The sequence below is a fragment of the Cygnus olor genome, chromosome W (assembly GCF_009769625.2).
Source record: "Cygnus olor isolate bCygOlo1 chromosome W, bCygOlo1.pri.v2, whole genome shotgun sequence".
Taxonomy (NCBI): domain Eukaryota; kingdom Metazoa; phylum Chordata; class Aves; order Anseriformes; family Anatidae; genus Cygnus; species Cygnus olor.
In genome coordinates this window covers 2917016-2989104 of record NC_049199.1, presented here as the reverse complement: position 1 = coordinate 2989104, position 72089 = coordinate 2917016, and the positions used below count along the sequence as shown (strand labels likewise).

At 44.7% G+C, this 72089-nt stretch overlaps 1 long non-coding RNA gene across 1 annotated transcript; it reads right to left on the bottom strand.

The window, feature by feature from the left end:
- Positions 1-44496: 44496 nt before the first annotated feature.
- On the bottom strand, positions 44497-49969 carry LOC121062444. Its single transcript, XR_005815561.1, has 2 exons — positions 49763-49969; positions 44497-44835 (listed from the first exon to the last, which is right to left on the bottom strand). It is a non-coding gene; the product is annotated as an uncharacterized LOC121062444 (long non-coding RNA).
- Positions 49970-72089: the final 22120 nt, after the last annotated feature.

Genomic DNA, 72089 nt, shown 5'->3' with positions numbered 1-72089 from the left:
GGCTCACCAGCCTGTAGTTCCCCGGGTCTTCCTTTCTTCCTTTCTTAAAAATGGGAGAAATGTTTCCCTTTTTCCAGTCAACGGGGACTTCACCCGACAGCCATGATTTTTCAGATATGATGGAGAGTGGCTTGGCAATCATATCAGCTATCTCTCTCAGCACCCTGGGATGTATACCATCTGGCCCCATGGACTTATACACATCCAATTTCATTAGGCGGTCCCGAACTTGTTCCACTGTCACAGTGGGATAGAATCCGCTCCTCTCACCCTCTCCTTGAGGTTCAGGGTCCTGACAGACATAGGAAACCTGACCACCAGTGAAGACTGAGGCAAAGCACTTACTGAGTACCTCAGCTTTTTCCATGTCTGAGGAAGCCAGTTCTCCCGTCTCGTTTATCAGAGGGGGAACACTCTCCTTGGCCTGTCTCCTCCTGCCTCTGCATCTGTAGAACCCCTTCTTGTTATTCTTCACATCCCTTGCCAAGTTCAGCTCCATCTGTGCCTTGGCTTTCTTGATCCCGTCTCTACACATCCCAACGACACCCCTGTATTCCTCCCAGGCTACACAACCCTGCTTCCACTTCCTGTACATTTCCCTCTTTCCCCTCAGTTTAAGCTGCAGGTCCTTGCTCAGCCATGCCGGTCGCCTGCCTCCTCTGCTCGATTTCTTCTGTTGGGGGATGGAGAGATCTTGCGCTCTCAGAAGGGTGTCCTTAAAGAGCTGCCAGCTCTGTTCCATTCCTATGCCCTTAAGGACAGTTTCCCAGGGGATCCCATCCAGTAATTCCTTGAGCAGCCGGAAGTTTACTCTCCTGAAGTTCAGGGTCCTGATTCTGCTTTTTGCCAGACCCATATTCCTCAAGATCACAAACTCCACCGGGGCATGGTCACCACAGCCCAGGCAGCCTCCAATCTTAACCTTTCTAATGCTCTCTTCCACATTGGTGAGCACCAGGTCTAGTAAGGCTTACACCTCGGGTTGATCCATCTATTACCTGGACCAGGAAGTGATCCTCAACAGTCTCCAGGAATCTCCTGGATTGCCTGGACCCCGTGCCACTACCCCAGCAGATATCTGGGTGGTTGAAATCCCCCATCAGGACAAGAGTTTGTGAGCGTGACAGTTCTTGCAGCTGAAGCAAGAAGGCCTCATCAACAGACTCCCCCTGATCAGGTGGCCTGTAGCAGACCCCAACCACTAGATGTCCTTTACCAGACCAATCCTCAATTTTCACTCACAAGCTCTCAACCTGGTCATGGCTGTTTCTCAGGCACAGCTCTTCACAATCTATCCACTTCCTAACATAGAGGGCAACTCCTCCCCTCCTTCCTCACCTATCCCTTCTGAACAGTTTGTAGCCATCAACAGCCACACTCCAGTCATGGGAATCATCCCACCAGGTTTCCATGATGGCAACTACATCATAGTTTCCTATTAGCATGGTGGCCTCCAGCTCCTCCTGTTTGTTACCCATACTGCGTGCATTAGTGTAAATGCACCTCAGCTGGGCCACCTTTTGGGAGGGAGAAGCCCTAATACCCTCTTGACCATACTCAGGTGTTTCCATAGTAACCAACCTCTCACCAACCCTTGTGTCCTTCCTGCAAAATGTTATGTCATCCTCCTCCTTCACCAAGACACAAGACTGCAAGGTCTTCCTAGCACATTCCTCACCCACAAGAACTGGCATGTTACATTCAGGCTCCTTCATAGTGTCCCCGGTTCCATCCCCACCCCCCTTCATACCTAGAAAATGTTATCACCTGAGTGTCAAAAGCAAGTGTTTTATTCAGAGTTTCAAGAAAGTAAATATTTATACTGTTTTCATTTCTTCAATGAAAATTAAATTCTAATTTGGAAAGTAAGATAGTTCTCCATTGGCAGCAGGTATGCTTTTACCTGTGTCAATATTTCTCCTGAAAAGAGTCTCAAGAATGTCAATTCTCTTGTTTTTTCATAGAGCCACCCACCAAATAGGAGTTGATACATAATTTAATACAACTAAATAGCTTAGGGCAAGTTGTCAAATGTTCAATTTGTTCCACAAATCTTTAGTACTCATTCCTCATCATTTCAGACCATTCTAAGATGGTATGTTTTTAATGGATTTTTAAAAAGATGGTTTGCTTCTACCAACCCTCAAACTAAATACACAATAGTATATAACTGTCCTACAAGAATGGCACCAGCTGATTTTAAACTTGGAAAATAATTTTGCATTACTCAAAAAAAGCTTGTACTGTTGAACTGTTACTGCAGCTACTAAGTAATAATGTATTAATCCATTTCTATATGCAGTACAATGCAAGAAACATGAATCTTAGGGAAAAACTTAACAGTTTTTCCAGGTAAAGTGCATAGAAAAGATAGCCTAGGTGCCAGTCATTTCCTTATATAAACATTCATTTCCTTATAAACAATTAATTTGTGGGGGGAGGGGGAAGAGGGGCTAATAACTTCAATTTACTCATACTGTCTTTTCATTTTTTCTCTTTGTAGCAAGATTCAGCCATAGAATCTATACAAGAATTATTTTGTGGTATGATTTCAAGCAGCTGTTTAATAAAATGCAATAGTAATGACTATCATAAGATCATTTTAAGGATTTGAGCATTTATCTTTCAAATTTTCAAAAATAGTTAAAAATAGAAAGTATCTATAAGCAGGTTGTGAAGTCTTACACAGATCTCAAAGTAATACAACAAAGATTATCATGCTGATCAGTTACTATAAAAGGAAATAATTTCTAATTCCATTCTACATACATAGTCCAATCCAAGGGCAACTGAAGTGACCACAAAGATTTCCAAAGTCTTCAACCAACTTTGGATCATGCCCCACATTATGAATTTCAACCCTAGATATTTTTAATAATGAATCTCTAATATCAATAGAACTTGACTTAATTTAAATGGCTAAATATGTGTTGTGGTTTAGCCCGGCTGGCAGTCAAACACCACACAGCCGTTCGCTCACCCTCCCCCCTCCCTCTCCGGGATGGGGGAGAGAAACGGGAAAGTGAAGTCTGTGAGTTGAGATAAAGACAATTTATTAAGACAGGGAAAAGAATAATAATAATAATAATAATAGTATTAATAGTAATAATGTGTACGAAATAAGTGATGCACAATGCAATTGCTCACCACCCGTTGACCGATGCCCAGCCTATCCCCGAGCAGCCAGCCTCCCCCTCCACCCCGGCTAGCCACCCCTATATATTGTTCAGCATGACATCAGATGGTATGGAATACCCCTTTGGCCAGTTTGGGTCAGCTGTCCTGGGTCTGTCCCCTCCCAGCTCCTGCTGCATCCCTAGCCTGCTCGCTAGCAGGACAGAGAGAAGCTGAAAAGTCCTTTGCTTGGTGTAAGCACTGCTCTACAACAATTAAAACATCAGCATGTTATCAGCGCTCTTCTCATTCTAATCCAAAACATAGCACCCTGCCAGCTACTAGGAGGAAAATTAACTCTGTCCTAACTGAAACCAGGACAATATGCAAAAACAAATGAGAAAATAGTGTAGGAAAAAAAGATTATTTGAAAAACTGTTTAATGCTGACAATGGAGGGAATTAGGATAGGCTAAATCATTTATGAAATGTCAGCCACAAATCTAAAATGCTTAAAGGAAATATATTAATATGTAAATACACATGCACTGTTTTAGCATGTGTTACAGAAGAGTATTGCAAGTAGTCTGAGCTCAGAAACCATTTGTTTAAGCTAAAGGAAACATATCTTGCTGTTTCCTATTTTGAAATTAGTAGTATCCTTTTACCATGAATTTTTGAAGCAGATAATGTTAGTAATGGAGATACTACAGCACATCTTTTACAACAGACTAATTTTACAATACTAAAATATAACAAGCACTAATCGGAAAAAAACAGCTATGACAAAACATTACTTGCATAGTAGGTGTGGAAAAACACATTTTTGTAGCCTATGATTTGATGCTTCCACAATTTTTTTTGGCAGAATATTCTTAGGTAGAATACGGTGGCTTTGAAATTGCTCCAGAATATTTTACAACCCTCTGTAGACTTATCTCTCTAGCCCAATTTTTATAGTCTTTTCAAATCAAATTTCTGTATACATGTGTGTATGAGGACTTGAAGTAATTTTAGTCTGTTGCTCTTATCAGCTTGCTTCTGCATTCTTTCCTAGGAAGTATGTAGAGAGTTCTGGTGCCTCAGCAAAAGTAACCGCTGTGTTACCAACAGTATTCCAGCAGCTGAAGGTGCTCTTTGCCAAACAGGGAGCATTGAAAAGGGGGTGAGTACAAATAATTTATTGTTTGAAGAAGTATTTTATTGTTTGGAGACTACAGAAAGAAAGAACTAGAAAATTCAAGTCCTTATGAGCAACTATAAGAGTTCAAAAAAAGAGATCTTAGTTCCGAACACATTAGCATCCTAATGGAAGTGCTGTACAGAATTTATTTAACGATTACTTAATATATATAATTTTTTCATGTTTTATTTCATGCATGTTTTATTAAAACTGTTATATACTGTCTATTTATTTTCTGAGCCATTTCTGTAAAAACTCTATTAGTTTCATCTTTATTAAATTTTATAGCACTCTTCCTGTAAGGGTTGTTCCAAATCTAGATCTGTCATGGACTCTGAAAAGGTATGACATAGACCTAGAGCCTGAAATCTGTTATTTTGTTAAACGATAAAAGAATCTTTAGTCCTTCAGACAGTAGGTGAATCATACAAGTATATAGAAAAAAGTTGCCTTACTAAAAGGGTTTTCTAAAAGTGATCATTCTATTTCATTCAGTGACCATTCTATTTTGACTTTTAATTATACCTTTAATATTGTTATACTTGCATAACTGTTTAGCTTTAAAGGACTTTGCTATGAAGTCTGATAAACTCTCCTACCTAACAGAAAAGTACAGAAAGTCAGTGTTGCAATAAATAAGCCTTGTGCTACTGTATCTGTCCGAACATGTGAATTTTCATTTTAAAACATTGGATGTATTTCTGTAATTTCAGATAAAGTTCTGAAAATTAGTTTTAGATTAAGAATAGTAAAAGAGTGTTTCTCAATTACAAGGGAAAATCCATATAGATCTTAGAGAAGAGAAAAATATTTTAATTAATAATTTACAGGATATGTACTAGAAAAAAAAAACACACATGCTTATTTCCAAGATAATATGATACATTTTATGCAGGTTTTTAAAACATTATGAGAGCTTATTATATTAAACAATTTCCAGTATCTCTCTGAGAGCTGCTGCATCTCTCATAAAGATTTACTGCTCCAGGATGGATTTTTTTACTTATAACAACTATTGTCATCTATTCTCTGTTCTGATTCTTGCCATGCTAGCTGGACTAGTTTCAACAAAGATTACACTGCATTTTGACTTGCAATCTGATGTTTACATAAAGAGAATGAAAGCTTTTGGGCAGCTGTCACAGTTTATTAATCCTTGCTTATGGTTTCATTCAGGGCACATGACCTAGCACCATTCTGATGGCTTTTCCATGATGAATTTGGAAATATTGGTAAACTATGTTAAATAAATTAATTGAAGGGGTCATTAAAAAAAATAGAGTGCTTACAGTTAACCAATGAAAATAGAGAGATCTTCACATTTTACCAAAAAAAATTTTTATCTTTTATTAAAGTAATAGAAAATTCTAGGAGCCTTATTCTTAAATCAACAGTCTAGGCTTATTTTGGAACCACCACTCCTTGTCAATGAAAAGGAGCAATTTACCTCAATTTATATTTTTTAACCCATTTAAACTGCAGTGAACAAGTAAAGATGCTTTAAGACAATGTTGCTATGTCCTTTTGCCAGAGGCTTTGCTCTCTACAGAACATCTCTAGTCATCAATATGTTCTTCCATCATTTGATTTTAGAGAGAAATGTGGAAATCGGTATTGTTTTACAAAGGTAAACTGTTCATGCTTTTACAGGGCAGACAATTGCAACTATAAACTTCAACTTCAAAGATTCCAGTAAATTAATATTTCCTGATAGAAAAAAAACAAAAAACAAAAAACCAACACAGTTCTTTCCAAATATGTAGTTCTCTTCACCACATGCTAAGGAGAAAATGATATTTTACAATTCTATAACACTTTATTATTATTATTGTTATTTATTTATATATATTTATATTGCAGTCACACTTACAGACCACAACCAAATGAGGCCCTATTTTGCTGGGCTCTGTCCAAATATATAATAAATGACATTCCCTGTTCTAAAGACCTAACAAGATCCCAGAGTACTTTATCATATTTGGAGGGTCAATTTCTTCTTTTTGTTACAGTGATGTAAAATCTGTGTAACTATTACCTCAAAGCAAAATTTAATGCAGTGTGCATTAATATCTTGTTGGCAGAGTTAGGAGGGTTTTCTAAAATTAAAATTGCCTAATTCTAAGACCTTCTTTTAGTTGCTTATATAAATCTGCCAGAATTTAAGTCTTTGGGTTAAAATTTTCCACAGTAGATGTCTGCCTAATCTGGAAGGTTTTTAGAGTGTTTTCCATAAAAGTTATTCAGCTGTTTCTGCATACGAGGAAAGAGAATAGTGATTTTTATTATTATTATTTTTTTTTTTCTGACAGAACTTGTACATCCATTTTGTTTTGAAGTTTAACTCCTTCATGCTTTGGTAAAGGGGTTTACATATTTTTTGGGTTCAAAAACGTATGCTTTTTCCAAATCTTGTAGTAATCATTTTAAGTATAGATGAAGCTTCTCTCTGGTCATGAATACCCAGAGATGTGTTTGTGAAGGAAAACTGACTGATAGATTTAAAAGGACTCTGATGAGGAAATGCTGCATGTAAAACAAAAAGACAAAACGGATAGCATCATTTATTTTTGTCTTTGGATTTAAAGGAATAAAAAAGTAACCTTTTCTAGCATCATTGTATAAACCCTTGCTAAGAATGTAAACAAGGGATAAATGTGCAAAAAACTGAAAACATAAGTGTGCTGAAAGAACAATTTAAATAGCTGGATTATGTGGTGATCTAAATTCAAGTTATTATTGGACATCAAGTTTCCTTGCAAAATAGTTGTAGAAACACCGATTGATAATCCATTGTTATAGTCGAGATGGCAAACTTAAATTCAGTTCACCTTTTTTTTTCTCTGTGAAAAATGAAATCAGTTTTCCTCATTATTACAGTACTTCTATGACTTTTTGAAAAGCATACTATTGTAAATATCTATAATTCTTTTGTTAAAATTCTCAGATGTGCTACAATGTCATATTTTCTTTTATTGTTAATGATCTGTGTAAGAAAAATTCCAGACTGTTCACATTATTCAGAGTTAAAATTATGTGCACATTTAATATGTATTGAAATGCATCACCACTCTTTCTAATTGATCTAATTGAAAGTTACTTCTTCAGTGGGAGAGGAGTACTTTTAAAATTATCTATCACCTCCTCTTTTTTCTTCATATACTGTTTACTCAGTAGTCCTTACCTCATTATAGCAGATGGGGTTATTATAATTCATGGAGGAAACATATTTCTGTAGTCCCATTAGAAAGAATGAAGATTTTGGCCATTTTGAATTAATCTGACAGAGATTCTATGCATTACTAGCCTCTGGTGAAAGATAAATTTGCACTAGAAAATTAAAAAGAGACACCAGTGTGGACAGTAAGTCCTCAGATTTAACTTCAGTAGAGGAGAAAAAACATCACTGAAGGAGTTTTTATAGGAGAATATGGGAATGTGGAAGAAAGAAATGTTTGGATGGCAGAGGACATTATAGAGTACATGGATTTTATATAAGTTTGGAAAAATAAAGCAGGTAAAATATACCTGCCTATTGTATACGATCATAACAGCACAGTTATGTCGTTTGCATGTTCTGTTTGTACATATGTGGTATGGATTTGGGTTTAACTCTGAGTCTTTCATTTATAAATGTTGATTTTGATGTTTGTAATATTTCTATAATCTATTTTTAATCTAAATTATTAGCATGCATTTTTACTCTTAGAAGCATTTTAACTGTTAGCATTAGTAAACTGTTCTTGTACTCCTGTGGCTTCCGTAATAGAATGCTGCAAGGTGATTATTGTCTTTAGTTATTGAAATCATTATCACTTAGTTTTATCACTATAAAGAGAAGAAAAACAGAAAATTATAATCCTTCATATGCAATTCACATAAATTCACTGCATTCTCTACCATAATTGCACCATTAGAGGTATTGCAAAACATTGCCATATGGATATATCTATACTAGCTAAAAATGTGTTTTCTATATGGACTGTATTATGTGTTATGTAGACATTCTCTTAAAAACCAGACTATCACTGAAGCTCCATATTTTTGTGGTTTAACCCGGTCGGCAGCTAAACACCACACAGCCGTTCGCTCACCCTCCCCCCTCCCTCTCTGGGATGGGGGAGAGAAACAGGAAAGTGAAGCCTGTGGGTTGAGATAAAGACAGTTTATTAGGACAGAAAAATAATAATAATGATAATAGTTCTACTACTAATAATGTGTATGAAACAAGTGATGCACAATGCAATTGCTCACCACCTGCTGACCAATGCCCAGACTATCCCTGAGCAGCCGGCCCCCCCCCAGCTAGCCACCCCTATATATTGTTTAGCATGACATCAGATGGTATGGAATACCCCTTTGGCCAGTTTGGGTCAGCTGTCCTGGGTCTGTCCCCTCCCAGCTCCTGCTGCATCCCTAGCCTGCCTGCTGGCAGGACAGAAAGAGAAGCTGAAACGTCCTTGGCTTGGTGTAAGTACTGCTCTGCAACAATTAAAACATCAGTGTGTTATCAACACTCTTCTCATCCTAATCCAAAACATAGCACCCTGACAGCTACTAGGAGGAAAATTAACTCTGTCCTAACTGAAACCAGGACACATATTAAGGGTACTTTCCTCTGACAGATATCTTCTTATTGGCAGAAACCTCCAAGTTGTAAATTTAGAACTTCAAGGATAAAACCTCTTTTGCTCAGTACAACTCCATGAAACCTTTTATCTGTGTTTTTTTGTCTTAAGAAACATGTGGTGGGTTGACCCCAGCTGACAGCTAAGCCCCCACCCAGTTTCTCACTCACTCCCCCACATCAGAATGGAAGAGAGAATTAAAAAGGCAAAAGCAAGAGATACTCATCTGTCTAGATAAAAGCAGTTTAATGAGTCAATGGAAAAAAAGAAACAACAAAACAACCACAGGTGATGCAAAATAAGGTGTGGGAAGCTGGGGATCGGCCTCTTCTCACAGGTAGCTAGTGATAGGACTAAAGGGAATGGCTTCAAGTTGCACCAGGGGAGGTTTAGGTTAGAAATTAGGTGACATTTCTTCTCAGAAAAAGTAGTCAGGCATTGGAACGGGTTGCCCAGGGAAGTGGTGGCATCACCACCCCAGGGGGTGTTCAAGGAAAGGTTGGACATGGTGCTTAGGGACATGGTTTAGTGGGTAACATTGGTAGTAGGGTGATGGTTGGACCAGATGATCTTGAAGGTGTTTTCCAACCTTAATGATTCTATGATTCTATGAAAGGCAATCACCCACCACCTCCCACTAAATGATTCTATGATTCTATGAAAGGTAATCACTCACCACCTCCCACTAGCAGACTGATGTCCAGACAGTCTCTAAGGAGCAACTGCCTTGGAAAGACAACTGCCCCCCACCCCCCAGAGTTATTGCAGAGCATGATACCAGTTTTATTGTTGAGCAAGATGTTCTGGGGTATGGAATATCCCTTTGCCAGTTCAGGTCAGCTGTCCAAGTTCTGTCCCCTCCCAGCCTGTTGACCACCCTCAGCCTTCTTGCTGGAAGGGCAAAGTGAGAAACAGAGATAACCTTGTGCAAGCATTATTCATCAAAGAGTGGTGTGTTATCAACACTCTTTGGTCACAGATTTAAAACAGCATCATACTAGCTGGGATGAAGAAAATTCCAACCCAGCCAGACTTGATAGAAAAGGCAATGCATTTTGAACTTGAGATTTAAGATATTCCACTTTATAAATTTTGTGTAAACACATGAATGTTGTTTTTTTTTTTGTTTCTCTAACTGATAGGGGATGAGGTTTATAAACAGAAATGTGCTGGATTGTAACAGCTGTGCTTTAAAACAGGTTCAGGTACAGCACATACATGGAAAAAATGTCATGGAGAATAAAAATGTTTTGAGAGAAGAAGCAAAGATGAATGTGATGAATGTGGCTAGAAAAATAATGCTTATTTTAATGTTAAATGGTAGCATGTGTTTGTATGCAAAACTACTTTATGTCTCGGTCCATTTGCTGATGATAAGCTACACAATTTATTATTAACATTGTTTCAGTCTTCATTCTTTAGAGCTACATGCATAGACTCTTTGTCATGCTTGACAAGTACCTTTTTATTCAAAGTGAAATTTCTAATGAATAATTAAGGATTTTTTATTCATTTTTTTGACTAACACTGTGTATAAACCTTGTTCATATCAAACCTCTATTAATTCTTTTTTTTTTCTTTCTGAATAATGACTGAAGGTTAAATTCTCTTTTCAGTTGCTTTCATAATAATCCAGAGTAATTCAGGTCTTTGTCAGTGGCTGTATTTACTCATTTATGTCCCACACTGGTGGGACTGAGGCTTTAGGTGAGCCTTAGGACTCAGGAGAAGAGAAAACTTGGTTTTGCTGTACCAATTAGTATAAACTCCACATCAAGTCTTCCTATAGTGCTTATGGGTTGGACACAGATATATGTCTATCTGTCCATGTTTTCTGTGTATGTCTCAGTGCATTTTGTCAAATTTATATGATTGATTTTGGACACAAATTGTCTGGGTTTCTTTCTGGAAAGGGTTGATATTGTGTCTGTTATGGGATGTCAAGGCAGTTAAGCAACAGATGCCCACCTTTTGGAATTGAAATGTGCAGATTCAGGACACAGTAAACCTGAGGCCATGCTCTATTCTGTCGCCCGACGCAATAATGGCAGGAATGATTCATCTAATTGAACTATTCTACTATTTCAGTGATAGACCAGAATGTGGATCAAACTATGGGCTCCTGGATTATTTCTGAATGTTGTTTAAAAAGTTGCTGACTTAGGAAATAATAAGCTTACTTTTACAATTATCAATTTATTTGAATTATCTGTCATTTTTTATGTTCAATGTAAGTAACAATATTGCAAAGGTTCAGTGTTTACATGAAAAAGTGTACATGTTCATTCTGCCCCTGAACAAATGGCCAGTTATAATGATACTTTGTACCATGTCTAATGCCTTGGTGCTACTTGTATTATATCCGTAACATTGGTATAAATGAAGTACTGCAACAAATTATTCTTCTATTACAACCTCATCCAGATTTTCCTTTTAAAAATGTAAGGGAATACTTTCTTTAAAATACTACTGGGGGAAATGCTTCATTTTGCATAATGAAGCCCCTACATGAATCCTAAGCAGAGGGTGTTCTACTAAAGTAATGGACTTAGAAATGGAACTTAGTATTTAAAAAGAATGTAACTGGTGGTTCCTTTAATGTGAAACATTAAGGAGGATGCATGAAGAAAAAAGAAAAATCTTCATTTTAAGAAAAATATTAGTCTTGTTATCTGTACATCTGTACAGAGAATGCTAATGCCTATGATTGGTCATTGCCTGACCCTTATATTTTTCTGCCCTGATAACTCTGTCAGCCTGGAAGCTATTTTTTTTGTTTGTTTGTTTGTTTTATTTTGTTTTGTGCATGTATGTGTGAAATCTTTCAGTGGTGTTATCAGGGAGAGTGTGTACCTTATGGCATTTGGCCCCAGAGCATAGATGGGAGTTGGGGTCCGTGGTCAATATGGGGAGAGTGCAGCAGGACCTGTGGCAGCGGTCTCCTCATCTATAAGACACTGTGACAGGCCAGCGTAAGTAGCTAAAGTAATCCAGAGCCAATAAAAAGACCCACTTGCAATTTATTCAAAGCTGTGATTTCACATGCTATCTGTAAAATGTTTTGCTGGTTTGCTGTTTGTCTTCAAAATAACAGACAGAAACAGTTAAACAGGAGAATGTCACTAGATATACTTTTAACTTTTTTTTAATGTATCTATTATGTATGTACTGTAAAGTTTGCTGGATTTATATTTAGTAACTAGAAAAGTTTTCTTTCTGAAACTTTTTATGCAGAATATATTTAAATTATGACAGATTTCTTTCTTAATTCATATTCTCTCTGGTGCTTGTCTAAGATATAAAATAACTATTGCCAGTTATTTATTAAAAAAAACAACACTACTTCCAAGATTTTGCATTCAACAGTTTACATATAAACCATAATTAGTAATATTACTGAGTGTACAATACATTTATATTCTATCACATCCAACACTTAGTTGTGACTTCCTACTGACTCTTAAAACAATTGAGCTACTTCTCTGCCTGCCACCACTCCCTATCAGTCTATCTACTCTCTCTCAAGAGAGGCCAGCTTCTCCACTACAGCTTGGTCTATTCTGTGTATCTATACTGGTCCTGTCATCTGTCTACTTCCCAGTGTCCTGAGCACTGTTCCAGACAAGGTCTGCCAGGTAACTGCTCTTCTCTCCGTCACTAGTGCTTCTCAGATGGGGAATGATTACTTATTTCCATTGCTGATCTTTGCCGAATGAATCATTGCTTGACCTGTTTGGGTTACCTCATCACAGCTATAGCTTTCTGTGGAAGGATAGTTTTATCCTCGTATTTTGTTCTTGTCATGTCCCATAATCTCTATTTCCATCCCCATTATTAGTTTTTAAGACCACTTTTTCTAGAAAACATCAAGTGTGTGTGCTTCTTTCATGAAAACCCTATCTGTGACTTCGTCACTCCTTTCTTAACTTCTCTCTGTACACTTAGGTTCTTTGTTGCCTATACCCAAGTTTTGCAAGCCAGGCTGTACTCCAGCTTTCCACTGTGCTCTGTAAGACAGTCACCGTGATGTGACATTACTCCTGTTTAAGGTGGCCTGTTCATCTCCTATCATTAGCAATTACTATCAATCAAAACAGGCAAATACCACCTGTCCTGGTTTCAGTTAGGACAGAGTTAATTTTCCTCCTAGTAGCTGGTAGGGTGCTATGTTTTGGATTAGGATGAGAAGAGCGCTGATAACATGCTGATGTTTTAATTGTTGTAGAGCAGTGCTTACACCAAGCCAAGGACTTTTCAGCTTCTCGCTCTGTCCTGCTAGCGAGCAGGCTAGGGGTGCAGTAGGAGCTGGGAGGGGACAGACCCAGGACAGCTGACCCAAAGTGGCCAAAGGGCTTTCCATACCATCTGACGTCATGCTGAACAATATATAGGGGTGGCTAGCCGGGGTGGGGGGGGGCCGGCTGCTCGGGGATAGGCTGGGCATCGGTCAACGGGTGGTGAGCAATTGCATTGTGCATCACTTATTTCGTACACATTATTACTATTAATACTATTATTATTATTATTGTTGTTATTCTTTTCCCTGTCTTAATAAACTGTCTTTATCTCAACTCACAGACTTCACTTTCCCGTTTCTCTCCCCCATCCCGGAGAGGGAGGGGGGAGGGTGAGCGAACGGCTGTGTGGTGTTTAGCTGCCAGCCGGGCTAAACCACAACAGTCCTTTTGGCGCCCAACGTGGGGCCCGAAGGGTTGAGATATCGACAGATTTGACCAGAGTGTGTTAAACTAAAATTGGTATAAGTATTCGACCTGCTTAATAGTTGCTAGTCACAATGTTGATTGCCTTAATCTCAAGTCTGCTGTGCCTGTTTCCCAAATTGAGTATTATAGCACGTTACTTTCTGTATGTGCTCCCTGTCGTGCTGTTTATCATTTCCGGGCCCTGGTTTAAGATTGTTATGGTACTGTGTGGTGTAACGATGGCTTATGAAATGATGAGATTTCTGGTCATGACTCTAACCTGGTATTTGTACTCAGCACTGTCGTCGACTCTATACTTCGGAAACCATATCTCAGAAACTATTAGCAATTACACCTATTGCCTTTTTTCATCAGGGAGTCAATCTGTGGAGGGGACAGGGGAAGATATTTTTTCCTACCTGTTCACTCTCCCTTCCTCCTTCACCACCCTCTTATCCCCCGAGCTAGTTACGGTAGCTCTCCAAGATGTTGAATATCCTTGGGATACTCAGACCAGCATGTTCTTGTTGTTATGTCTCCTGAATGTGCTTCAGGTTTTGTTTAAGGTTAAACAACTGCTTAGGAATCTCATCTGGAGATCTGTCTTGAGGCGGGATAATTGCGAGTGGCAGGGAGTGTGGGAGGATATGGGCAGGTTTCTAGAGCAGTGGGCACCTCCAGTGTTTTGGACATTCACCCCTGAACAACTGCAAAATCCTAAAAAACTGGTAGAATGCTTGAAAAAAAGGTGTCATGACTCTGGCAGTTCCAAAGTGACACAAATCACTGTGGCGTGCTGGGGTCTGGCTTGTGCCTATCGAGCTGCAATTGATGCTACTATCAACCTAGCTCCAGCTCCCGCAGCCATTCCAGCTCCAGCTCCCACAGCCACTCCAGCTCCAGCTCCCGCAGCCGTTCCAGTTCCAGCTCCCGCACCCGTTCCAGCTCCAGCTCCCGCACCCGTTCCAGCTCCAGCTCCCGCAGCCGTTCCAGCTCCAGCTCCTGCAGCCGTTCCAGCTCCAGCTCCTGTAGCTGTTCCAGCTCCAGCTCCTGCAGCCGCTCCCACTCCTGTGGCTGGGTCAGAGAAAGGAACTGTAGCAGTGCAAGTTGTCCCTGCAGAGGGTATTCCAACCCCTGTGGCAGACCCTGTGGCTGGGTCGGAGAAGCGAGCTGTAGCAGTGCAAGTTGCCCCTGTAGACAAGGTGAAAAAATGGTATAGAGACTCAGGTCGTTTAGAATGCAGACAGTCTTCTGCTAAGTCTGGGTATGGAGAAGACGGGGCTGGGCCATCAAATGTGCAGGAGGATGAAGATGAGGATGAGGATGTCGAAAAATCAACAGTAACTACCCGAACCCTATACCAGCGTGAGCTACGAGATGTGCGAAAAGATTTTGGTCGCTGTATAGGTGAGCAGCTTGTCATCTGGCTGCTCCAGTGCTGGGACACTGGAGCCAATTGTGTGGAATTAGAGGGCAGGGAAGCCAGGCGGCTGGGATCCCTTGCTAGAGATGCAGGCATTGACAAAGCAATTGGAGATGGAGCATGATCTCACAGCCTCTGGAGGCGTCTCCTGTCAGCTGTGAAGGAAAGGTATCCCTTCAAGGAAGAACTTGTATGTCTACCAGGCAAGTAGACCACCATGGAGAAGGGAATTCAGTACCTGAGGGAATTAGCCGTACGGGAAGTAATTTATAAGGACCTAGACGACGCACAAATATCCACAGATCCAGATGAAGTCAAGTGTACTCGACCCCTGTGGTGGAAGTTTGTACGGAATGCACCATCATCATGGGCCAGCTCATTGCCAATAATAACCTGGAAAGACGGTGAAGACCCCACAGTGGATGAAATGGCTAAACAACTCCGGGAGTACGAAGGAAATCTCTCCTCTTCCCTACAGGCCTGCGTCTCGGCTGTGCAGAAACTCTCTGAAGAGTTCCACCAACTTAAAGAGAATTTATCTTCCCCCCCACCTGAACGAACCAGTGGCCACCAACTAAAAGAGAATACTTTGGAGAAACTTTTTGAAGAGGTCCACCAACTTAAAGAGAGTGTATTTTCTTCCCCACCTGTACAAACCAGTGTCTCGGCTATTAGGGGTAAACGTGCATCCGTGCAAAGAAGACAATATGGTGGGTACACACCCCGCGCCACCCTGTGGTTTTACCTACGTGACCATGGAGAGGACATGAGAAAATGGGATGGAAAATCTACCTTGACCCTAGAGGCACGGGTACGTGAGTTGCAAAAGAAAACAATCGGGAGAAAGGGGTTCTCTGAAAAGTTTGCTGCTCCAACTTGCAGCAGGCAGTCCTTTAAACACAGAAACGAAGATTCTGAGCAGGACTAGAGGGGCCCTGCCTCCAGCCAGGGGGAGGAAAGGGACAACCGAGTTTATTGGACTGTGTGGATTCGATGGCCTGGCACGTCTGACGCACAGAAGTATAAGGCTCTAGTAGACACCGGTGCACAATGTACTCTAATGCCATCAAGCTGTAAAGGGCCGGAGCCCATCTGTATTTATGGCGTGACAGGGGGATCCCAGCAGTTAACTGTATTGGAGGCTGAAGTGAGTCTAACCGGAAATGAGTGGCAAAAGCACCGTATTGTGACTGGCCCGGATGCTCCGTGCATCCTTGGCATAGACTATCTTAGAAGAGGATATTTCAAGGACCCAAAAGGGTTCCGCTGGGCTTTTGGCATAGCTGCCTTAGAGACAGAGGACATTAAACAGTTGTCTACCTTGCCCGGTCTCTCAGAGGACCCTTCTGTTGTGGGGTTGCTGAGGGTTGAAGAACAGCAAGTGCCAATCGCTACCACAACTGTGCACCGGCGGCAATATCGCACCAACCGAGACTCCCTGATTCCCATCCACGAGCTAATTCGTCAACTGGAGAGCCAAGGAGTGATCAGCAAGACCCATTCACCTTTTAATAGTCCCATATGGCCAGTGCGAAAGTCTAATGGTGAGTGGAGACTAACAGTGGACTATCGTGGCCTGAACGAAGTCACGCCACCACTGAGTGCTGCAGTGCCGGACATGCTAGAACTCCAGTACGAACTGGAATCAAAGGCAGCCAAGTGGTATGCCACAATTGATATTGCTAATGCATTTTTCTCCATCCCTCTAGCAGCAGAGTGCAGGCCACAGTTTGCTTTCACTTGGAGGGGAGTCCAATATACTTGGAATCGGCTGCCCCGGGGTGGAAACATAGCCCTACCATTTGCCATGGTCTGATCCAGTCTGCGCTGGAGCAGGGGGAGGCTCCTGAACACCTGCAGTACATCGATGACATCATTGTGTGGGGTGACACTGCAGAGGAAGTTTTCGAGAAAGGGAAGAAAATAGTCCAAATCCCTCTGAAGGCTGGTTTTGCCTTCAAACAAAATAAAGTTAAAGGACCTGCACGAGAGATCCAGTTTTTAGGAATAAAATGGCAAGATGGACGTCGTCAAATCCCAATGGATGTGATCAACAAAATAACAGCAATGTCTCCACCAACTAGCAAAAAGGAAACACAAACTTTCCTAGGTGTCGTGGGGTTTTGGAGAATGCATATTCCAAATTACAGTCTGATTGTAAACCCGCTCTACCAAGTAACCCGTAAGAAGAATGCTTTTGAATGGGGCCCTGAGCAACGACAAGCCTTTGAACAAATTAAGCAGGAAATAGTTCATGCAGTAGCCCTTGGGCCAGTCCGAACAGGACCAGATGTAAAGAATGTGCTCTACACCGCAGCCGGGGAGAATGGTCCCACCTGGAGCCTCTGGCAGAAAGAACCTGGGGAAACTCGAGGTCGACCCCTGGGGTTTTGGAGTCGGGGATACAGAGGATCTGAGGCCCGCTATACTCCAACCGGAAAGGAGATATTGGCAGCATATGAAGGAGTTCGATCTGCTTTGGAAGTGGTCGGTACTGAAGCGCAGCTCCTCCTGGCACCCCGACTGCCGGTACTGGGTTGGATGTTCAAAGGAAGGGTCCCCTCTACACATCATGCAACTGATGCTACATGGAGCAAGTGGGTTGCACTGATTACTCAGCGGGCTCGAATAGGAAACCCCAGTCGCCCAGGAATCCTGGAAGTGATTATGGACTGGCCAGAAGGCAAGTACTTTGGGATATCATCAGAGGAGGAGGTGGTCCGTGCTGAAGAAGCCCCACTGTACAACAAGGTACCAGAAAATGAGAAGCAATATGCCCTGTTCACTGATGGGTCCTGTCGTATTGTGGGAAAGCATCGGAGATGGAAAGCTGCTGTATGGAGTCCTACACAACGAGTTGCAGAAGCTGCTGAGGGAGAAGGTGAATCGAGTCAGTTTCCAGAAGTGAAAGCCATTCAGCTGGCCTTAGATATTGCTGAACGAGAACAGTGGCCAGTTCTCTCTCTCTATACTGATTCATGGATGGTAGCAAATGCCCTGTGGGGGTGGTTACAGCAATGGAAGCAGAACAACTGGGAACGCCGGGGCAAACCCATCTGGGCTGCTGCATTGTGGCAAGATATTGCTGCCCGGGTAGAGAACCTGGTTGTAAAGGTACGCCATGTAGATGCTCATGTGCCCAAGAATCGGGCTACTGAAGAACATCAAAACAACCAGCAGGTGGATCAGGCTGCTAAGATTGAAGTGGCTCAGGTGGACCTGGACTGGCAACATAAAGGTGAATTATTTGTAGCCCGATGGGCCCATGACACCTCAGGCCATCAAGGTAGAGATGCAACATACAGATGGGCTCGTGACCGAGGGGTGGACCTGACCATGGACACTATAGCACAGGTTATTCATGATTGTGAAACATGTGCTGCAATTAAGCAAGTCAAACGGTCAAAGCTTCTTTGGTATGGAGGACGATGGCTGAAATACAAATATGGAGAGGCCTGGCAGATTGATTACATCACACTCCCTCAAACCCGCAACGGCAAGCGCCACGTACTTACAATGGTGGAAGCAACCACCGGATGGCTGGAAACATATCCTGTGCCCCATGCCACCGCCCGGAACACTATCCTGGGCCTTAAAAAGCAAGTCCTATGGCGACATGGCACCCCAGAAAGAATTGAGTCAGACAATGGGACTCATTTCCGAAACAACCTTATAGACACTTGGGCCAAAGAGCATGGTATTGAGTGGGTGTATCACATCCCCTATCATGCACCAGCCTCCGGGAAAGTTGAACGATACAATGGACTGTTAAAGACTACACTGAAAGCAATGGGTGCTGGGACATTCAAAAATTGGGAAACACATTTGGCAAAGGCCACCTGGTTAGTCAATACTAGAGGATCTGCCAACCGAGCTGGACCTGCCCAATCAAACCTGTTACGCACTGTAGAAGGGGATAAAGTTCCTGTAGTGCACGTAAGAAACATGCTGGGGAAGACAGTCTGGGCTACTCCTGCCTCAGGAAAAGGCAAGCCCATTTGTGGGATTGCTTTTGCTCAGGGACCTGGATGCACTTGGTGGGTAATGCAAAAGAATGGGGAGGTCCAATGTGTACCTCAAGGGGATTTAATACTGGGTGAGAATAGCCCATGAGTTGAATTGTATTATGTTAATTATTATATAATACTGTATGTCATCACTACCATGATTCCTATATGTCAATGTCCTATTAATGGTATCACAGTAACAACTACGCAGATACTGATGGGTTAATTTTGATAGAAATGAACAAGCAAAGTGATTTGATGGAACAAGAACGGGCTTCAACGTGTGACAATCCAACATCCCACACCATCTCTTCTGCCCTAAAAAGACTGCAATGACAGATGGAGCCTGAAGTCAGTCATGGACTATGCAAACTCAGTGAACATCCTATATATTATAAATGAAAATGGTGGTCAATTGGAATGTATTGGAAAGGGTGTAACCTGAGCATGACATAAATGGTATGGAATAAGGGGTGGATATCTGTCCTGGTTTTAGCTAGGATAGAGTTAATTTTCCTCCTAGTAGCTGGCAGGGTGCTATGTTTTGGATTAGGATGAGAAGAGCGCTGATAACATGCTGATGTTTTAATTGTTGCAGAGCAGTGCTTACACTAAGGCAAGGACTTTTCAGCTTCTCGCTCTGTCCTGCCAGTGGGCAGGCTGGGGGGTGCAGCAGGAGCTGGGAGGGGACAGACCCAGGACAGCTGACCCAAAGTGGCCAAAGGGGTATTCCATACCATCTGACGTCATGCTGAACAATATATAGGGGTGGCTAGCCGGGGTGGAGGGGGGGGGCCGGCTGCTCGGGGATAGGCTGGGCATCGGTCAACGGGTGGTGAGCAATTGTATTGTGCATCACTTGTTTTGTACATATTATTATTATTATTATTATTAATATATTTTCTGTCCTAATAAACTGTCTCTATCTCAACCCACAGGCTTCAGTTTTTCTCGTTTCTCTCCCCCATCCCAGAGAGGGAGTGGGGAGGGTGAGCGAATGGCTGTGTGGTGTTTAGCTGCCAGCCGTCTTAAAACCACGACATGGCATAAGAGTACATTGTGCACCGGTGTCTACTAGAGCCTTATACTTCTGTGCGTCAGACGTGCCAGGCCATTGAATCTACACAGTCCAATAAACTCGATTGTCCCTGTCCTCCCCCTGGCTGGAGGCAGGGCCCCTCTAGTCCTGCTCAGAATCTTCGTTTCTGTGTTTAAAGGACTGCCTGCTGGAAGTTGGAGCAGCAAGCTTCTCAAAGAACCCATTTTACAAGACTGTTTTTCTTTGCAACTGACGTACCTGTGCCTCTAGGGTCTCAGTAGATTTTCCATCCCATTTTCTCATGTCCTCTCCATGGTCACGTAGGTAAAACCACAGGGTGGCGCGGGGTGTGTACCCACTGTATCGTCTTCCTTGCATGGATGAACACTTGCCCCGATAGCTGAGACACTTGTTTGTACAGGTGGGGAGGAAGATAATCTCTCTTCATGTTGGTGGACCTTGTCATGAAGTTTCTCCCCAGCCCAGACGCAGGCCTGTAAGGAAGAGGAGAGACTTTCTTCGTACTCCCGGAGTTGTTTAGCCACTTCATCCACTGTGGGTTCCTCATCCTCTTTCCAGGCCATTATTGCCAATGAGCTGGCGTATGATGATGGTGCACTCCGTACAAACTTCCGCCACATGGGTTGTGTACACTTGACTTCATCTGGATCTGTGGATATTTGTGCATCGTCTAGGTCCTTATAAATTACCTCCCGTACGGCTAGTTCCCTCAGGTACTGAATTCCCTTCTCCATGGTGGTCCACTTGACTGGTAGACATACAAGTTCTTCCTTGAAGGGATACCTTTCCTTCACAGCCGACAGGAGACGCCTCCAGAGGCTGTGAGATCGTGCTCCATCTCCAATTGCTTTGTCAATGCCTGCATCTCTAGCAAGGGATCCCAGCCGCCTGGCTTCCCTGCCCTCTAATTCCACACAATTGGCTCCAGTGTCCCAGCACTGGAGCAGCCAGGTGACAAGCTGCTCACCCATGCAGCAACCAAAATATTTTTGCACATCTTGTAGCTCACGCTGGTATAGGTTTTGGGTAATTACTAATGATTTTTCGACATCTTCATCTTCATCCTCCTGCACCTCTGATGGCCCAGCCCTGTCTTCTCCATACCCAGACTTAGCAGAAGACTGTCTGCATTCTAAACGACCTGAGTCTCTATACCATTTTTTCACCTTGTCTACAGGGGCAACTTGCACTGCTACAGCTCGCTTCTCTGACCCAGCCACAGGGTCTGCCACAGGGGTTGGAATACCCTCTGCAGGGGCAACTTGCACTGCTACAGCTCGTTTCTCTGACCCAGCCACAGGCCTGCCACAGGGGTGGGAATACATGCTTGGGCCCATCCCAGGGGTTGGAGCGGCTGCAGGAGCTGGAGCGGCTGCAGAAGCTGGAACGGCTGCAGAAGCTGGAATTGCTGCAAGAGCTGGAGCGGCTGCAGGAGCTGGAGCGGCTGCGGGAGCCGAAGCAGCTGCGGGAGCCGGAGCGGCTGCGGGAGCTGGAGCGGCTGTGGGAGCTGGAGTGGCTGCGGGAGCTGGAGCGGCTGCAGGGTCCATCGCAGGGATTGGAGTGGCCGTTGGGCCTGTCGCAGGACTTGGAGTGGCTGTAGGGTCTGTCACTAGGTTGATAGTAGCATCAATTGCAGCTCGATAGGCACAAGCCAGACCCCAGCACGCCACAGTGATTTGTGTCACTTTGGAACTGCCAGAGTCATGACACCTTTTTTTCAAGCATTCTACCAGCTTTTTAGGATTTTGCAGTTGTTCAGGGGTGAATGTCCAAAACACTGGAGGTGCCCACTGCTCTAGAAACCTGCCCATATCCTCCCACACTCCCTGCCACTCGCAACTATCCCGCCTCAGGACAGATCTCCAGATGAGATTCCTAAGTAGTTGTTTAACCTTAAACAAAACCTGAAGCGCATTCAGGAGACATAACAACAAGAACATGCTGGTCTGAGTATCCCAAGGATATTCAACATCTTGGAGAGCTACCGTAACTAGCTCGGGGGATAAGAGGGTGGTGAAGGAGGAAGGGAGAGTGAACAGGTAGGAAAAAATATCTTCCCCTGTCCCCTCCACAGATTGACTCCCTGATGAAAAAAGGCAATAGGTGTAATTGCTAATAGTTTCTGAGATATGGTTTCCGAAGTATAGAGTCGACGACAGTGCTGAGTACAAATACCAGGTTAGAGTCATGACCAGACATTTCATCATTTCATAAGCCATCGTTACACCACACAGTACCATAACAATCTTAAACCAGGGCGCGGAAAGGATAAAAAGCACGACAGGGAGCACATACAGAAAGTAACGTGCTATAAAACTCAATTTGGGAAACAGGCACAGCAGACTTGAGATTAAGGCAATCAACATTGTGACTAGCAACTATTAAGCAGGTCGAATACTTATACCAATTTTAGTTTAACACACTCTGGTCAGATCTGTCGATATCTCAACCCTTCGAGCCCCACGTTGGGCGCCAAAAAGGACTGTTGTGGTTTAACCCGGCTGGCAGCTAAACACCACACAGCCGTTCGCTCACCCTCCCCCCTCCCTCTCTGGGATGGGGGAGAGAAACGGGAAAGTGAAGCCTGTGAGTTGAGATAAAAACAGTTCATTAAGACAGGAAAATAATAATAATAATGATAATAGTATTAGTAATAATAATGTGTGCGAAACAAGTGATGCACAATGCAATTGCTCACCACCCGTTGACCGATGCCCAGCCTATCCCCGAGCAGCTGGCCCCCCCACCCTGGCTAGCCACCCCTATATATTGTTCAGCATGACGTCAGGTGGTATGGAATACCCCTTTGGCCAGTTTGGGTCAGCTGTCCTGGGTCTGTCCCCTCCCAGCTCCTGCTGCATCCCTAGCCTGCCCGCTCACAGGACAGAGCGAGAAGCTGAAAAGTCCTTGGCTTAGTGTAAGCACTGCTCTGCAACAATTAAAACATCAGCATGTGTCCTGGTTTCAGTTAGGACAGAGTTAATTTTCCTCCTAGTAGCTGGTAGGGTGCTATGTTTTGGATTAGGATGAGAAGAGTGTTGATAACATCCTGATGTTTTAATTGTTATTTTAATTATTATTTTCCTGTCCTAATAAACTGTCTTCATGCTTCTTGCTTTAGTTAATTTGCACAATGCACCATAGTTAGCAAAGACACTAAGTAGCATCCTAGTTTAATGCTGTCAGCGCTCTATCTCTACTTGATAAGATTCTCCTAACTCCCTCTCTCAGCAGGATGAGCGGACCGTGCTTGCCCCGCTGGTACCGCATGCGCTCGCCTTGCTCTCGCCAGCTGAATAACCCAACACGTAGCACTTTCGTTTTCACTTGCAGGGAGGAACCTGATAGCACCAGGCGGGGGGAAGAACAGGCTAATCCCGACGTGTTCCTCGTGCTGTGGGCTCGTCACCGTAGCCTGGAATGTGCTTGGGGAGTGGCAGAGAGCTGCAAACAGCGTGGGGTGGCCCCGTGATCTGCGGCCGGTGGAGAGAAGCTGCTGAGTGGGGGGGTGTGCCTTCCGAGACTTGCTCTCGTAATCGTCAAGTTATGTTCCGATAGCCAAAAAAAAAAAAAAAGGAGAAAAAAAATCCTTCCTGAATGTAGGTTCTAAGGTTTCAACCTTCTGCTAACAGTATTTCCCAAATGGGTGGGGGAGGGGGTGGTGCGTGTGTTTTCACAGAGGTAGTGCTGGAGGTAGTAGGTGTAATTCTTCTGATGAAACTGTAATGCTTGGCCGAACTGTGAAGTGATTCATGGGGAAAGGTTCCAGACTATAGCTACCCCAGGGCTTCTCCGAGGGTTGGAAGAGAACAGCGTCAGTCTGCAGTCAACAGTCCTCATGGATGCTTAGGGCTGCCTGTATGCCATATAAAATGTAGAAGGCGATCCTGTGGCTGGCACTCACTGTTTCAAATAAACACTATGCACTTATCCTTGAATATAAAGCATTGCTATGGTGGAATTAGATTTCTACATATAAATACGTGAAATTTCTTTTAACAGTAGCTCCAACAGAATAAGCACGACCTCCTAGGAAGGTAGTCGCATTTCACCAGCCCCACCGAAACTTCCCACTAAGTACAATAAACACTTATTTGTGAGATCCTTTTACAGTCTTTAAGCAAATTAATGTTACAATGGTTCGGTAAGTAACAGAGTAGATCCGCATATTGAAAACCTGAGCTGTGAAACCCATGCTCTTTAGGAATAGAGGCATTAAAAGATCCTGAAACACATCATGAACCTGCTCCCCAAGTTTAATTGCTCGTACAGAGAGCGCCATCCTGCGTCGGCAGGCGGGGAGGGAGCGCGGGGTGCTCCGGGCTGCCAGACGCGCAGGAGGCGAGTTCCTCTGTTTCCTCCTCTTCATCGTATAGGTACATGGGTAATTGCTGCTTTGACGTGCGTTTCTGGGTATATCTCCTTAATTAAAACACGTATTTGTAATGCTGAGCGTGGATGAGTATTTTTTATTAATGTTCCAAAGTTCCTGCTTCTGCAGCAAATTCATTTATAAGATGATCACATTCATACACCATGCTTGCCGAGCAAGCTCTGCAGCAGCTGCAGACAGGTGTACCTTAGCCACATCTCTCTCCATGAACAGATGTTGTGAAACTTTCTGCTCAACACAGTGGTATGGAGAACTGGGAGAGTCTATCCTTTTGAAAGGACAGATTGTGAAAAGAGTTTTTTCCCCGTTCTACATCAGGACAAAAATAACCTTTTGAGCAGACAGACGCATATCAGAGCCAATTGCCTCGTGCTCATGATATCCTCATGGGATGTGGGAGACCTGCCTTCAGATCAGATCCTGCCCAAATCAGACTCTGGAATGCCGTCTGACAGCTAGGCTGGGGGCTATTCTGATGTGGAAGACTGGTCTCTCTGTGGTTGGAGCTGCTCCATGGTATATAACTGATTAAATACTCATCAAGCTAAAAAGAAAAACAGCTTATTACTTTCTGGTTAGGGTACTCACATGAGTTCAACTCCCTGCTCTAAATCAAGCAAAGCAAAGGAAAGCAAAGATATATGGGCTCTGCAAAACCCAGCTGCTTGCTCAGAATCACAGAATCACAGAATCGTCTAGGTTGGAAGAGACCTCCAAGATCATCTAGTCCAACCTCTGTCCTAACACTAACAAGACCTCCACTAAACCAGATCACTAAGGACTACAGCTAAACGTCTTTTAAAGACCTCCAGGGATGGTGACTCAACCACTTCCCTGGGCAGCCCATTCCAATGCCTAACAACCCTTTCAGTAAAGAAGTTCTTCCTAATATCCAACCTAAACCTCCCCTGGCGCAACTTTAGCCCATTCCCCTCGTCCTGTCACCAGGCACGTGGGAGAATAGACCAACCCCCACCTCTCTACAGCCTCCTTTAAGGCTCAGACCAAGTTATTTATTCCCTGTCCCAGACAATTGCATTTTCTTGCCTACACCCACTGCTGGAACTGAGGAAATGTTTCTAATAGCAAATTTGTCAAAACTGATATATTACCAGGAAAAGCTTTGGCTCCAGCTAAAAAATTCCTGACTATCTATAATTAGAATTTCTGACTATCTATAATTAGAATTTCTGACAATTCCCAATACAGTTTGACTTACCTTTTTTGCATAATTTTTCTTTTCAGGAGTGAACCTGGTTCAGATAAAAATAGTGAGCTTATTTGATGACTTTTATTTTTTGTCTCATCACCCTGAATAATACCCATATGTTTTTGATTATCTGCAAATTTTTAAAAAATAAACTTGCACAGAAAGTCATATGTGATTCCTTAGTATAATTTTTTTCTTTGCTGCAAGTAGAAGTCTGTTGAACTATCAAATAGGAGAGATAGGAACTCTACTATAAATTCTGATAATATGTGTAAACCATTCTGTGTCTCAGAAGCTCTGGACAGGATTACAGATTTTTTTTGAGCACAGAGTATATTACTCCATGTCTTAACCTGTTTGTTAGTCTTTGCTGACCAGGAAAGTAGTTAACTAAAGCATTAAGCACTCTTGACTTTAGGCCTTCAAATCTTTTAGTATGTCAGTTAACAACTGATAACATTAGCAAGCACGCTTTTTTGTTTAAATAAATATTTACATTAAATTTCAATATAACATTGCTAGATATACTCAGATATTTGGTGCTGATTCCGGGAATCTTGCTATTAGCTCTAATAAATATAGAAGAGAAAGCTACAAGTACTAGATAGTGTATTGAACTAGCATGATTCATCAGTCATTTTTATCCTCTGAGAGCTTACCTTGAAATGCTTAGAGGAGTGGAAGAAAGTTATTAATGTTATTATCTGCAAAGTAAGAAATCACTATTGGGGGGTAAAACTCACCCAACATATTGGTAAAATACAAGAATGCAATAGCAATAAGCACCTAGGGAATGCTGCAGGGTAAATTTTGAAATATTCTGAGATACTAAATATTACAAAATTAATCACATTTGATACATAAAATCTCTTGTTCAAAACCTAGAATAAAACAGTCAAGGAATCTCACTATTGCACTGTAGTCAGCACTGGCAGCTGGCAATCAGAGTCCATGATGAGCTTAGTAAACATTATAGGTTAATTCTCTATGATTACCTTTTTGACTAAAGTCTTTTCTGACTTCCTTCTGTTCTTTTTTTTTTTTTTTTTTTTTTTTTTAAATCAAGCTATGGTTTTAGTGGCCCAATTGGTCCTTCTGCTTGCATAGAGACTGGTGACAGGACTGTTGGTATCTGGCTTGCACCATTCTTGCTTGGACGTTATACTTAAGTGACTTACAGGAGTATGGGCTACCCTGTGAGTGGATCTAAAGTGTAGTCCAGCTACCATGCTGCTTGGTGATTTGATGGCTGATGAAGAAAACTGCTCACTGTCATCAACTCAGAATATCTGCTGGGGTAGCTTTACAAATGATCCGTGGGCCCTTTGCAATGATTGCAGCAGTGATTATGGCTTAGTATGTACAATGACATAAAACATGAGATTTCATGTGTAATGTTTCACTGATTAAAAAAAAAAAAAAAAAAGACATTCAGTGATACGGGGCTTATTGTCACCTGAGCCTCCTTGTTTCTACAAGAACCTGTGAACCTGACCAACACGATTATTTTAGTATAAGATTCAGAGATAAAACCAGAAAACTCAGTTAATGTAAGCTTGGCATCCTCCATCAGGTCCTGGACAGCTTCCTCCCTGACAGAACACAGGAGAGGCAGGGCAGGGAGAAGATCAGAAGATATGAATGTGATGAGGGAAACCCTCAGGGCTTGCTCAAAACATGGAAGGGGTGGGCAGTGGGAGGCATAAAATTCATTCTCTCTCTAATAAACCTGAAATGAAGAAGCTTACGTTACTGAAGCTGATTAGGGTATCTCTTTATCAGAATGGATATTGGCCTCAAATTTTCCAGGCAAATCGATGGAGCCAATCCTATCCTCATTAGGATTAAAATAGGAAGTACAGAAAAAATAATAGAACTCCAGAAAATAACAGGAATTGCAGTAAGCAGAAAGGAGAACTCAAATGAGAGTTGTTTTCTTTCAGAGAGTATCTTTTTCCACTTTGTTTCTTTCCAGCTTTCCAAGTCAAGAGAGCTACCAGAAAGATTAACCCAGTAGGCATAACAGTTTGTTTAAAGGGAGTATTTTCCAGACATATGTATTATAATTTTTCTATGTATATGTATTCTTATTCTGTTATTTTCCTTTCCAGAGAAAGTTATTCATAAGAGCTGAACAATCTGTAAGACTTATGGAGAACAAATTTGAGGCAAATTGTACAATGCATGGAAAATGTATATGGAAAATCTCTATGGAAAAATCAGATAAATGGTATTCTTCAAAGTTTAGTGTATACAGAAACATATACAAGCTATGCATAAATTCTTAACAAAAGTACAGGAATTCAGTTATTTTGATTTTAGAATAAAAAACCTGGAATTCATTCACAAAACTTGGCTATTGGCATGCAGAGCACTGCAGAGATTTGCAGTCTGGCACTCAGCTCTAAGAATGACACCCCCAGTGTAGAATTAGGCACCTTGGTCTAAGAACCTAGGTGACTTATTTAGTTTCTGAATTGGAGGAGAATTACAGTACTCATACTGCTGAGCATCACAGACTGCTCATTTAGCATCTGCTGAAATATGTGGTTATTCCCCATTTCTTGGTATGCTTTTTATAAAAGTATGAACGCATACACTAACATCAGTGATTGTAAAATTGGATTGTGAATTGAGCATGGATTTATTTTGAATGGTAAGAATTGGACTTTCCTTTCCATATTCCTGGATTGTATAGCTGGAAAAGATTTATTAAAGACTCTAGAGCATACAGTGCATGCTGCTTTGGACACAGATTACAATTTTGTCTAATTTAGATGGCTTACTGGCATTCTTTCTACCACAGTGTCTTGCAACAGTTTATAAATGTAACTATCTTTAATAAAAGCTGTTAAGCCAGTGGTTCAAAGAAGAATTGAAAAATACCTCCTTCTGCTAACTGTTGGGTATCCCCCCCAAAATGCAAAGACATTGTGAACGCAGTAAGGTATGTGAATATGTATGAATAAGTACATAAATTTCTTTCCTCCTATCTCACAAGTAACTTCAATGTTCATTTTCATATAGGATTATCACAACGCTTTAGGAAAGAGAGTGTTCTGCTTGAAGGAGGGTTATTAAGGCCCCCTTAAAAAAGTCCAGCATTTCCCTTTTACATCTTATTTAGGTTTGGCTGGCTTTGTGTGATGATGGTTTGTGCAGCAGTAAGGGGTCTGACCTTCACATATGTCCCTAATGAGATGAATCTTTTGGTATGACCCAGTAGCTGTTTTTAAGTTAAGAGCACTCTTCAGCTTCTTCAATACAAATTTTAAGTGGCTTAACTTAAAAGCACTTCCCAGTAGTTTCTACTGGAGTCCACTGGTGTTCACAGACATTCACTGAGCTGTTGGACTTCACACTGAGGCAGCTGAGGAATATCTATATGTTGCATTTTGCTATTTTGCTGTAACAGTAGTGATCTCCCACGAAAGAACAGTAATAAAATGTCCCTCAAAAGATCAGTTACTGTCTCCCCAGTAATGACCACAACCATTTGTTAAATGAACCCATCAAAACCCTTGGCCACTTATGCAAAACCTGAGAGCAAAAGTAAATACCATGATGGTTAAAAATGTATATAACCCTTTGATAGGACTTAGTCCTATTAATCTTCTGATATTCCTCTAAATATTCTTGAAATACTTCCAGTCTTGTATATATTTTTGGTTATTATTTGATAAAAGCATACTGTTAGATTTTAAAGATAAAACTAAAATACTTTCAATAAAAGTACAGAGGTCACAACATAACTTTTCCAGCATCTGAAAAATGTCTTTTTCCCATTCTGCTGAAAAATCAGCTGTGCATTAAAATCACCAAAAAATATATGTGCTTCTAAGCAGTCAAAAGATTACATTTTTTAGTTACAGGTCTATATTCTTGGCATAGTCTGTGAATTGAAATATGAACTGGGTTTAGTGTACTTCTGTTCCTGTTATAGCCATTAAGTGATTATTTGCATCAAAAGGCAAGTTATACTGAAAAAGGATAAGATTTAATTGTTCTCAGAAATTTTCAGGAAGTTTATTTGATGCAAATATTATGGTTCAACAGGCTTCTGCAGTATATGCTATCAGTTTTACATTCTAATATGAAATAACCATAAGACTATCCAGAGATAAGAAGATGTTGGTTTGCGGCTGTTCACAGATGTTTGAGGGCAAAGGAGGAGGGAAAAGCAACTTGTTCCTGTGTTTGTACTTACATGAGTCAAGACCAAAAGCAGCCTCATACTCCATCTGGTCATCTCTGGAAACTCTGATACGGATTCAAGCTGATTCCAGCAGCAACCTTCTGCACTTCTGAAAGACTAACTTCTTCAAACCTCCTTCAAACCTCTTTTTTTTCTTTTTCTTTTTTTTTTTTAATATAAAAACCCCACTGTATTTGTTCACACAATGCCTTTGTGTGAGTCAGTACAGGCAGGCAGCAGGAACAACCACAGACTCACAGCTAAAATGCAAAGAGTAGCTTTATTCTCATTACCTCGCCAACTGGGGGATCCCAGAAGCAGCACTTGAGCAGAGGTACACGAGCACAGGCACACAAGCGGGAATGCACGAACCGCTAAACAGGGTCCATGCTAGGAGATCTCCAGCCTGCTGGTTTTGCCTGTTTTTATCAAGAGTTGTCACAGGCACAGTTTTCACCTCCATGCTGTGATCCTCGCTGTACTTCTTTGATCTTCTCTGTACCAAGGTCAGGAGCTCAAGCACATCCGATAGGGCACCTCCAAGTCTAACAAACAGCTATGTTATCTATGCACAGATGTGCTACTTGCCAAACACACAGCGCACAAACAGCAGCAGGAATAATTTATATGTTTTTCTACACTGCTGCTCCCCAGATTTTATGCATTCCCATCTGCAAGGTCACTTAAGCGTATTTACAGTCCTCCTCACCAGTCTTCGGTTCTGATCCCATCCTCCTTGCCAATTTTCCACCTTTAACCCATTCCTCCCAATATCCCACCCTCTTCGCTCAAGTAACCACTGCCTTTGGGCCTGGCAATGTGGGACAGGGTGTTTTACAAGGCATGTAATAAAACATAGGGAAAGGAATAAACATATCTCATTCCCCTTCCTGTCAGAGAATTAAACCACTCAGCTAACCAGGCACCACCAGTAGATTGTTTGATTCACATCATTAAGTCCTGAAGATGTTGAAAGTTGTCCTCCACACTAGCTGATTCATCAGTTATGTTGAAGCATCGCATGCCTTCAAATTCAGAACACCATCTGTAATGTTGAAGAAGGAGGTCAATGTCATAAGGCTCCTTGGTGTACAGCAGTTACTTCCAAATTTAAGGCAGTAATTGCCTTTGATGTTCAATTTAAACCCTGTGCGAGAGCACATGCCAAGTGCTCTATATTTGCTACTTGGAAAGAATAACAATGAGGAGTTAGCTACAGTAAAAAGCCAAGAACATTAAAGTATTTACATGTTGATCTTGCAGAAATGTATCCAGGGTATGTGCTTGTAGTACAAGACTACAAAGCACGATCTGCCATCCTGTAATAAGGGAGGAAAATAGGAGTGTCATCTCCTTCCAGTAATACATATGCTGTTGCTCCAGCTCCTTCAGTTAATATTACTCTGTGCTTGGTAACTTGAGACAGATTGATTGCCCATACAGATCAAAGAGCTATGGTTTGCACATTTTCAGATTGAACTTGAATTTGATGTGTTCGCGACACCAGTAGCATCATTCCAATGCTATATCCCCTAGATAAGGAACAGGTATTCATCAAACATACCTGAAATACAAGAACTCAAGAATCTGATATTAACAGAGGATGTAGAATAAGGGGAGAAGTTAGAATACAGAACCATACTGCATTCTCAGGGGTTATTATATGAATTTTCACATTTAGATTAATAGGTTGCAGTCCCACCATACAATTCATCAGCGTGAACAGTTCCATTTCCCCTGTGGTTAGTATTTTTGGGGAGACACCATCTGGAAGAATTGCAGTCCTCACAATGTTTTGTACTGGAGGTGTTGTGATACGATCATAGGGTGGAATTCCTGGAACTGGAGCATATGCAGCTATCTTTGTCCAGTTGCCACGTACATTGCACTCCCATCTGTAAACCAGGCATCTGTTTTGTGTTTTTCTATTAACTGGTCATAAGAGGGCACTTCCTCTGCTGGAGATGTAGGGAGATCTGCGGGGGGAGGGGGGGAGTTTCCCCTAGTGTGGGCATGTGATTAAAGGATACAGTTACTAGAAGAATGGCCATAATCAACAGATCAATATAATGGTAAACAGTAACTGTACCTGACCATAGTGCTACATCAGCTGCTATCATTTGGTGGCAAATAGAGGAACTGTATTTATATCCCTGTTGTGGTTTACCCCGGCTGGCAGCTAAGCACCACTCACCCATTCACTCACTCTCCCCCCTCCCTCTCTGGGATGGGGGATAGAATCAGGAAAAAAATGAAAGCCTGTGGGTTGAGATAAAGACAGTTTATTAGGACAGAAAAGAAGGGAAAATAATAACGATAATAGTACTACTAATAATAGTGTGTACAAAACAACTGATGCACAATACAATTGCTCACCACCCGCTGACCGATGCCCAGCCTATCCCCAATTAGCCAGTTCCCCCCACCCCGGCTAACCGCCCCATATTAATTGTTCAGCATGACGTCAGATGGTATGGAATACCCCTTTGGCCAGTTTGGGTCAGCTGTCCTGGGTCTGTCCCCTCCCAGCTCCTGCTGCACCCCCAGCCTGCCCCCTGGCAGGACAGAGCGAGAAGCTGAAAAGTCCTTGGCTTAGTGTAAGCACTGCTCTGCAACAATTAAAACACCAGCATGGGATCAACATTATCCTCATCCTAAATCCCAAACACAGCACCATACCTTCTACTAGGAGGAAAATTAACTCTATCCTAGCCAAAACCAAGACAATCCCTGAGGCAATACTTGAAATGCATATTGCTTTTGTTGCAGGGTAAAGGCAAACCGGTCTTTGCTTTCTAAAGCAATGGCTATTGAAAAGAAAGGATTAGCAAGTTCTATCACCACCTTCCAGGGTTATAAATTTTTGCTAATTTTTTCTGTGAGAGTATCCATGTCTGTTACCATAACTGCAAGGGTGGGGAGGTGACTTTATTCAGTTCTCTATAATCTACAGTCATTCTCCAAGTACTGTCTGATTTTTGAACAGGCCAACTAGGATTATTAAAAGCAGTCATGGTTTCTTTAACGATGTCCCACTTGTTGAAGTGCCTGAATGGTTTAAGTAATTTCCTCCTCACCCCCAGAATGCAATACTGCTTTACAGTCACCACCTTGGCAGGCGTGGGCAGCACAACAGAATCACTTCAAGGTTTCACACAAAACAGTTATAGATTTTATAGGAAATCCCACTTGCAAAGTCCTGAAGCAGAAGTGACCATTTAGTGTTTCAACTGTTTGTCCTGCCGACAATGCCCCAAATATAATCTTTAATTGGGGCAATGATCACTGGTAAATGGGGTGATATTTCTTATTGTTAAAGTAATTTTAGCTTGGTGGACGGGGGTGGGATTTGTCCCTGTTGTGGTTTAGCCCGGCTAGCAGTCAAACACCACACAGCCGTTCGCTCACCCTCCCCCCTCCCTCTCTGGGATGGGGGAGAGAAACGGGAAAGTGAAGTCTGTGAGTTGAGATAAAGACAGTTTATTAAGACAGGGAAAAGAATAACAACAATAATAATAATAATAGTATTAATAGTAATAATGTGTACAAAACAAGTGATGCACAATGCAATTGCTCACCACCCGTTGACCGATGCCCAGCCTATCCCCGAGCAGCCGGCCCCCCCCTCCACCCCGGCTAGCCACCCCTATATATTGTTCAGCATGACGTCAGATGGTATGGAATACCCCTTTGGCCAGTTTGGGTCAGCTGTCCTGGGTCTGTCCCCTCCCAGCTCCTGCTGCACCCCCAGCCTGCCCGCTTGCAGGAGAGAGCGAGAAGCTGAAAAGTCCTTGGCTTGGTGTAAGCACTGCTCTACAACAATTAAAACATCAGCATGTTATCAGCGCTCTTCTCATTCTAATCCAAAACATAGCACCCTGCCAGCTACTAGGAGGAAAATTAACTCTGTCCTAACTGAAACCAGGACAGTCCCCAAGCCATAGATCTGTGATGTGGCTTCTTTATCATTAATATCACTATGTAATACAGTAACTTCAACTTCAGTGTTCACCACAGCTAACACATGTAAAATCCCTCCAGACTGATGGTTGAAGGAACATGGGCAAGTCGGTCTCCCTCACCGTAAGAGGCTACAGTGGCAATAATTTTGGGGGACCTGCCAGACCATCCTTTCTGCTGTTTTGTCACTTGCCAGGTAGTGCCTTGCCTTGAGGTGGAAGGTGGAGTGGAGGGAGGAATGATTTATTTGCTTAAGCATTAATTTTTGCCATTGGCAAAACAGTTCTGATGTTGTGTTCCCATCTATTTCTGATCGTGGGACACTGGCTTGCACAAGATCATTCCACATCTGTTTCTTTCTCACCCTTTACTCTTTTGGGGTATAGGTGTATGACATCTGTACCCCTCCATCTGACATCTCCTGCTGCTCCTACATTTCTATGAGGTTGTGCTTCTAACACCTCCCTGCTTTCTGAATCTGGCTCAAATTCAATCTCGGAGTCTGAGGACTCACTCCGGATATTTCCATCCCATTCCCTGGGAGTCCATGAAGGTTTCATAGTAAGATCATGAACTTGGGAAGTTGAAACCCCACTTTTCCCCTATCTGCACCTTCCTTTGTTAGCAATATGACCCACCAGCTGTTCTACAGTGCATTGCTGCTCATAGCACCACTCTGCTTGAGCAGTAATTACTTCCAGTACAATCACCTTTGTGTCTTGTAAAGTCAGTCCTAACGTCCTTTTCCAGCTCTCTCACTTTACTCCATAATGCTGCAACGTTATGGAGTTGTTGATTACAAAACAAATTTACTGAACTAAACCAAATTACTTAACTAAAAATAATAGTAAAAAAATAAAAGCACCTACCCTCTGTCTTTAGTTAGAGAGCAGCAATTGAACAAACAAGCATGAAATATTTTGTCTTCAGAACTACAGATGGACCATTGCTACATTTTTGTTGTCTTTGCTATGAAGCACTTAAGTATAAAATGTACACCTATTGAATCTTACAGCGTTTTCATGTGAGACAATGACACCATAATCAACAATAATGAATGCTTCCTTTGTCCATTGACAACGAATTGCCATCAGCAGTGGGATCAACAGTATTTTAGGGTAATCCTATTTTTGTCTCCCTCCCTGATCCTGTTCAGAGAGAATCTAAATTCTCCTTCTAACCTCTGAGATGCATTAAGAATATTAATGGCAAGTGTGTGCTATCTAGGGGTCATCCCTTCTAAGCTTATTCAACATTTCACAAATGAGAAAGAGATTACTGTATATAACTTGGCAAGGCCACGAGTTCAGTAGATGGCTGTGGTTTAGACCCGTGTTGTGATTTAACCCGACCGGCAGTTGACTGGAGTGGCTACAGGGGCTGGAGTGGCTGTAGGGTCCATTGTAGGGGTTGGAGTGGCTTCAGTGGTTGGAGTGGCCATTGGGCCTGTCACAGGACTTGGAGTGGCTGCAGGGTCTGTCACTGGAGTTACAGTGGGGTCAATTACAGCTCGATAGGCACAGGCCAGACCCCAGCACTCTACAGTGATTTGTGTATCTCTTGTATTGCCAGGGTGATGACACCTTTTTAAAGCATTCTGCCAGTTTTTTAGGATTTTGCAGCTGTTCAGGGGTGAATTTCCAAAACACTGGAGGTGCCCACTGCTCTAGAAACCTGTCCATATCCTCCCACACTCCCTGCCACTCACAACTATCCCGCCTCAAGACAGATCTCCAGATGAGATTCCTAAGTAGTTGTTTAACCTTAAACAAAACCTGAAGTGCATTCAGGAGATATAACAATAACACCATGCTGGTCTGACCATTCCAAGGATATTCAACATCTTGAAGAACTATCGTAACTAGCTCGGGGGATAAGAGGGTGGTGAAGGAGAAAGGGAGAGTGAACAAGTAGGAAAAAATATCTCCCCCTGTCCCCTCCAGAGATTGACTCCCTGAAGAAAAAAGACAATAGGTGTAATTGTTAATAGTTTCTGAGATATGGTTTCCAAAGTATAGAGTTGACAGCAGTGCTGAGTACAAATACCAGGTTAGGGTCACGACCAGCAATTTTATCATATCATAAGCCAGTGTTATACTGTACAGTAAAATAATAATCTTAAAACAGCCCCCAGAAAGGATAAACAGCACGACAGGGAACACATGCAGTAAGTAACATGCTATAAAACTCAATTTGGAAAAAAGGCATGGCAGACCTGAGATCAAAGCAATCAACATTGTGACTAGCAACTATTAAGCAGGTCGAATACTTATACCAATTTTAGTTTAACACACTCTGGTCAGATCTGTCGATATCTCAACCCTTCGAGCCCCACGTTGGGCGCCAAAAGGACTGTTGTGGTTTAATCCATCCGGCAGCTAAGCACCACACAGCCGTTCACTCACCCTCCCCCCTCCCTCTCTGGGATGGGGGAGAGAATTAGAAAGAAATGAAAGCCTGTGAGTTGAGATAAAGACAGTTTATTAGGACAGAAAATAAAGGATAATAATAATAATAATAATGATAATAGTACTGCTAATAATAGTGTGTACAAACAAGTGATGCACAATGCAAATGCTCACCATCCGCTGACGGATGCCCAGCCTATCCCTGAGCAGCCAGTCCCCCCACCCCAGCCAGCCCCCCCATATTAATTGTTCAGCATGACGTCAGATGGTATGGAATACCCCTTTGGCCAGTTTGGGTCAGCTGTCCTGGGTCTGTCCCCTCCCAGCTCCTGCTGCACCCCCAGCCTGCCCGCTTGCAGGAGAGAGCGAGAAGCTGAAAAGTCCTTGGCTTAGTGTAAGCACTGCTCTGCAACAATTAAAACATCAGTGTGGTATCAACATTATTCTCATCCTAAATCCCAAACACAGCACCGTACCAGCTACTAGGAAGAAAATTAACTCTGTCCTAGCCGAAACCAGGACGCCCGGTAGGCAGCTGAGTGCCAAACAGCCACTCCTTCATTCTCCCCAAGTGGGATGGGGGAGAGAATCAGAGAGGTAAAAGTGCAAGTACTCATGGGTTGAGATAAAGACAGTTTACTAGGTAAAGCAAAAGCCGCATGCGCAATCAAAGCAAAACAAGGAATTAATTCGCTACTTCCCATTGGCAGGCATCAGCTACTGCCAGAGAAACAGGAGTCATCACGTGTAACAGTTTCTTGGGAAGACAAACTCGACTCTGAACGTCCCCCCTTCCTCCTTCTTTCCTTCTTTCCCCCAGCTTTTATTGCTGAGCAGAATGTCATACAGCATGGAATATCTCTTTGGTCAGCCTGGGTCAGCTGTCCTGGCTTTGTACCCCCTAAAGCTTCTTGTTCACCCTCAGCCTTCTTACTGGCAGGGCAGCATAAGAAGCAAAAAAAGTCCTTGGCTCAATATAAACCCTGATCTGCAACAACTAAAAATATGGGTGTGTTATCACCACTATTTTCATCAAAAATCCAAAACACAGCATTGTGTGAGACTCTACAAAGAAAATTAACTCCATCCCAGCAAAAAACATGACAGTAGCTTAAATGAATATTAAAAAAATAAACAATTTTACTCAAGTCGATATATATTTAAATATAGATTTGTATCATATATATCAACCCAATATGTATGTATAAATATAGAATGGGTATATGCTAGTGTTGGGAAGGTCAGTAGGTGTATGATATAAATTAATTATTTGTAATTTATATAAATAATGTTTTGCTTTAAAAAAAAAAATCTAATCTTGTCTTATGATTAGAGTTTTATGTTTAAAGTCGGATCCCTAGCTTTTCTCATCTTTGTTTTTGAATAAACATTTTCTGCAGTGTTCAGATGGTTTGATAATAGTACAATATTAGCACTGCACTTTTATGATTAAGACGCTCTTAATACTGTATTTCACTTGGAATTTCACCTGGAAGCAATGTCAAGGCACATGAAAGACAAGGAGGTCATCCGAGACAACCACCAAGGGCAAATCGTACCTGACCGATCTGGTGGCCTTCTTCATAGAGTGACTATGGAGTGACTGCATCAGTCAATAAGGGAAGACTGGCTGAAGTCATCTACTTGGACTTCTGTAAGGTCTTTGACACGGTCCCACATGACATCCTTATCTCTAAACTGGAGAGAGATGGATTTGAAGTGTGAACTATTTGGTTGATAAGGAATTAGCTTGAAGGCCACGCACAGAGAGCGGTGGTCAATGGTTCTATGTCCAGGTGGAGGCCGGTGATGAGTGGTGTCCCTCAGGGGTCTGTCCTAGGACCAGTACAATTTAATATATTTACCAATGATATAGACAGCAGGATCTAGTGCACCCTTGGCAAGTTTGCAGATGACACCAAGCTGAGTGGTGCAGTTGATACAACAGAAGGAAGGGAAACCATCCAAAGGGACCTGGACAGGCTGGAGAAGTAGGCCCATGTGAACCTAATGAGGTTCAACAAGTCCAAGTGTAAGGTGCTGCACTTGGGTCAGGGCAATCCCAGGGCAAGACATGAATACAGACTGGGTGAAGAACTCATTGAGAGCAGCCTTGCAGAGAAGGATTTGGGGGTTCTGGTGGACGAAAGGCTTGACATGAGCCAGCAGTAGGCACTTGCAGCCCAGAAGACCAACTGTATCCTGGGCTGCATCAACAGAGGAGTGGCCAGCAGGTAGAAGAAGGTGATTGTCCCCCTCTACTCTGCCCTTGTGAAGCCCCACTTGGAGTACTGTGTCCAGGTCTGGTGTCCCCAGCACAAGAAGGATGTGGATCTGTTAGAATGGGTCCAGAGGAGGGCCACGAAGTTGATCAGAGGGCTGGAGCACCTCTCCTATGAAGAAAGGCTGAGAGAGCTGGGGATGTTCAGCCTAGAGAAGAGAAGGCTCCGGGGTGACCTTATTGAAGCTTTTTGATACTTAAAGGGGTCTTATAAAAAAGACGGAGAGCAACTTTTTGCTCAGTCACATAATGACAGCACAGGGGGGGAATGGTTTTAAACTAATAGACGGGAGGTACAGATTAGAGGTTAGGAGGAAAATCTTCGCTCAGAGGGTGGTGAGGCTCTGGAACAAGTTGCCCAGAGAAACTGTGGAAGTTGGGTTGATCCCTGGAGGTGTTCAAGACCAGGCTGGATGAGGCCCTGGGCAACCTGATCTAGTGGGTGGCATCCCTGCCTATGGCGGGGGGGGTGGAGTTAGATGATCTTTAAGGTCTCTTCCAACCCAAGCTGTTCTGTGATTCTATGATTCTATGATTTATTCTAGAGAAAACTTAATTGCAGAACTAACGTATTTATCTCAAATGTGATTATGTTATAAACTAGACATTTATGTTGTAAGCTTGATGGATTCTAGATAGAAGATGAACAAATATGTAGAACTCTGGCTTAAAAGATCAGTAACAAAATTCAACTATCATAAAAGTAGAAGCATGATTTTCTGATTCTGTAAACAATGAAATCAAGGTTATTTTATCTTTGAATTCAATGAAAGCAGGATTGGCTTCTTTCTTTTTAGTAATCTATTTTTCATTTGTAGGACTCTGTAACTATATCCAGTTTCCACGATTCCTACAAACCCTTTTTATGGTGAGGCAAGATGGAATGACCCATTAAAACATCTTAAAGCCACTCTTAGTATGTATACTAACATGGAAATGAATGTACACTAACTTAATAGAAAAAGAAAATTGTATGTTAGATGTTCAGAATCCTTATGCATATCCCTTAAATTAAATAGAAATTAAAGAGAGATTTTACCACTGTGTTTTTAGACTGAGAACTCTGGGATTTTTTTCTGTGTGACATTCATATTCTAATGTCTACCCCCTGTTAAGTCTAAATATAGTGAAGCAACAGAACCAATATTATTTGCAATGTTTCTTAAATAAAATAATGGTTTAGCATAAAACAGTCTTTATCTGAGCCAAACAATTTTCAGGTTGTACTACTGTGGTGGTTTTACCTTCCTGGGCAGCTGAACTTTACCACAACTGCTCTCTCACTCCTCCTCCTCAGAAAAAGAGGGGGAGAAGAAAGTATGCTGGAAAGAAAAAAAAAAAAACTCAAGGGTTGAGATAAGGATAATTTAATTAAAGAGAAAAGGAAGAGGGAAAAAACACAAACAAGCAAAGGCCACACAGAAGCACAGATAAAAAGGAAAAAAAATATTCTCTGCTTCCCATCAACGAGTGATGTTTGGCCACATCCCTGAAGCAGGGCCTCAATATGTGTAGCAGTTGTTTGGGAGGACAGAAGTCTTCATAACAAGAGCCTCCCCACTCCTTCCCCTTGCCCACCTTTTATTGCTGAGTGTGACATCATATGGTGTGGGATATGTAATCATATAGAAAATGTAGGTTTAATTAGCAATGTATATGGATAAATTGTGGGAAATGTAGAAAAAGTAGGTTTAATAAGAAATGTGGATAAGACTTGTGAGAATCCAGGAAGGGAGTTCTGGAAGACAAGAGAAATGTAGAAGATGAGACTCACCATGGAGCTTGAGGCATACATTAATAACAAGAGGAGATAAGAGCAAGGACTGCTACAAGGCCCAGAAAAGAGGAAAGTAATGAAGTGTGACCAAAACCTGGCACGGGAACAGGAGGTTGCGATAAGATACCTCCCAGCCTGATAAATACAAGGATCAAAGGACTGTAAAGGGGGGCTGGAGGGTTTTGTGAAAGGAAAATCTCTGGAAGGAAAGTGTATAAAAGGAGCATAGCCGGGTTGCAATAAAGACTCTGATCACAATAAGAGTCCGTGCATTCAGTTGCCGCAATACGGTATGGAATATCCCTTTGGTTGGTTTAGGTCAGCTGCCCTGGTGATGTACCCTCCCCATCTCTTGCCCACACACAGCCTACTGGCTCTTGGGGTGGGTTTGGAGGGAATCCTGATGCTGTGCCAGCACTGCTCAAAAGACAAAATACTGGTGTGATAACAATGCTGTTCTATCTACAAGTGCAGAGCACAGCACTGTATGGGCCGCTGCAGGGAAAGTTAACATCCCAGCCAGACCTACTACACCCTCCACCCCTTATTTCATAACATTCCTGTCACACCCAGGTTCCACATACTTTAATATACAGATATTCTCATCACGACTGTTCCCTGTCCTTTAACATTTTTATAGATAGGTACTTCTTTTCATTCTATAAGCCTCTTCCAAAAATGTTCATAAGAACTGTTGATGATTTAGGCTTCGTCTGCCCAAGTGGTCACTCAGGACAGGTGGAGTAGGATTTCTGGACGCTGAAGTGGCTTTATGTGGCAAGGTTTTGGTAGCAGGGGGCCATAGGGGTGGCTTCTGTGAGAAGAATCTAGAAGCTGCCCCATGTTAGGTAAGGGCCCCACTGCTGACCAGAGCTGAGCCAATAAGTGATGTTGTTTTGCGCCTCTGTGAGAGCATACTTAAGACAGGGAAAAAAATGCTGCGCCACACAGCAGCTGGGAGAGTGAGAGGAGTGGGGAACAGCCTTGAAGGCGCCAAGGTCAGTGAAGAAGGAGGGGGAGAGGTGCTCCAGGTGCCGGAGCAGAAGTCCCCTGCGGCCTGTGGTGAGCACCATGGCGAAGCAGGCTGTCCCCCTGCAGCCCATGGAGTACCATGGTGGAGCAGGATCCCGCGCTGTAGCCTGTGGAGGAGACCACGGTGGAGCAGGTGGACCTGCACTGACGGAGGCTGCGGCCTGTGGAAGACCCCTGCCGGAGCAGATTCCGGGCCGGACCTGTAGCCCCGTAGCAAGGAGCCCACATAGGAGCAGGTGATCTGGCAGGAACTGCTGCTCATGGGGGACCCATATTTGGAGCAGTTCCTGAAGAGCTGCTGCCTGTGGTAAGCCACGCAGGATCAGTTTGGGAAGGACTGCATCCTGTGGGAGGGACCCCATGCTGGAGCAGAGGAAGAGAATGACTGTGAAAGAGCGGCAGATGACCAAGTGTTATGGACTGACCGCCATCCCCATTCCCTGTTCCCCTGTGCCGCTCGGGGGGGAGGACGTAGAAGTGGGTGGATGGGGAGAAGGTGTTTTTAGTTTGCTTTTAGTTTCACACTGTTCTAGCCTGTTAGTAATAGGTAATAAATTATTTTAAACTCCCTTTGCTGAGTCTGTTTTACTTGTGACGGTAATTGGTGAGTGATCTCCCTGTCCTTATCTCAACCCCTGAGCCCCTTCCATCTTATTTTCTCCCTTTTTTTTTCTTTGAGGAGGGGGAGTGAGAGAGCGGTTGTGGTGGAGTTCAGCTGCCCAGCAGGATAAAACCACCACAGTTAACAGCAAAAGGAGGAACAGAGAAAACATCGGTCTCCTACTTGATGAGGATGGTCACCTCAGAAATTTGGACACAGACAAAGCAGAGACATTTAATGCCTTCTTCGCCTCTGTCTTCAACACCGATGATGTTGGAGGACCATGACTGTGGTTACCATAAACTCCCAGCCAACTTCAAAGTTGTGCGGGATTTGCTGCTCCAGCTGGATGCATACAAATCTATGGGGCCCAATGGGATTCATCCCAGAGTACTCAGAAAGGTGGCTGATGTCATCGTAGGACCTCTCTCAATTATTTTTCAACGGTCTTGTGAATCTGGAGAGGTCCCAGTTGACTGGAAGCTGGCAAACATTGTTCCAGTTTTCAGGAAGGGCAAGAAAGAAGACCCTGGTAATTACAGGCCTGTCAGTCTCACATCAGTGCCTGGTAAAATTATGGAGAAGATTATTCTGGGAGTTATTGAAAAACACCTGAAAGACAATGCAGGCATTTTGTGGCCAACAAGGGTTCACGAGGGGAAAGCCCTGTTTAATGAACTTAATTTCCTTTTATGACAAGATTACCCATCTAGTTGACCAAGGGAAGACAGCTGATGTAACCTTTCTGGATTTCAGCAAAGCCTTCAATACTGTTTCTCACAGTATCCTTCCAGACAAAATGTCCATCATACATCTAGATAAATGATGGGTTGGGCTGAAAGTGTTATAGTAAATGGGGTTACAGCAGGCTGGCAGCCAGTCACTAGCGGGGTTCCTCAGGGCTCCATTTTAGGGCCAGTTCTCTTTGATGTTTTCATAAATGACCTGGATGTAGGACTAGAAGTTATGCTACATTTGCAGCTGATACTGAAGTGGGAGGAGCTGTTGATTCCATCAAGGGTAAAGAGGCCTTGCAGAGATATCTTGACAAATGAGAAGGCTGGGCAATCACCAGCCATATGAAATGTAATAAGAGGAAGTAACAGATTCTGCACCTGGAATGGGGCAACCCTGGATATATGTACAGAGTGGGGGACGAGAGGCTGGAGAGCAGCCCCACAGAAAGTGATTTGGGCTTCTGGTTGATGGCAAGTTGAATAAGGGTCAACAGTGTGCCCTGGCAGCCAGGAGGGCCAACCGTATCCTGGGGCGCATCAAGCACAACATTGCTAGCTGGTCGAGGAAAGTGATTTTCCTATTCTACTCTGTGCTGGTGTGGCCTCACTTTGAGTACTGTGTGCAGTTTTGGGCGCCACAATATTAGAAAGACATAAAACTATTAGGGAGTGTCCAAAGGAGGGCTACAAAGATGGTGAAGGGTCTAGAGGGGAAGACAAGACATAGGAGGAGCAGCTGAACTCACTTGGATTGTTCAGCCTAGAGAAGAGGAGACTGAGGGGAGACCTCATCGCAGCCTACATAGTATGCTGTTAGACTGAAATAACAGTGTTATTAATGGGGTGCTCTCAGACCCTGAGAGCAAAAATATATTCGCCTTTGAGTGGGAAGACCCTGAAATGGGGAGGAAGCAACAATACGGATAGAGTTTTACCTCAGGGGTTTACAGGGTCACCGAATTTATTTGGGCAAGTTCTAGAACAGATTTCAGAGCAATTCCAAACTCCAGAGGAGGTGTTACTGTTTCAGTATGTGGATGATCTTTTATTGTCAGGACAGGAGAAAACAGTTGTGAAGGAAGCCACTAACAAGCTATTCAACTTTCTGGGAAAACAGGGTTTGAGAGTATCAAAAAATAAATTACAGTATGTGGAAAAAGAAGTTGAGTATTTAAGGCATCTAGTGTCTGAAAGTACCCTCCCCACCAGAAAAGCAGTGAAAAAGAGAAAGAGGTGTTTAAGGAATTAAGAGCCACAGAGTCCGAAGGAAAATGGATACTCGCTGATGGGAGAGAAATGCTGAATAAAGCACTAATGAGGCAAATATTATAGAATCATAGAATATCCTGAGTTGGAAGGGACCCATAAGGATCATCAAGTCCAACTCCTGGCACTGCACAGGTCTGCCCAAAAGTTTAGACCATGTGACTAAGTGAAGGGAATGACGACATGGACTCCAAGATAGTCGAGAAATGGAGACCCTTTATTGTCCCAATGCCAGATCTTATATAGTTTTTCTGAGCCCCCTACACGCGCTGCACGTGGCTGGCAAACATAGTTACAGACTTCTGATTGGTGCATTCCTTTTGATCACGCGTAGCCCTCTATAGGCCCGTCCGAGCCTAACAACTCCTTCTTATTGGTTCCCACTTTCTCTTTTTCTAGCCTGGTTACCACTCTATGCCTCTGAGTAACCTTCTTCTTAACCCTTAGTGCACCGCTGTATCAATCAGCTCCAGTTTGTCACCGAACGGGTCACCCATAATTCCCCCTTTTTTTGTTTCTACAAGCCAAATCGTGCGCAACGAACAATTAATCATTTTTTGCAAACATTGCAACAGGCATGGTATAACTATTATAATTGCAACAAACGCGATAAACAAAATAATCATTATCTTTTACCAACTCCGTTAGCCACCCGGTTATTCCTAATCCCTTTAGCCAAGACTCCAATCCCAGTGAGCTTGTTGTTAGCTTATCAGACAACTCATTCAGTTTTTTAAGCTGTTGAAATATCGTCTGGGCTGGATTGAGACCCATGCGGCGCCAAAACTGCAGAGGTGGAGGAGGGTGGTGGTCCCAACCAAGGCTGCACGCCACGGGCTGGCACCCATCATGGTCCTTGTCCTGTGGAGACACAAGCGTACCCTCGCCCCCAAGTTATTAGCTGGTATGGTCCTTCCCACCCCCCGGTATCCAAGTTTCGCATCATAACCATCGCTTTCCCTGTTTTAACTGATGTTAGTCCTGATTCCATTATTTTAAAATGCTTAATAAGGGGTGGTACATCTTCGTGTTGAAAAGGTAGTGTTAAATGATTCATAACATAGATTACTTTAGCTAACCTATTCTGTGGTGTCTCTTGGGTGTCCCCCCTGTTTTTGCTTTGCTAGCAGGTCCTTTATTGTGCAGTGTACTCGTTCTACTATGGCTTGTCCTGTGGGTGAGTGTGGGATGCCTGTCTTGTGCGTGATACCCCAAGTGTGGAAAAATGCCGTCGTAGAGTGGCTGACATATGCAGGGCCATTATCTGTTTTTATTTCTTTTGGGATGCCAAGGGCGGCAAAGGCTGCATGAAAATGTGCTTGGACATGGCGGCTAGTCTCGCCTGCCATAGCCGTGGCCCAGATTGCATGTGAAAAGATGTCTATGGATACGTGAACATATTTTAACCTTCCGAATTCGGGAATGTGAGTAACGTCGGTTTGCCAAATCTGGAGGGAGGAGAGGCCCCTAGGATTGATGGTAGTCAGTGGGCCTGCCTGCTGTTGACAATCTGGGCAGGTTTGGACTATGAGTTTTGCCTCTCCTATAGGGATGGCAAATTGTCTGGACAATACTTTCGCTGCCTGGTGAAAGAATTGGTGTGATAAACGAGCCTGAGATAGTATATTTGGTACCGGGACTTGCAATGCTACGTTAGCTAGGTGGTCGGCTCGGGCATTCCCCTCTGTAAAGAAACCTGGTAAGGTGGTATGACTCCTAATATGAATTATGCAGTATGGATGGGTACGTTGCTCAACAAGGAATAGCAATTCCTTGAATTTTGCAAATAGTGCTTCATTCTGAATGTGCCTGATTTGAGATCGTTCAATTCGTTGTACCACTCCCACCGCATATTGTGAATCTGACACAATATTCACTGGGACCTGATGCCATTGTTTAAATGCCAATATTATTGCATGTAATTCTACTATTTGTGGGGAGCCTTGAATGTTTTCCATTATGTGATTCCACTGGCCCCCTTGTTCCCATGTAACTACTGCTTTTCTCGTTCGCCCCGACCCATCAGTGAATACAGTTTGTCCTTGGACAGAGTGCCATCTACATAGAGGTTTAACCTCGAGTTGTACATTATTATAAAAGGTGAACATTTTGTGAGATGGGAGGTGTATATCTGATTGACCATCAAAGCCCGAAAGGGCTGCTTGCAGCTCAATGCTATTCTGGAGGCACCAGTCAAGGTAGTCCTTAACTATTGGGATAACAATGCTTTTTGGTTCCCCTCCAGCTATCTGTACGATACGTTCTCTGCCCTTCTTAATTAAGGCTGCAAACATTTCAATGCGAGTCGCAAATGTCTTAGTAGGTTGATGAGGTAAGAACACCCATTCTAGTAAAAATAGTGGATTCGCTGCGGCGGGATCCCATTGCGCGATGATAGCTAAAGGCTGCGGATTCTGGTTGCATATGTAGAGCTGAATGGGTAAGTTTTCCGTGCGTCGTTGGCATTGTTGGGCTGAAATTTTTTCCTCAACGTTGCTTAAAGCTACTCTGGCTGCATTAGTCATGTTTCGGGGTGCATTAATGTCCGTGTCCCCCTTCAAAAGTTCAAACAATGGTGCTAAGGTCTGATTATCAATGCCGCAGAGCGTTCGTATCCAATTGATATTTCCTATAAGCTTCTGGACATCATTCAGCGTGCGGATTTCCGTTGTGATGGCTACATTTTGGGGTTGAATACTCTGTTGTAATATCTTCCAGCCTGAATATTTCCAAGGTGCTTCCGTCTGGATTTTTTTCTGGCGCAATTTGTAACCCTCTTTTTTGCAACTCCTGCTGTAGAACAGGCAGCACTTCTTGTGCTAAGCTCTCGGATGGGCTGGAGAGCAATATATCGTCCATATAGTGATAAATGTACACGTGAGGGAATTGCCTTCGCACAGGGCGCAAAGCTTCTGCAACGTATGTCTGGCATATAGTTGGGGAATTTTTCATCCCTTGGGGTAGTACAGTCCAGTGATATCTGTCTATGGGTTCACTCCTGTTGATTTTGGGGACTGAAAAGGCAAATCGGGGAGCATCTTCAGAGTGAAGTGGTATAGTAAAAAAAACAATCCTTCAAGTCAATAATTAGTATATTCATATTTCGAGGGAGCATAGTAGGGGAAGGCAATCCGGGCTGGAGAGCTCCCATGTCTTCCATGATGTTGTTTATCTGGCGCAGGTCATGGAGCAGTCGCCATTTCCCATTTTTCTTTTTGATCACAAATATTGGTGAGTTCCAAGGACTAGTTGTGGGGGTGATATGTCCTAATTTCAATTGCTCTTTAATAAGTTCTTGGAGCACAGCGACCTTTTCTGCTGGAAGCGGCCATTGATCCACCCACACTGGCTTCTCAGTTTTCCAGGTGAGTTTCATGAGTGGTCGCTCGTCAATGGCCGCTATCGAAAATTTTCCGGAGAGCTCAGGGTGAAATTGCCCTGCCCCATCACATCTCTCCCCAGGAGGCTGACAGGTATTGGGGCAGCATATGGCCGAACGTGGTATGCCGAACCTTCGTGAGTTTTAATGGTAAGCATATATTTACTCTGGCAAGTATTGGAAACACCACCCACCCCCATGAGGCCTTTTGCAGTTGAATCCAACGGCCATCCGCTGGGCCAGTCCTTTAGGGCTATTACTGTTACATCTGCCCCTGTATCCATTAACACCGTGACTGGGGCATTCGGGGGGTCGGTGGTCAGGTGATGTAGTGTCAGGGTCAATATAGGTCTTTTGGTGGCAATGGTCGAGGCCCAGAAGACTGACGGGGGTCCTGTTGACCCAAAACCCCTGTCACGTTGCTCGCACTGTTCTGCTTGGGGAACCGTTGCTTTAAATAATATTAACTGGGCAATTCTGGTATCCTTTGGCACGAGCACCGGTGGCGAGGGAGTCCATGCCATGGCTTGTATGACCCCTTCATACTCAACATCAATAACTCCAGACAGTACAAAAAGTCCTGTCAAGGTGGTGCTTGAGCACCCCAACAGGAGCGCGCTATATCCTTTACCTATTGGTCCCTTAATGTTCAGCATTATTTTGCGCACCCGAGTGTCCCAAAGGGTGCAGTCCTCTACTGTGGAGACATCCAAACCGGCACTTCCTTGGGTTTTGGCAATGAGGGAATCCACGGTGATATATTTGGCGAGGCCACTGGAGCGGTGCTCTGCTGTTGTTGTGATCCGGCTGTCATCATTACTCGAGGCAGGTCCCATGAGGGCGGCCTGCCCGCCACCGAGGACCGGGGCACTTGTGTCGTCGCACGGCCCCGCCCTGCGCTCCGCCTCCCATTTCCCTGCCGTGATTGCAGGGACCGACCTTCTGTGTTATATCTCGAGCGACACTGGCGAGCCCAGTGCCACCCTTTCCCACACCGGGGACAAGCAGAGGGGGGAGCAGGGTTACCGCGGCCTCCCCCCATGCCCCGCTGGGGGCATTCAACAGCAAGGTGCCCTGTAGCTTGGCAGCGGAAACAACGTTTACCCAAAATTTGAAGCGCTGCCGCAAAGGCTCCAGCTAAGGCGGCAGTGTGGTGCTCCACCGATCCAACTCAGTTACACGCCTCTATCATCTGCACTAACGTAGTATTAACTGGTAACGCTTGGAGTATCTTTCTACAGTCCGTGTTTGCGTTTTCTACAGCCAATTTTAACATCAATGCCTCTTTTGCCTCGCGATTGTCGACCTGTTTATCTACAGCGTCCCGCAATCTATCGATAAATTGCATGTACGGTTCGCTTACTTGTTGTTTAATACTCGTAAATGAGGGTTCAACTTTTCCTACTTCCGGTAATGTCAACATTGCCTGGAGAGCCAGAGACGCAGACTGCCGCAAGATGGCATCATTGAGCCTAGCCTGCAATCTCGGGTCCAGCAATGGCTCAGTCCCCATTAGTTGTGGGATCCCGGCTCCCATAAGAGGGTCACCAGGCTGTCTCTCCAGATTTTGTAAGGCGGCCGTTTCGCAGCCTTCTTTCCACTTTTGTTCCCACAGCAACTTCTGTGTTGGGGTTAAAATCATTGCGGCAATCTGGCGACAGTCGTAGGGCACTAACAATTGACCAGTCATGACGTTCTCTAACAACAATTGAGTAAACAGTGCATGCAACCCATACGTAGTCACCGTCTTTCGTAATTCTTTAATTAAATCCCATTGAAAAGGGTGATACTCATTTGGACCATTGGCACGCACTTCTACCGGGAAAGCCATTCCTATTGGGTCCCCGTCCTTTAATGCTTCCCGGTGTACCTGCTCCCATCGCTCCCGTGGATCAAAAACTCGAACTCCCAGGGAGGCATTGTTAAGGTGGGGCAATGTGGGAGCCGAGGGGGCTCGCGGATTAGGGCTAAGCAGTGCGGGTCCGCGGCCCTCCTCTTGATCGTCCCCCAAGTCTATTAAATTGTCCTGCTCTGGTGGCTCATCAGACTCCGATCCCGGAGCTGCCATCAGGATCGCCCGGGCGGTGGCGCTCTGTACCCCCTTTTCCGCCTGCCACGCTCTTAAAGTCTCCGTTACCAGGCGCCACGTGGTCATAACCTCAGCGGCGGTTGCATCCCCGCTTGATGCTGCCTCCCACACTTTCTCCCCAGTTTGTTCCCAAGTCTCTACATCGAATATAGCTGAGGCCGTCGAGGGGACCCCTTGTTTTTGCAAAAACTTTAATAGTAGCTTTATCTTAAATGGGTCATATTTTACACCCCTTTTGTTAATAATTGCGTTAATAATGTTACTATTGCTTCTTCTTCTCCTGAGAGATTGGCTCCCATTGTGAATGCCCAGCCGCTCACCTGTCCTTCAGGCGATGTCCCGGGGTTGAAGCTGCAGTCCAGCTGCGAGCTTGATTCGTTCGGCTGGGTTCCCTCCGGACGCTAGTGCAGCGTTGCTCTACCCCTTATCACGTCGGGGTCACCATTTGAAGGGAATGGCGATACGGACTCCAAGATAGTCGAGAAATGGAGACCCTTTATTGTCCCAATGCCAGATCTTATATAGTTTTTCTGAGCCCCCTACACGTGCTGCACGTGGCTGGCAAACATAGTTACAGACTTCTGATTGGTGCATTCCTTTTGATCACTCGTAGCCCTCTATAGGCCCGTCCGAGCCTAACAACTCCTTCTTATTGGTTCCCACTTTCTCTTATTCTAGCCTGGTTACCACTCTATGCCTCTGAGTAACCTTCTTCTTAACCCTTAGTGCACCGCTGTATCAATCAGCTCCAGTTTGTCACCGAACTGGTCACCCATAACTAAGTGCACAGTCCAAACGTATCTTTAATTCAGACAGGCTTGGTGCGGTGACTACTTCCCTGGGGAGCCTGTTCCAGTGTGCAACCACCCTTTCGGTGAAGAACCTCTTCCTGATGTCTAGCCTAAACTTCCTCTGCCTCAGCTTAACACCGTTCCCGCGGGTCCTGTCACTGGTGATTATGGAGAATAGGTCACCTGCCCCTCCACTTCCCCTCACGAGGAAGTTGTACACCGCGATGAGGTCCCCCCTCAGCCTCCTCTTCTCCAGGCTGAACAGGCCAAGTGATCTCAGCCGCTCCTCATACGTCTTCCCCTCTAGGCCCTTCACCATCTTCGCCGCCCTCCTCTGGACACTCTCCAACAGTTTAATGTCCTTTTTGTACTGTGGTGCCCAGAATTGCACACAGTACTCGAGGTGAGGCCGCACCACCGCATATTCACTGTTTAACATCAAGGGAGTCATTGGGGAGTTCAAGCAATGTGTGACGCTGTGCTATGGAAATATGTATGTGTAGGAATATATATTCTCTGGCTGAACAAGTATGCAGGAGTTGTGTAGTATGTCAAAAGGTAAATAGGAAAATTATCCCCAGTCAGCCCAAAGGGGGACGAGAACCAGGAATTCAACGCTTCCAAAATGTACAGGTAGATTTTACAGAACTCCTTAGAGTAGGTAGATTTAAATACTTATTATTCTTGGTCGATCACTTTTCAGGGTGGGTGGAAGTTTTCTCTTCAGTATCTGCTACTGCAAGCGTGGTAGCTAAGGTAATTCTAGCAGAGATAATTCCCAGGTATGGAATTGTTGAAAATATTGACTCTGATCAAGGAAGTCACTTTACGTCACAAATATTACAAGGGCTAATGTGGACTCTAGGAATTAAAGGGTAATTTCACACTCCTTGGCATCCTTCCTCTTCTGGAAAGGTGGAGCAGATGAATCAGACAGTAAAGAAGGAACTGACTAAGTTCTGGAAACTCGGCTCCCCTGGACGAAGTGCTTACCTTTGGCACTTCTCCGAAACATGGCAAAGGACATGTTACCCGGCGGTTATTACCCTAAGGGATTGCAGCCCTTGGTAAACCTTCTTGAGCCGCGGTACTGGTCCCTTCTCTGGTCTTGCCCTCTCCCTGATGCTTCTTAGGAAATGGTCCAGGCTTACACACCCGATGGCTCTCCTACCTGCGTTCAACTTTTCCACAAGTTAGCGGGGGCTCGATTCAAAGTAGATAACCAATCCTCTAGGTATATTTTCCCACCTATTATTTTAAATTTCCGGGACCGGGGTAATTCAAGATGTTTTGGATATAACACATACTATCTTATCTCTACCGGAGGGGACACTCCCCCTATGGGGTTTTGGGGTCCCCAAATCCTTCTATTAGGGCCTTTATATGAGTTTCCAACGATCACTAATATTCTAATCAATACAAATTTTAATATACATACAATTAGCATCCAAAGGGTAGCTATGCCCCGATATACTTCAAGTTCTTTTAAGCTTAACTTTCAGATCTCCAGGAGTAGACTCAACCTTCCAGGTTCCTGTTATGGGTCCCTTTTCTCCTGACCCATCCTGGAACCCTCAAAGAGGTTCTGAATCCCTGGAACCCTCAAAGAGGTTCCGAATCCCTGGCCGAATCCCTGGAACCCTTAAAGAGGTTCCGAATCCCTGGAACCCTCAAAGAGGTTCCGAATCCCTGGAACCCTTAAAGAGGTTCCGAATCCCTGGCTGTGCCTGTGTCTAGAGGTGTCTTGCAAGTGGTTAACCCACCCACAAATTCCTAGAGCAATCGCTTCAGTCCTTCACCGGCCGAGTCCCTCGCGGGAGATCGGAACCGCGGTTAGAAGACCTCCACACTCGCTTCGGAACTAAGTTCCGTCTCAGTCACACCCTTACACACAGTCACACAACCGAATCCCACCCCAACCGAACGGTATACTCATAAATCCTCTTCGTTCGGGTCTTCGCGCGCAGAATTACGGGTCACGGAAGGAGAGCTCCTGGTTCTTTACTTGCCTCTTATGTTCAAAATCTTGTTGGACTCTAGCGCCGCTATCGGCAAGGGCCACTAGGTGGGGCGCCTCCCTTTACCGGTCGCAGATCCAAAGTCCAAGAAGATCACGTCGGGGTCACCAATTTGTTATAAATGAAGATACAACTCAATCTGAATTTAGTAATACTTATAAAAGGCAAGTAAACAACACTGGGTGTGCGGGGAGTCTACGCTCTACCAACACGCACACACAACCGTCGAACTTTCTAAATATATAGAACATTGCTTTTACATACTCATAAGAAACCCGAGTATGTCTATACATAGGTACAATCAGAAAAGGTATCAATTGAAACATAAACATGGCAAAGTTTTCCGAATTCTGGCAAGTGTTTAACAAACAATCCTTTAAGTCTATTACTATTAATGTCCATGACTGGGGGAACATAGTTGGAGTTGGTAATCCTGGTTGAAGTGCTCCCATATCTTCCTTCCATGACTTCATTAATTTTTCTCAGATCATATAGCAGTTTCCATTTTCCATTCCTTTTCTTGATTACAAACACCGGAGAGTTCCAGGGCTAGTCGTGGGAACAATATGTCTCGCTTTAAGTTGTTAAGCAACTCGGCCTTCGGGCCTTATGTATCCTATTCCTCCCGAATCGAAGGGAAACAGATCCGGCTCCTTTTCAGGGCCTATAGGGCCTGGATCAAAAGGATAGTCCAGGTCACCAGGGGGCGTAACAGCAAAGGCCTGCGATGGCAGTAGCGGCGGGGGGGGCCGATGGTGTAGCAGGCGGATCAGTGGACGAGCCCGCAGCTCCCTCACTATCTGGCAAACCACGCGTTTCTTATTGTGGTCCCACACGGCTCTTTAAGGCCTTAGAGATTGCTCGCCAGGTGCCGAGCAATCCCACCGCAACCTTGTTGTTTTTAGTAGCAGAGTCCCACACCTTGACCTCAATTTGGTCCCATGTTTCAGGATCATAAACTGTCTGATTGTTAATAAAGGGAATAAGCTGTAAGGTTACCAGGACAGTCTTTGTTTCTAAGGACATATGATTCCCCATAATGCGCAACTGCTTACCTTCGGCCGGGGAGGGGCAGTTGTGTGCGTGGGTCTGCTTCTCTCAGCTTGAGCTTCCTTCCAGCTCCGGTGCGCTTATTTCCAGCGGCTTTCTATACGAGCTTCTTTGAGCTGTTTGCTGAGTTTGGCCGAACCTATCTTCATTAGGCGATCAATGTCCCTGTTCCTGTCCTGGTCCCTGTTCTGTTAGCCTGTCCCTGTTCCTGTTGTTCATGTCCCTGTTCCTGTTGTTCAGGTCCCTGTTCGTTTTCTTCAGGTCCCTGTTCGGGTGCCATTTGTGGCGTAACGACCACACGGACACCAGGGTTCTTTCAGGATCAGTAACTACTACTTCTTTATTGATGACATAACTTCAGCTCTCTCTTACTGAGGGTATAACTTCATCTCTCAGAGTGAGGGCACAACTTCATTCTACCCCTTATTCAGGACAGGCTCCCTTCCTATACCATTCGCCCCACAGCAGTACCTTTCCACTAACTATTCATTGGTCAACAACTTTGCCCGGTAACCGCAAACACCCAGCGACTTCCATGCCTTAACGGCTGGAGAACAAGCAACCCGAGACGGCATGGTGTCTCCTGAATCACCCTTCTTTGTTCCCTCTAAACTCTTTACATTCCTGATGGCCTCATCGTTAAGAGTCCGATGTTATCACCAACCATGGGGCTTGTCGACCCCCATGGCCACTCTCCCACATCTCCCCCTTCTTTATTAACATCACCCATCTTCTTGACGCGAATTATTACTCCATATATCACATGAGCATGACGTTATATGATATGGAATATGTCTTTGGTCAGCCCGGGTCACCAGTCTTGGCTGTGTCCCCTCCCAGCTTCTTGTGCATCCCCAGCCTCCTCGCTGGCAGGGCAGCATGAGAAGCAGAAAAGTCCTTGGCTTAGTATAAGCACTGCTCTGTAACAACTTTAAAACATTGTTGTGTTATTACCACTCTTTTCATCAAAAATCCAAAACACAGCATTGTGTGAGCCTCTACAAAGTAAATTAACTCTATCCCAGCCAAAACCATGACAATATCCACCCCTTATTCCATACTGGTTTTGTCATGCTCAGGTCCCACACTTTTCAATGCATCCTCATTAACCACCACGCCTGGGAAATGTCCACTGAGTTTTTTTAGTCCGTGACTTAGCTTCTATCTGTTATGGTGGTTGCTCAGGACAGGAGAGGTGGTATATTGCATTATAACTGGACTCCAAAGCCAGCTCGGGTCAGGTCACTTTTGTACTTGCACTGCTTCTCGAGAGGCTCATCCTTTGTTGGTTTGAGTGGTTCCTGCTATAGGACTTCCTATAAAAGGCAACTCACATCATGGGTTACAACAGTTTAAAGGCATATCCATTACAATCTCCCCCTCTTGTCCTTTTGGACTAGGCCATAGTGGTATCCAAATATTCATGCTCGGTGTGCCTGACCAATAGGAACACAGAGTTGGAATCCCCACAAAGGTCTTTTAATTAAATAATTAATTGTATAATTCTGCAGAATCAGGTGCTTGGCAATCTTTCGCAAAGCAAGTACACCTCTGACTTGAATCACCGTTATTTATACACGGCTAACTTGTGAAAATATCTCTCTGTCTACTTCTGATTGGTTGTTTTAGCTCACCTATCTCTATTGAGCCTGCACATTACAGAGGACCAGTGTGTGTGTGTGTGGGGGGGGGGGGGACGACACAACACCAAATCCCGCGTTTCCATCCATGTGTATTTAGATGGGTGTGCTTTTTAAAATGTTAATGACCCTTAATGAGAAAAAGGACCTGTAGCCCGTGGAGAGGAGACCACACAGGAGCAGGTGACCTGGCAGGAGCTGCTGCCCGTGGGGACCCAGGCTGGAGCAGTTTGCTCCTGAGGGATGGACCCCCTGATACGGACCCATATCTGGGGCAGTTCTTGAAGAGCTGCTGCCTGTGGGAAGCCCACGCAGGATCAGTTCAGCAAGGACTGCATCCTGTGGGAGGGACCCCACAGCACAGGGGATGAGAGTGATCGAGAAGGAGTGGCGGAGAAGAAGCATTATAGACTGACCATAACCCCCGTTCCCCCATTCCCCTGCGCCCCTCGGGGGGAGGAGGTGGAAGAGGGTGGATGGGGGGAAGGTGCTTTTGGTTTCTTTCCTTTGTTTCTCTCTTCTCTAGCTTGTTAGTAATAGGCAATAAATCTTAGTATCTTCCTATGATGAGTCTGTTTTGACCATCACGATAATTACCGTGCAATCTCCTCGTCCTTATGTCAACCCTTGAGCCCTTTTCATCATATTTTCTCCCCATTCCTCTTTGAGGAGGGGGAGTGAGAGAGCGGTTGTGGTGGAGCTCGGCCACCCACCCAAGTAAAACCACCACATAGGGAAAGGTGACTCCATTCCAGCCAGACACAGTATAACCTCCACCCCTTGAGCTGGAGTCCACCCCTATGGTAGTTCCCTTCCATAACATTTGGGTCACACACAGGTCCCACATACTTTAGTATATAGATATTCTCATCACCACTGTTCCCTCTCATTTAACCTATATATATATATATAGGTACTTTTTTTTTCATTCTATCGGCCTCTCCCAAAATGTCCATAAGAACTCTTGATGATTTAGGCTTCATCTGTCAAAGTGGTCACTCTGGACAGGCGGAGTTGGATTTCTGGATGCCAGCACCAGCTTAGCTCGAGTTGTTGCCACACTTGCCCGGTTCCTTGCTAAGTTGACCTGCTGTTGGTTCTGCAATGTCTTCCTACAACACATAACTTAGATTACCTATTAGTTTTCTCCCAAGGTTAAAACTCCTTGAGGCATGCACCTGATATCCCCATCCCTTTGCATTACCCACCAAGTGTACCCTCGTGCTTGGACGAAGACAATCCCAGGAACAGGTTTGCCTTTTCCCAAGGCAGGAGCAACTCACACTGCCTTCCCCATCCACATTCCTACATGCACTACGGGGACTTTAGCTCCTCCCACCGTGTGTAGGGGTTTTGTTTCAGCAGGACCAGGATGGTTGTCGAACCCTCTGTTGTTAACTAGCCAAGTGGCTTTTGGTAGGTTCACATCCCAGTGTTTCCATGTCCCAGCACCCAATGCTTGTAATATGGTCTTTAAGAGTCCATTGTACAGGAGCCTTTCCAGAGGCTTGTGGGTGATAAGGGATGTGATACACCCATTCAATGCCATGTCTCTTTGCCCAGGAAGTGACAAGATTGTTTCGGAAATGATTCCCATTGTCTGATTCAATTCTCTCTGGTGTACCATGACGCCACAGCACTTGCCTTTCCGGGCCCAAGGTGGTGTTTCAGGCCGTGGCATGGTTTACTGTGTATATATCCAGCCACCCAGTAGTGACTTCTACCATGGTAAGTATGTAGCGCTTGCCTTGGCAGGTTTGTGATATAGTCAATTTGCCAGGCCTAACCGTATCAAAATACTAGCCAGCACCCCCAGTTTCAGGGAGACTTTACCCTCATCGCTTGTTTGATCATAGCGCAGGTTTCACACTCATGGGTGACCTGTGTGATGGTCTCAGTGGTCAGGCCTACCCCTCAATCACGAGCCTATCTGTATGCGGCATCCCTCCCCTTATGTTCTGACATTTCATGGGCCCATTGAGCTACAAACAACTCACCCTTACGTCCCCCGTCCAGGTTCACCTGAGCCACTTCAGTTTTCAAGGCTTGGTCCACCTCTTCATTATTCTGATTTATTTTTTTTTTTGTGGAGTGACTCTTGGGCATGTGATCATCTACATGGCATGCCTTTACAGACAGGTTCTCTACCTGGACAGCTTTCCACATCGGATGGTTCCTCAGCACGTGACAGGATCTATCAGTGAACAACACATACTCCTTTCTGTGTTCTGGCAACTCATTGTATGGTGGTGCCTCTTCAGAAAAACTTACCTCTTCAGTCAATTCTATGAAATCTCTGCCTTTCGGCCAGTCCATGATCTCTTCCAAGATTCCTGGGCAATTTGGTTTCCCCATTCGAGCCTGCTGCATAATTAACGCTACCCACTTACTTCAAGTAGCGTTGATTGCATGGTGTGTAGTGGGAATTTTCTCTTCGAACATCCAATATAACACAGGTAGCTGTGGTACCAAGAGGAGCTGTGCTTCTGTACCAACAACTTCTGAAGCAGCTCGAATGCCCTCATACGCTGCTAGTATCTCCATTTCAGCTGGGGTGTAATGGACTTCTGATCCTTGATAGCCCCGGCTCCAGAACCCCAGAGGTCGACCTCGAGTTTCTCCTGGGGTTTTCTGCCAGAGGCTCCAGGTGAGGCCATGCTCCCCAGCTGCAGTGTAAAGTATGTTTTGCACAGCTGGTCCTCTATGGATAGGCCCAAGGGGTACCGCATGAACTATTTCCTGATTAATCTGTTCAAAGGCCTGTTGTTGCTCGGGGCCCCACTCAAAACGACTCCTCTTTTGAGTCACTCGATATAGAGGACTCCCAAGCTGACTATAGCCTGGAACAAGCATTCTCCAGAAACACACAAGGCCTAGGAAAGCTTGTGCTTCCTTTTTACTAGTTGGCGGAGAAATAGCAGTTATTCTGTTGATCACATCCATTGGGCCCATAGTGGGGCAGAGAGATTTTCTTCATATTGCTGAAGCTGGCTGGACACAACATTCACTTAGTCCCATCTCTCCAATTCATCTCTGTCAGCGTGCTGGTGTGTGATGGTGGTGTTCTCCGTACAAATTTCTGCCACGTGGAATGCGTGCGCTAGACTTCATCAGGATCTTTCTGTGTCTGGTCATTGTTGAAATCGATACAAACCGTCTCTAGCACAGCTAATTCACTCAGGTGCTGGAGACCTTTTTCGATGATTGTCCACTTGCCTAGTTATACACAGTATCTTTGGCACTTCTCCGAATTCAAACGGTGCCAAGAAAAAAAGTGGGAGTTTCACCATATGAAGTATTATTTGGATTGCCATATCTGGGCAAGGGAAACAAATTGCCTCAATTCGAGACAAAAGATGCTTTTCTCAAAAACAATATACTCGGGCTGTCGTCCTCTTTGTCATCTCTCAGGACCTGTGGACTGTTAGCTCAGACCCTACCCTTGGAAGTCCCGATCCATCCATTCCAAGCAGGAGACTGGGTTCTGATACGAACATGGAAGGAATCAAAGTTACAACCTGAGTGGGACGGACCATTCCAAGTACTTCTGACAACTGAGATGACAGTAAGAACATCTGAGAAATGGTAGACTCATTACACTCATTACACCCAGGTGAAGGCATCAGTTGATACTAAGACCTGAGAGAATATTCCTATAGGAGAACCTTGTTATGGTTTAGCCCGGCTGGCAGCCAAACACCACACAGCCGTTCGCTCACCCTCCCCCCTCCCTCTCCGGGATGGGGGAGAGAAACGGGAAAGTGAAGTCTGTGAGTTGAGATAAAGACAGTTTATTAAGACAAAGAAAAGAATAACAACAACAACAATAATAATAATAATAATAGTATTAATAGTAATAATGTGTACGAAATAAGTGATGCACAATGCAATTGCTCACCACCCGTTGACCGATGCCCAGCCTATCCCCGAGCAGCCGGCCCCCCCCCTCCACCCCGGCTAGCCACCCCTATATATTGTTCAGCATGACGTCAGATGGTATGGAATACCCCTTTGGCCAGTTTGGGTCAGCTGTCCTGGGTCTGTCCCCTCCCAGCTCCTGCTGCACCCCTAGCCTGCTTGCTGACAGGACAGAGTGAGAAGCTGAAAAGTCCTTTGCTTGGTGTAATCACTGCTCTGCAACAATTAAAACATCAGCATGTTATCAGCGCTCTTCTCATTCTAATCCAAAACATAGCACCCTGCCAGCTACTAGGAGGAAAATTAACTCTGTCCTAACTGAAACCAGGACATATATCCACCCCTTATTTCATACCATTTATGTCATGCTCAGGTTACGCCCTTTCCAATACATTCCAATTGACCACCATTTTCATTTATATTATATAGGATGTTCACTTAGTTTGCATAGTCCATGACTGGCTTCAGGCTCCATCTGTCATTGCAGTCTTTCAGGACAGAAGAGATGGTGTGTGATGTTGGATTGTCATACGCTGAAGCCCGTTCTCGTTCCATCACATCACTTTGCTTGTCGAATTCTATCAAAATTAACCCATCAGTATCTGCGTAGCTGTTACTGTGATACCATTAATAGGATATTGACATATAGGAATCATGGTAGTGATGACATACAGTATTATATAATAATTAACATAATACAATTCAACTCATGGGTTATTCTCACCCAGTATTAAATCCCCTTGAGGTACACATTGGACCTCCCCATTCTTTTGCATTACCCACCAAGTGCATCCAGGTCCCTGGGCAAAAGCAATACCACGAATGGGCTTGCCTTTTCCTGAGGCAGGGGTATCCCAGACTGTCTTACCCAGCATGTTTCTTACGTGCACTACAGGAACTTTATCCCCTTCTACAGTGCGTAACAGGTTTGATTGGGCAGGTCCAGCTCGGTTGGCAGATCCTCTAGTATTGACTAACCAGGTGGCCTTTGCCAAATGTGTTTCCCAATTTTTGAATGTCCCAGCACCCATTGCTTTCAGTGTAGTCTTTAACAGTCCATTGTATCGTTCAACTTTCCCGGAGGCTGGTGCATGATAGGGGATGTGATACACCCACTCAATACCATGCTCTTTGGCCCAAGTGTCTATAAGGTTGTTTCGGAAATGAGTCCCATTGTCTGACTCAATTCTTTCTGGGGTGCCATGTCGCCATAGGACTTGCTTTTCAAGGCCCAGGATAGTGTTCCGGGCGGTGGCATGGGGCACAGGATATGTTTCCAGCCATCCGGTGGTTGCTTCCACCATTGTAAGTACGTGGCGCTTGCCGTTGCGGGTTTGGGGAATGTGATGTAATCAATCTGCCAGGCCTCTCCATATTTGTATTTCAGCCATCGTCCTCCATACCAGAGAGGCTTTGACCGTTTGGCTTGTTTAATTGCAGCACGTTTCACAATCATGAATAACCTGTGCTATAGTGTCCATGGTCAGGTCCACCCCTCGATCACGAGCCCATCTGTATGTTGCATCTCTACCTTGATGGCCTGAGGTGTCACGGGCCCATCGGGCTATAAATAATTCACCTTTATGTTGCCAGTCCAGGTCCACCTGAGCCACTTCAATCTTAGCAGCCTGATCCACCTGCTGGTTGTTTTGATGTTCTTCAGTAGCCCGATTCTTGGGCACATGAGCATCTACATGGCGTACCTTTACAACCAGGTTCTCTACCCGGGCAGCAATATCTTGCCACAATGCAGCAGCCCAGATGGGTTTGCCCCGGCGTTCCCAGTTGTTCTGCTTCCATTGCTGTAACCACCCCCACAGGGCATTTGCTACCATCCATGAATCAGTATAGAGATAGAGAACTGGCCACTGTTCTCGTTCAGGAATATCTAAGGCCAGCTGAATGGCTTTCACTTCTGCAAACTGACTCGATTCACCTTCTCCCTCAGCAGCTTCTGCAACTCGTCGTGTAGGACTCCATACAGCAGCTTTCCATCTCCGATGCTTTCCCACAATACGACAGGACCCATCAGTGAACAGGGCATATTGCTTCTCATTTTCTGGTACCTTGTTGTACAGTGGGGCTTCTTCAGCACGGACCACCTCCTCCTCTGATGATATCCCAAAGTACTTGCCTTCTGGCCAGTCCATAATCACTTCCAGGATTCCTGGGCGACTGGGGTTTCCTATTCGAGCCCGCTGAGGAATCAGTGCAACCCACTTGCTCCATGTAGCATCAGTTGCATGATGTGTAGAGGGGACCCTTCCTTTGAACATCCAACCCAGTACCAGCAGTCGGGGTGCCAGGAGGAGCTGCGCTTCAGTACCGACCACTTCTGAAGCAGATCGAACTCCCTCATATGCTGCCAATATCTCCTTTTCGGTTGGAGTATAGCGGGCCTCAGATCCTCTGTATCCTCGACTCTAAAACCCCAGGGGTCGACCTCGAGTTTCCCCAGGTTCTTTCTGCCAGAGGCTCCAGGTGGGACCATTCTCCCCGGCTGCGGTGTAGAGCACATTCTTTACATCTGGTCCTGTTCGGACTGGCCCAAGGGCTACTGCATGAACTATTTCCTGTTTAATTTGTTCAAAGGCTTGTCGTTGCTCAGGGCCCCATTCAAAAGCATTCTTCTTACGAGTTACTTGGTAGAGCGGGTTTACAATCAGACTGTAATTTGGAATATGCATTCTCCAAAACCCCACGACACCTAGGAAAGTTTGTGTTTCCTTTTTGCTAGTTGGTGGAGACATAGCTGTTATTTTGTTGATCACATCCATTGGGATTTGACGACGTCCATCTTGCCATTTTATTCCTAAAAACTGGATCTCTCGTGCAGGTCCTTTAACTTTATTTTGTTTTATGGCAAAACCGGCCTTCAGAAGGATTTGGACTATTTTCTTCCCTTTCTCGAAAACTTCCTCTGCAGTGTCACCCCACACAATGATGTCATCGATGTACTGCAGGTGTTCAGGAGCCTCCCCCTGCTCCAGCGCAGACTGGATCGGTCCATGGCAAATGGTAGGGCTATGTTTCCACCCCTGGGGCAGCCGATTCCAAGTATATTGGACTCCCCTCCAAGTGAAAGCAAACTGTGGCCTGCACTCTGCTGCTAGAGGGATGGAGAAAAATGCATTAGCAATATCAATTGTGGCATACCACTTGGCTGCCTTTGATTCCAGTTCGTACTGGAGTTCTAGCATGTCCGGCACTGCAGCACTCAGTGGTGGCGTGACTTCGTTCAGGCCACGATAGTCCACTGTTAGTCTCCACTCACCATTAGACTTTCGCACTGGCCATATGGGACTATTAAAAGGTGAATGGGTCTTGCTGATCACTCCTTGGCTCTCCAGTTGACGAATTAGCTCGTGGATGGGAATCAGGGAGTCTCGGTTGGTGCGATATTGCCGCCGGTGCACAGTTGTGGTAGCGATTGGCACTTGCTGTTCTTCAACCCTCAGCAACCCCACAACAGAAGGGTCCTCTGAGAGACCGGGCAAGGTAGACAACTGTTTAATGTCCTCTGTCTCTAAGGCAGCTATGCCAAAAGCCCAGCGGAACCCTTTTGGGTCCTTGAAATATCCTCTTCTAAGATGCCAAGGATGCACGGAGCATCCGGGCCAGTCACAATACGGTGCTTTTGCCACTCATTCCCAGTTAGACTCACTTCAGCTTCCAATACAGTTAACTGCTGGGATCCCCCTGTCACGCCATAAATACAGATGGGCTCTGGCCCTTTACAGCTTGATGGCATTAGAGTACATTGTGCACCAGTGTCTACTAGAGCCTTATACTTCTGTGCGTCAGACGTGCCAGGCCATCGAATCCACACAGTCCAATAAACTCAGTTGTCCCTTTCCTACCCCTGGCTGGAGGCAGGGCCCCTCTAGTCCTGCTCAGAATCTTCGTTTCTGTGTTTAAAAGACTGCCTGCTAGAAGTTGGAGCAGCAAACTTTTCAGAGAACCCCTTTCTCACGATTGTTTTCTTTTGCAACTCACGTACCCGTGCCTCTAGGGTCTCAGTAGATTTTCCATCCCATTTTCTCATGTCCTCTCCATGGTCACGTAGGTAAAACCACAGGGTGGCGCAGGGTGTGTACCCACCATATTGTCTTCTTTGCACGGATGCACGTTTACCCCTAATAGCCGAGACGCTGGTTTGTACAGGTGGGGAAGAAAATACACTCTCTTTAAGTTGGTGGACCTCTTCAAAATGTTTCTCCAAAGTATTCTCGTTTAGTTGGTGGCCACTGGTTTGTTCAGGTGGGGGGGAAGATAAATTCTCTTTAAGTTGGTGGAACTCTTCAGAGAGTTTCTCCACAGCTGAGACGCAGGCCTGTAGGGAAGAGGAGAGATTTCCTTCGTACTCCCGGAGTTGTTTAGCCATGTCACCCACTGTGGGATCTTCACCGTCTTTCCAGGTTATTATTGTCAATGCGCTGGCCCATGATGATGGTGCACTCCGTACAAACTTCTGCCACATGGGTCGAGTACACTGGACTTCATCTGGATCTGTGAATGTTTGTGCGTCGTCTAGGTCCATATAAATTACTTCCCGTACGGCTAGTTCCCTCAGGTACTGAATTCCCTTCTCCATGGTGGTCCACTTGCCTGGTAGACATACAAGTTCTTCCTTAAAGGGATACCTTTCCTTCACAGCTGACAGGAGATGCCTCCAGAGGCTGTGAGATCGTGCTCCATCTCCAATTGCTTTGTCAATGCTTGCATCTCTAGCAAGGGATCCCAGCTGCCTGGCTTCCCTGCCCTCTAATTCCACACCATTGGCTCCAGTGTCCCAGCACCGGAGCAGCCAGGTGACAAGCTGCTCACCTATACAGCGACCAAAATCTTTTCGCACATCTCGTAGCTCACGCTGGTATAGGGTTCGGGTAGTTACTGTTGATTTTCTGACATCCTCATCCTCATCTTCATCCTCCTGCACATTTGATGGCCCAGCCTCGTCTTCTCCACAGCCAGACTTAGCAGAAGACTTTCTGCGTTCTAAATGACCTGAGTCTCTATACCATTTTTTCACCTTGTCTACAGGGGCAACTTGCACTGCTACAGTTCGTTTCTCTGACCCAGCCACAGGGTCTGCCACAGGGGTTGGAATACCCTCTGCAGGGGCAACTTGCACTGCTACAGTTCGTTTCTCCGACCCAGCCACAGGGTCTGCCACAGGGGTTGGAGTACCCTCTGCAGGGGCAACTTGCACTGCTACAGTTCGTTTCTCTGACCCAGCCACAGGAGTGGGAGCGGCTGCGGGAGCTGGAGCAGCTGCAGGGGCTGGAACGGCTACAGGGGCTGGAGCCGGGACGGCTGCGGGAGCTGGAGCCGGGACGGCTGCGGGAGCTGGAGCCGGGACGGCTGCGGGAGCTGGAGCCGGGACGGCTGCGGGAGCTGTCACTAGGTTGATAGTAGCATCAATCGCAGCTCGATAGGCAGAAGCCAGACCCCAGCACGCCACAGTGATTTGTGTCACTTTGGAACTGCCAGAGTCATGACACCTTTTTTTCAAGCATTCTACCAGTTTTTTAGGATTTTGCAGTTGTTCAGGGGTGAATGTCCAAAACACTGGAGGTGCCCACTGCTCTAGAAACCTGCCCATATCCTCCCACACTCCCTGCCACTCGCAACTATCCCGCCTCAAGACAGATCTCCGGATGAGATTCCTAAGTATCCTAAGTATCCTAAGTGGCCTGCCCGCCACTGAGGACCGGGGCACTTGTGTCGTCACACGTCCCCGCCCCACGCTCCGCCTCACATTTCCCTGCCACGGTTGCAGGGACCGACCTTCTGTGTTATATCTCCAGCGACACTGGCTAGCCCAGTGCCACGCTTTTCTACACCGGGGACAAGCAGAGGGGGGAGCAGGGTTACCGCGGCCTCCCCCCATGCCCCGCTGGGGGCATTCAACAGCAAGGTGCCCTGTAGCTTGGCAGCGGAAACAACGTTTACCCAAAATTTGAAGCGCTGCCGCAAAGGCTCCAGCTAAGGCGGCAGTGTGGTGCTCCACCGATCCAACTCGGTTACACGCCTCTATCATCTGCACTAACGTAGTATTAACTGGTAACGCTTGGAGTATCTTTCTACAGTCCGTGTTTGCGTTTTCTACAGCCAATTTTAACATCAATGCCTCTTTTGCCTCGCGATTGTCGACCTGTTTATCTACAGCGTCCCGCAATCTATCAATAAATTGCATGTACGGTTCGCTTACTTGTTGTTTAATACTCGTAAATGAGGGTTCAACTTTTCCTACTTCCGGTAATGTCAACATTGCCTGGAGAGCCAGAGACGCAGACTGCCGCAAGATGGCATCATTGAGCCTAGCCTGCAATCTCGGGTCCAGCAATGGCTCAGTCCCCATTAGTTGTGGGATCCCGGCTCCCATAAGAGGGTCGCCAGGCTGTCTCTCCAGATTTTGTAAGGTGGCCGTTTCGCAGCCTTCTTTCCACTTTTGTTCCCACAGCAACTTTTGTGTTGGGGTTAAAATCATTGCGGCAATCTGGCGACAGTCGTAGGGCACTAACAATTGACCAGTCATGACGTTCTCTAACAACAATTGAGTAAACGGTGCATGCAACCCGTACGTAGTCACCGTCTTTCGTAATTCTTTAATTAAATCCCATTGAAAAGGGTGATACTCATTTGGACCGTTGGCACTCACTTCTACCGGGAAAGCCATTCCTATTGGGTCCCTGTCCTTTAATGCTTCCCGGTGTACCTGCTCCCATCGCTCCCGTGGATCAAAAACTCGAACTCCCAGGGAGGCATTGTTAAGGTGGGGCAATGTGGGAGACGAGGGGGCTCGCGGATTAGGGCTAAGCAGTGCGGGTCCGCGGCCCTCCTCTTGATCGTCCCCCAAGTCTATTAAATTGTCCTGCTCTGGTGGCTCATCAGACTCCGATCCCGGAGCTGCTATCAGGATCGCCCGGGCGGTGGCGCTCTGTACCCCCTTTTCCGCCTGCCACGCTCTTAAAGTCTCCGTTACCAGGCGCCACGTGGTCATAACCTTAGCGGCGGTTGCATCCCCGCTTGATGCTGCCTCCCACACTTTCTCCCCAGTTTGTTCCCAAGTCTCTACATCGAATATAGCTGAGGCCGTCGAGGGGACCCCTTGTTTTTGCAAAAACTTTAATAGTAGCTTTATCTTAAATGGGTCATACTTTACACCCCTTTTGTTAATAATTGCGTTAATAATGTTACTATTGCTTCTTCTTCTCCTGAGAGATTGGCTCCCATTGTGAATGCCCAGCCGCTCACCTGTCCTTCAGGCGATGTCCCGGGGTTGAAGCTGCAGTCCAGCTGCGAGCTTGATTCGTTCGGCTGGGTTCCCTCCGGACGCTAGTGCAGCGTTGCTCTACCCCTTATCACGTCGGGGTCACCATTTGAAGGGAATGATGACATGGACTCCAAGATAGTCGAGAAATGGAGACCCTTTATTGTCCCAATGCCAGATCTTATATAGTTTTTCTGAGCCCCTACACGCGCTGCACGTGGCTGGCAAACGTAGTTACAGACTTCTGATTGGTGCATTCCTTTTGATCACTCGTAGCCCTCTATAGGCCCGTCCGAGCCTAACAACTCCTTCTTATTGGTTCCCACTTTCTCTTATTCTAGCCTGGTTACCACTCTATGCCTCTGAGTAACCTTCTTCTTAACCCTTAGTGCACCGCTGTATCAATCAGCTCCAGTTTGTCACCGAACAGGTCACCCATAGGCTACAAGTCCAGCCTGGAATCTGCTACGGCGGGGTTCTCCACAGGCCTCAGCCTCCTTCAGGGCAGATCCACTTACTCCACTGTAGGCTTCTTCATGTGCTGCAGTGTGGAAATCTACTCCACCGTGGTACACCATGGGCTGCAGGGGGACAACCTGCTTCACCATGGTCCTCTCCACAGGCCTCAGGGGAACTTCAGTTCAGGCGCCTGGAGCACCTCCTCCCCCTCCTTCTTCATTGACCTTGGTGTCTGTAGGGCTGTTTCTCCCTCCTCATTCTCCCATCTGCTGTTGTGCAGCAGTTTGTTTATTTATTTATTTATTTTTCTTTTCTTCAGTACTGTCTTAGAGGCACAAACAACATCGCTTATTGACTCGTCTCTGGCCAGCGGCGGGTCCCTTTAAAGCCAGCTGAAAATGGCCCTTATCTAACTTGGGGGAGCCTCTGGATTCTTCTCACAGAAGCCATCCCTGCAGGTGGACCCAAGAGAATGGTGTCAAGCTGTGACAGTGGAGGTTCAGGCTGGATATCAGGAAAAGGTTCTTCACTGAGAGGGTTCTCGTGCACTGGAACAGGCTCCCCAAGGACGTAGTCACGGCACCAAGCCTGTTGGAGTTTAAGAAGCGTTTGGACTGTGCTCTTAGTCACATGGTCTGAATTTTTGGGTAGACCTGTGTGGAGCCAGGAGTAGGACTAGATGATCTTTGTGGGTCCCTTCCAACACAGGATATTCTGTGATTCTATGATTCTATATAGTTAATCAAAAACACTTCAACCCCAGGCAACTGTTATACTGCAAAGAGAATACTAAGAGGGTATAAAAGCATCCTATTCACTTAAAACTAATTAATTTGGTTAAAAATGAAACTTTTTTTTTAAAAGTACTGCAGCATCAAGAAGGCAAGAAGAGCTTATCGATACCTCAGATTTACTATGTGTGCACAAGAATGAAAGACAATTTCACCTCTGTTAAAGGTAATTACAACAGTCCCTCTGACTCCAGTGCAGGCAGATGAAGCCTTTTGCCTTACTCTTAATTTTGTAAAGAAATAGAATAGCCTTTCATGAACTTATATTTTAGATATACTCTATGGATTTTGAACCTCAAAATCCTACTTCCAGGACATCTCAGTTTAAGAGCTATATAGTTGCTCTTTTTTTTTTTTAGTAGCAGTTAGTTTTGTAATGCTAGTTCAACAACAATTTAGGCACTCAATTCCAAAATAAGAACTCTGAAAATCCTTCTTCAACATCATCTTAAACTTTGCAGGTGCATCTATTATTGTAAACACCTATCTCTACGTCAGCACAGGCTGTCAGTGACTTTTTCTTTTTAAGTGTTATACTGCTCCCTACTTAGCACTTTTCCATGGCTAGATGTATTTTTAAGACATATAACACATTGTTTCAATACCTGTCTGACAATGGTATACAAATTAGCTCCTATCCATTTTCTACTTAAAAACTGTTATAATATTTCAGCTCCCCAGCATGCTTTAATATGTTCTCAAATTACCATCTAACATAATACGGTATCACGATTCTCCCATCATTTATTTGTGTTAAACCTGTAGGTAACATTTTCATTTACATCTTCAATTAATTGCTTATTGATCTTAGAATACTCTACTTCATTTTCTAAGGCTTTTGTTAATGACTGGTTTTCTGTTCCTGGTATTAGTGCCAAAATTTCACTCTCAGATGCCCATTCTGCTGCCCCTTTGGCTTCTGCATCAGCCAATCTATTTCCTCTTTCAGTATCCCCTGTTTAATGTCCTTTACAGTGAGTAGGCAGGTATGCCACTTGGAGTAAGGCATCCTTTAAATCTAGTACCAGGAACCAAACTTGACTGTTTTCTAATTTTGTCAAAAGGTTATAGGGGTTGGCTACTACAGGGTATAAATCTTTTGTGATCCTATTGGTGGCCCTTAAATCCTGAACTATACGATAGGTTCCATCTACCTTTCTAACTGGGCCTATATGGAGTATTATATTCTGACTCACATACTAGTAACAGTCCATATTTAAGAAAGTTATTGATTGTTCCTTCCATTCCCCTTCTGTCTTCCACCTTTAGTGGGTATTGCTTTTGGCATACCTTGAGAGCATTTTCCTTTAAATCTTTTTTTTTTTTTTTTCTTTCCTCCAGGTACTACATTCTTTGCTCTCCCAGGTATTCCTGTAGCCCAAACTCCCGGACACTTGGTTCATAATTACATCCATTCAGGGAGTCCTGTCTGGAGCTTTCTCTGGACTCGCCAGGGATATTATGTTACTTTTATTTCCATTTTCCTGTGTTCAAAAGAAATTTTGCATCCAATTTTTCCAGCAAGTCCCTTCCTAATAAGGGCCTTGGCGAATTGGGCAAGTATAAAAAATGCTGTATTCCAATCACTTTTCCCCAATTTAAATTTCAAGTGTTGCAAAATAAAACACCATTTCCTGTTGGCTAGTTGCTCCCATTACATTTACAGACTCAGTGTAGTGGGTTTACGTGGCAAGGTTTTGGTAGCAGGGGGCCATAGGGGTGGCTTCTATGAGAAGAATCTAGAAGCTGCCCCATGTTAGGTAAGGGCCCCACTGCTGACCAGAGCTGAGCCAATAAGCAATGTTGTTTACACCTCTGTGTGAGCATATTTAAAACAGGGAAAAAAAACGCTGCTCCACACAGCAGCTGGGAGAGTGAGAGGAGTGAGGAACAGCCTTGCAGGTGCCAAGGTCAGTGAAGAAGGAGGGGGAGAGGTGCTCCAGGCACCGGAGCAGAAGTCCCCTGCGGCCTGTGGTGAGGACCACGGTGAAGCAGGCTGTCCCCCTGCAGACCATGGAGTACCACAGTGGAGCAGGGTTCCACGCTGCAGCCCGTGGAGGAGACCACGGTGGAGCAGGTGGACCTGCACCGATGGAGGTTGCGGCCGGTGGAGGACCCCTGCTGGAGCAGATTCCGGGCCGGACCTGTAGCCCGTGGAGAGGAGACCATGCAGGAGCAGGTGACCTGGCAGGAGCTGCTGCCCGTGGGGGATCCAGGTTGGAGCAGTTTGCTCCTGAGGGATGGACCCCGTGATACGGACCCATATCTGGAGCAGTTCTTGAAGAGCTGCTGCCTGTGGCAAGCCCATGCCGGATCAGTTCAGCAAGGACTGCATCCCGTGGGAGGGACCCCACAGCACAGGGGGCGAGAGTGACTGAGAAGGAGCGACTGAGATGAATTGCTATAGACTGACCATAACTCCCATTCCCCCATTCCCCTGCGCCGCTCGGGGGGAGGAGGTGGAAGAGGGTGGATGGGAGGGAAGGTGCTTTTGGTTTCTTTCCTTTGTTTCTCACTTCTCTAGCTTGTTAGTAATAGGTAATAAATCTTACCATCTCCCTATGCTGAGTCTGTTTTGCCCATCACAATAATTACTGTGCGATCTCCCCGTCCTTATCTCAGCCCTTGAGCCCTTTTCATCATATTTTCTCCCCGTTCCTCTTTGAGGAGGGGGAGTGAGAGAGTGGTTGTGGTGGAGCTCGGCCACCCACCCAAGTAAAACCACCACACTCAGCACTTTTCCAGAATCATTTTTTGGATTAACACAGAGAAAGAGGCTTCCGTAACCAACAAAAAATCCAAGCCTCTCTCTTCGTTCTCTAACTTTATTTCAACCAGTGGACCTCCTAGGGTAGATGCCCCAGGTCCCTGCCATTCCTGCTCTGACTGTTGCAAGTTTGTCCTGCAACCTAAGGCAATCCCCCCTTTTTTTTTTTTCTTTTTTCTTTTTCTTTTCCTCAAAGTCCTTCCTTCTTCTTTCTTTCTGTTCTAGTGCAGCCACTGTTTGCTGTGGCTATCACCTCAGATGACTTCTGTCCTTTGCATCTTCCCTATTCCTAAATACTTGCCACACTGCATTCAATAACCTTTCTGGGTCTCCCAAGTCTTGTCCCTCCAGTTTCTGTCCTACATCCTCTTTCCCTGCTCATTCAACTTCAAACAGCTCTTTCAAATACTACATACCACACCTTTAACACCTTCAATAACCCTTTTAACACTTTATCTTTCTCTAGCCTGTACTTTCACCAAAGGCTCAGTCAGGGGCCAACTTAATTCCATACCTTTTTCCCTCCAAGATGCTGAAACAACATATCAGTATACAACATTTCATCCCATTTTCCTTCTCTCCTTAAAAACAACATTAATTGCAAGATAGTGTTATAGTTGATTGATCCATAAAGTGGCCATTTAGCTCCATCCTCAAGCTTATATAGTGGCCACCATTGACTGCAATACTTAATGAGAGTTCTCTTTCTGTGCTCCCAGTTCCGACAATATCCTTCCAATGTGCCAATATGCACCCAAGGGGGCTTTCCTTTAAAACGTCTTTGTTCTGGGTATGAACCATTTCCTTGATTCCCTATTCCCTCTTTTTTTTTTTAATTACTATTCCTTATTAGTTACTGTCCCTTGTTTCAATTTCCACACAAAGCTTTTATTGCAGGTTTTTACCATCTTTTCCCAATCTTCTTCCCAAACGTCCCAATTCTCTGGGGTTAAACTTTTCTTCCCACGTACAAACTTTACTGTTTCAGATTCCTGATGGGCCCTGTCCCAATCATAAATCCACGGGACTTTGGGAAAACACTTGGGACACTCAGCCTTCCGTCTTCTAGACAAACAATACTAACTTTTTTCACAAGATTTACATTTCAGCAAGACCCAGGCCGAGTCTCATTTTTTCTCATGTCCTTTGTTAGTAAGCCCACACACAAAACAAGGAATCACTCCTACGTATCCATAGATATGGGGGTTTAAAAAGGTATTGGGGATAGGTTGTTCCCAATCTAAGGCCACTTTCTGTCCACCAAGTGTTAAATACACTCCTCCTAAATAAATTCACTCTCCCCCCTTCTTACCAAATTCCCAGGACTCAAGCCCGAACCACCAAAGAAGTGACTCTCTCCATTCTACCACTTTGATGATCAGTCAGCCCCACCCCCGATACTTGGGAAACTGACCAAACATCACAGCGAATATACCAAAACTTCTAGACTGTTACTTAGACAATGCTCCCGCCTTCCTCCTTGTCACACTCAAAACATTTAAGAACAAAAATAGGATTACAAGATACACCGCCGGGCCCATGTATTGGGCACCACCAATCAACACTTGGATAAAGCAGCACTTCCTTTCTATCTGTCATGCGCTTTGTTCATCTCTGGCCGTTCCCCTCGTGGAGAATACAGAACCGCGGATCGGAACTCCGCACTCGCTTCGCAGCGATGCTGTGTCTCACTCACACAGTACAATCACGCAATCACACAGAGAGGCCCCTTACACTTCTCATTCATACTACAAGGATATATCACTTAGAACAATAACCAAACTTGTTTGTATCGTCTCTGGCCGAGTTCCTCGAGGAGTCACTCACTTCACAACAATACTTTGTCTCAAACACATACACAAATGGTTTCAACACAAGATATCCAGACATTTGCAAATAAGACATACAATATTACCACTCCAGTTAATATCCCTCCA